The sequence below is a fragment of the Elephas maximus genome, chromosome 11, assembly GCF_024166365.1.
Source record: "Elephas maximus indicus isolate mEleMax1 chromosome 11, mEleMax1 primary haplotype, whole genome shotgun sequence".
NCBI classification, from domain to species: domain Eukaryota; kingdom Metazoa; phylum Chordata; class Mammalia; order Proboscidea; family Elephantidae; genus Elephas; species Elephas maximus.
Window position 1 is genome coordinate 71637789 of NC_064829.1, and position 55433 is coordinate 71693221.

Below are 55433 nucleotides of genomic sequence, written 5' to 3' on the forward strand. Positions count from 1 at the left end.
CTGTCGATCACAGTGTAATTTCAGACATCTTTTTTCTTGCTATATTATAAACTACTTGAGGGCAGGGATCATATTTTTTCCATTGTGCGTTCCCAGCCTAGAACAGTGCCTGGTATTCAAATATTTGTGGCATGTAATGTGGAGGCCCCAAGCCTAAGAAAGGCATGGGAGCAGTTCCTCTCTTTCCAGACTTGTGAGGATACAGCAGAGCCATCAGACAGAAGAGGAAGGATGCAAAAAATGTAATCCCCATGAGGGTGGGAGAGGCGGGTTGTTTTACATTGAGTTGTATTCCCAGTGCCTGGATCAGTACCAAACTCACTTAAAAAAAATCCATTCCTGTAGATTGTGACTCATAGTTACCCTATAGGACAGGGTAGTACTGCCCCATAGGGTTTCCTAGGCAGTAATCTTTATGGAAAAGGAGCCCCAGTGGCACAATGGTTAAGTGCTTGGCTGCTAACCAAAAGGTTGGTGGTTGGAACCACTAGCTGCTCCTCCGGAGAAAAACGTGGCAGTCTGCTTCTACGAAGAGTTACAGCCTTGGAAACCCTATGAAGCAGTTCTACTCTGTCCTATAGGGTACCTTTGAGTCAGAATTGACTAGATGGAAACGGGCTTTTTGGTTTTAATCTTCACAGAAGCAGACTGCCACATCTGTCTCCGGTGGAGCAGCTGTTGGGTTTAACGGCTGACTTTTCGATTAGCAGCAGCCCAGTGCTTAACCACTTGCACAACCGGTCCTCTTCTAAATTCACCAATGGCCCAACCCATTGCTGTCAAGTCGATTCCAACTCATAGCGACCCTACAGGACAGTGTAGAACTGCCCCGTAGGATTTCCAAGGAGCAACTGGTAGATTCGAACTGCCCACCTTTTGGTTAGCAGCTGAGCTCTTAACAACTGCACCACCAGGGCTCCATAGGTAAAAAAAAAAAAAAAAAGATTTTTTTTTTCCATAGGTACTTGATAAATATATGTTAAATGAGGAAGTACAGAGGGTATAAAGTCAGAGTGCAATGGAAACCAAGAAACAATTTTTTGTTCTTCCTGGACATCCAAACCTAAAAATTACAGAAATATCATAGTCCATTTATGCAAAAAAAAATTACTCAAGTTTAAAGAAAGGCTAAGCTTGCAAATCAAGATGTTCAAGAAGTCTCTTCCCAATGTGACCCAAATTTTTCTTTTAAAGACTGAGAAATCTTAAAGTGTGTTCTTTTACATACCAGTCTTCTATAGTCTGCTGCCCTTCAGGAGATATTTCATTGTTAGAGTACAAAGGCTTAAGTATGGGAAACTCATTCATTTATATATAAAAATAATTACTTAGGAAATGTTACTAAATTTCTTTTTCCTTTTCCTCATGTAACCAGAACAGCTTCACATAAACACAGAACATATTTGAAACAAGAGCTCAGAAAATGCGAGTATTTACTCTGAAAATATTATTTCCTAAGAAATGAAATCAGGTTAAGTGTTTAGGATGCAAACTCAGGATTACATTATAGAAGACGTTTGTGTTTTGCTTCAGTGCCTTTTAAAAAAATGTGCATTTCCAGAAAAATAAGTTTTCCAATCTGTAAAGCTTGTTCCCCATTTATTTTTTGTTGTGATACAAGATACGAAATACAAGATATGAAAATTAGTTTACAGTTCCACCACAAAAGCTTCTAAGTAGCAAACACAAGTTCTAACAGGTATCAAAATAGCCATGTGCACTTTCATTAATTTAAGAGAGTCCTTAGAGTTACCACATCAAAGCAAGTGTAAAATATACTAGCTATTATCTCCTCTTTAAAATATCAAATCTTCCCTCATTACACTGAACCATAAACTGATCATTAGTCCAGAGTATAGAGTATGATGGTTACCAGGTACTTTTTAAAGCTGAGTTACTAAAAACTAAAGGAAATGAGAAAGATATAAAAGCATCTTACGTCAAAAAGGCATGAATATTTAAAACTGGCTACAAGTGAGTAATGCATGTTTAAATTAGAACATGATGTAATAAAATTAAAGCTGTTGATGATATAATTCAGAAAAAAGAATTATTATGGTGTTGCCTTCTTCTAGAAAGCCAAAGACACGAAATTCCTTGAATTAAAGCAACTGTTGCCAAAAGAAATTTTGTCCTCTAAATATTAAAGTCTCTCCAAGTTTCATACGCAAGAATCAATATATGGTTTAACAGATCCCGGTAAAGATTTATAACTAAATATATGTATTAATGCAAACAGGGAACCATTAACAGCATTTTTAACTTCCTCTTTTCAGCTGTGTCAATTACTGACATAAAAAAAAAAAAGAACAATTCCCATGAGCTTGAATGAGGATTTTTTTAAATATATTTTTCAATTATAAGAGTCCTTAAACATTGTAATTTCTATGGCTGAATGACATTAAACATTTTTAACTAAATATAATCACAAATACATTATAATAAAACAGTACAACCAAGCCCAGCAGACAGGCACTTCAGAACTGAAATTAACATAAAAAACTGCTGCTAGTCACAGAGTCAACATCTCAATAGAATTATAAACTTCTTTTGCCTGAAGTAAGACCTACTCATCCTAGGTACAGTAGGTGTTGAAGCAATGTGATTCTTTAAAAACAAAAGCTGATAGTTTCCCTAACAATTTGACTCAGGGTTGGTTTGTTTTTTTTTCTCCCTGAGCAAAAGAGTAAGTCAGTGACAAAAAAAAAAACTATACACGAATTGAGCAAAAAAAGAAAAACATACAAAATAGAATTTGCCTTGTAACATTTTCACTTTTTGGATGAGGCCCGACCATTGTGCAATGTGGTTTAATATCTACAGTCCCTTGTCCAGAGCCCTTCAGGTCTTAGAATTCCTAAGTTTTTGGATTTTAAGAAGGTAAGATGGGGCATATCCTGGATATTACCAAACACCTCCACAGAGGCAGGGACCATACCCTATTATCAAACCCACTGATATTTCCTCAGGAGGTATTAATGAACAGTCACATGAATGGGTAGAAATACACACTCCAATAACTTTGTGTCAGTTCAAATCAGGTTTTTGCCACCAAATGAATGATAACACCAAACTTCTAACAATTAATTTTCAAGGCTTTTGGATAAGGGACTATGGTCCTGTAATAGCTCTGATGAGGAAGCTCATTTCCTGACACTTCAAATAACTATCATGTCCACGAAACTGTCCTCACACCTGAGCTTAAACTGGGTTAGGGATCATATCTTCCACACAAAACTCTTAAACTTGGCAGATTGCCTGCAGATGACAGTGTTCTCTGTGGGATACCTAGAAAAACGCATGTTAAAATAATTATTGATACTCCATTTTATTAAGCCAAACATTATCTTGGACTAGATTTTAATATAGACCAGCCAGTAGAAGGTGCCAAAATTCAAGAGAATTTTATGAGAAAAGCCTTAAAATCAAGCAAATCCCATACATTAATATAACTGTTTTCTATGAATTAGGAATACAGCCATTATCCCATTGCAGCATCTGTACAAGGTGACAACATAGTTTGTGAGCTATCACTAGGTAAGTCTGAAAGATTCATGAAATCATGTTCACATCAACCCACCCCCATAAACTGTAATTTCATGAAACTTATATACTAAGTCATCATTTCTTCTGTATTTACCAGTTGTTCAAAATATGCCACTCTCAGATCTCAATAAAAAGGTATTATGAATTAAAGCCATTCAACATCTTATTAAAAAATTAAGTCATTTTCAGGTCAAGAGGTTCAAAAACTCAAGAACAAAAAAAGCCTGGCACCAACAGTTAAGTGCTCGACTACTAACCAAAAGGCTGGCAGTCTGAACCCACCTAGAAGTGCCTCGGAAGTCAGGCCTGGCCTTCTGCTTCCAAAAGGTCACAGCCATGAAAACCCTATAGAGTGCAGTTCTGTTCTGCATACACGGGGTTGCCATGAGTCAGAAACAACTTGATGGCAATGGTTGTTTTGTTTTTTAAATAGTTTTTAAACCTTCAACTTTCTGTAGTTTTGTGTTTTTGGTTTATTTATTTTTTACAAAAAGTTTCTTCTTCAAAAGCAGAGGTCAGTTTTCACCAAAGAGAACTGGGATGTTCTACCGCAGATACATATATACAGTGTATGCAAAAAACAAAAGGCGTATGGCATGCAGACAAAGGTAACTAACCTCAAGCCAGCACAAGGATCAGCACTTACAGAGAACAGGATGGAACAGGTAGTGTTGGCTAAAACTCATCATAGGCACTTACTGTGGAAATCCATTGAATGTACAGTAGATCCTATAACCAGCAAACACCCTTCAGGGGCCATGAGGATTTCCAGGGCTACAGAGTTAGAGTGATGAGTGGGCTTCCTAACACGTGTACGAAGATAATGCTTGCAGAGCCAGTAGGAGCGTCATAGAAGGAACGGGGTGCTCATTTTATTTCCCAAATGAGATCATTTTATCTTCAAAATCAGCCTTGCCTTACTTTTTTTTCCCTTATAATGAGTAAAATTTAAATATCCTTTGGCCTTTCCTGAAAGCTACATATATGCTACGAGAAGAATTGCACACCTTTTAATTTTTTCAGTTGTTTTAATTAATTCATGAGTTAATTTAAAAAGTCGAGTCAAAAATTGTAGTTTTTTGTGGGGGTACGAAAATATTACAGCAGGATAAGCAGAACTGGACAGGAAAAGAAAGAAGATCTGATAATCGGATAGGTGAACTTCAGGTCCCCATGGCTATTTTAAGAAATTGTAAACTTTTTAAGTGTCTAAGGTTTTGTTTCTCTTCAGAAAACAATTGAGGAGGCTGCCTTTCCCCAGGAATGAAAAATGAAAAGTTCTCTAAGCATTCGCATCTAAAGAAGATAAGGAAGTACTATTTTTCCTCCTGGAAAATGTTTATCTTTTAAGCCTGATGGCCTTCCCATCCACTGCTTTGCTCTCTCTCATCCCCCATGTAGCTTTCTGGGATCAAAGAGAGAGAGAAAGTGCAAGCTTCCACCAGCAGCAGGGGGAGTCGTGTGTCTAACACTTGGTGTCAGGGACATTTGAATGTGTCTGGACTCACTGGCAATGGGTCAAGCTCATCTTGAATAAAATATACCAAGTTAAAAAAAAAAAAAGCCAGGACCCCAAGAACCCTTAAACTGCCTTTCATGGAAGGTTGAAAAAAAGCCCTCACGACTTTTCAAGTGCCATAAAGTACATTTCTGGCCTCAATCACTATAGGGGAAAGAAATAATAATAAATACAAAAACATTTAAATTCTCACTCTGAAACACTGTTCTCTGCCCTGATTACACGCTCAGTCCCCAAGCCATCGCCTCTCTGCCTCACGGCCCAGAAAGCCTCCTATTCCAAATTTGCATAGTATCAATAATATTGTCTGGAGCCGAACGTCTATGCCCGCACAAGCAGCCCCGTTTCTGAAGAGCACTGGTCCAGTCTCACATACTCAGAAACAATGTATTAGTGTCTGCAGCCAGAAACGAAGCCTCACTTAGCAGCAAGCTGTCCACATTACTGAGAAACAGTCCTTTTTCTGAGGGATAAGAATCAGGCTGTTTTGTCTGCAACTTCAGATTTTGTTCTTTGCATCATGCAGCGACGGACTATGCTCTCGAAGCTTCCAAGGTAAAACAAAGCGATCGTGCGGAAAAGGCCCATGGTCACCACCTGCAAGACAGAGAGCGGCCTTTTAGTTCAGCCACTGTGCAATGCAACAGTCCGTTTCCAAGTATTTAAGGGTATGTCTCTAGAAAAGAATCTCTAAGACACATCTTTTAATCTGTTCCAAGTCTTAAGGGAAACTTGGTAAATATGTCAGTGAAATACGTCAGCTCTGCACCATTGTACAGCCCGGTGCCTGCCAGGCAGAAAGCAACAAAGGGTTTGCTCATTTAATAAATTCAAATTAGAAAAAGCACAAAGTAGATATTTTGCCATTTTAGAGTTACAATAGCCAGGAAAGATCCACTCCCATATCCCAAATATCCAACTACAATCAAGGCTTTTTTGTTTTTTGGTTCAAGATTTACATTCTGAGAGCAGAAGTCAGACCGTATAGACTGCGGTTTATTTCAATATTCGCAGTGCCCAGCACGTAAGACTTCTCCCCAGTATAAATTCTTTAAGTTATATCTTTCACCTGTTTCCTATTTATTGATCTTTGGTAGAGAAAGACAAAAAGTTGATATTTCAATTAAAATTTTTTACATCCTCAAATAAAATTACTCTTTCTTCAGTCTTTTCTCATCAAGGCTTAATGACAGGCCGTCTTTGTCCACCCACCTGTCCAACTGTGTAATGGTTCAGGCAGAACTTACCTGCTGGAGCCCTTCAGTGATAGAAGTTACTGGAGCCATTCCACAGGTCAGGGATGAGAGCATGTACCCATCTGAGCCAATGGAACTGTTGAAATTGCCTTGCTAAAATAGAACAGAAGAGAAAAGAGGGAATAGTATAACATGGAAGGGAACGGATTCTACATACCAGAAACGCTGATGTGAGCTAGTTCACTGTGGGATAAGACGGTAGCCAAGTACCTCACAGAGCATGGCCTTGGCAGATCGGCGGGAACTGCTAGATCCAAAAACCTGCTGTCATCGAGTCAATTCTGACTCATAGTGACCCTGCAGGAGGACAGAGCAGAACTGCCCCGTACGGTTTCCAAAGAATGGCTGGTGGATTCGAACTGCCGACCTTTTGGTTAGCAGCTGAGCTCTTAACCCCTGCGCCACCAAGGCTCCACAGCTAGATCAGCAGTTTTCAAAACGTGGGTCCGTGGAACCCTGGGGTCTCTGAGACCCTTTCTTGGGGTTCATGAGGATAAAACCGTTGGCATAATTATACCAAGACGTTAATTGCCTTTTTTGCAGCAGTGACAACTGTACTGATGGACAAACTACCGGTGCATTTGCATGCATCCCTGTCATGGCACCAAACAGGACTAAGAATCACAAACCTCCACGGCCACATGTACATGCAGTCATACAAATACACAAACAAAACAAGAACGAAAAACCCTAAAAAATATTTAAACATCAGTTTTGCTTAAAATGCCCTTGATAAAGCAGTAAAACTGTTGTAAAGCTCAACCCTTGAGGACACGTCTTCTCAATGTTCTGTGGGACCAAATGAGCAGCACGCATAAAGCACTTGGGCCACGAGCCCTACGGAAGAGGGAAGGCTGCCCTGAAGCCAGCATTTGGGCAACTGTTTAAGTCACAGGCTGAACTAGCTGCTTCCTTCCCGGAACACCATTTTTACATGAAAGAACTACAGACAGATGATCCATGGTTATTCAGACTTGGGAAGCCAACGTTTTGTGGAAAGTGAATGAAGGGAACCTGTCACTTCAAGAAAGCAATTGACAGCGTTTGTGATCAATGATAAAATTCAAGCTTTCAGGCAAAAATTAAAATTTGTCCGAACTTGTATCCACCATCTTGAGTTTGTCAGCTTCCAAACACATACTTTTATGATAAGATCAGCAGTGATATTGAGTGCAATTTTTTTTCATAACTTAGTGAACCCATATTTTCCAAATGACTAATGCATAATGCTACACAATCATGAATGGGTAAAATATCCATTCAAAGTGCATGATAGACCAATGGATTTTAATATAACAGAGAACAAAAAGTTCATTGATATGGCTTCCAATACCATGTTGCGACTAACCTTTACAAAACTACCATGTGTTGAGTTTTGGTTTACATCAAAACCAGATATCGACAATTATCTGAAGAGCCTAGTAAAGTACCCCTCCCTTTTCCAACTATGTATCTGTGTTAGGTCAGATTTTCTTCATCCTTAAATCAAAACAACATATTACAAGAAGCTGACTGGAGCAACAGCTGTGAGAATTCAGCTCTCTTCTATTAACGCAAACATTAAAGAGATAGGCAAAAATGTAAAACAATGCCACCTTCTCTTTAAATTTTTGTTTTGAGAAATTATTATTTTTCATAAAAATGTTATATTAAAATGATATGGGTTTATTACTATTTTAAATGAATTAACACATATTTTTAATTTCTAATGTGGCAAATATTGATAGATGTAACTCATACAACCAAAAGTTCTCTGGAGTCAATAATCTGTAAGAGTGTAAAGTAGTTCTGAGATGAAAAATTTGAAAACAGCTTAACTAAATGAATCCTCCCAAAATACGAAGGGGTACTGAAAAAACCCAGTTGCCGTTGAGTCAATTCTGACCCACGGTGACACACATGTGTCACAGTAGAACTATGCTCCATAGGGTTTTAATGGCTGATTTTCCCAAAGAAGATCACCCACCAAGCCTTTCTTCCAAGGCACTGCTGGGTGGACTCAAACCTCCACCCTTAGGATCATTAAAAACAGAGTGCGCACACTCTGACTTGAAATAAGCAGGAAACACAAAGTCTTGCCCAATCCAGCTCGGCCATCTCCCTAGGCCTTTTAATGCCGTCAGGGCAAAGCTGTCACGTCTGTACATATCTCAGTGGAGTCCCTGGATGGTGCAAATGGTTAACGTGCTTGGCTGCTAACCAAAAGGTTGGAGCTTTGAGTTCACCCAGAGGCACTTGAGAAGAAAAGCCTGGTGACCTAATTCCAAAAAATCAGCCATTAAAATCCATATGGAGCACAGGTCTACTCTGATGCACACGGGGTTGCTGTGAGTTGGAATCAGCTTAACAAGAATTGGGGGTGGCTGATACATGCCACTAGAGTTTGATATTTCTTTTGTTCTCCTTAGTTCAGCCTGATACAACAGGTCCTTTGAGGCTGTTACATAGTGTGCTGCTTCTTTTCATTCAAGTCATCCTAAAGTCTTCCTAAATTCAATGTGGGTCTAAGATTTACACACCTCCCTCATGAATGTATATATTTCTGCATCTCAGAAAACTTTGCATTATGTTATTGTTCTAAAAACGAACAAACAAACAAAAAATACATGGCTTCTAAATACACCATGTTGATTCAAAGTAAACTCAGGAGCCAGGAAAGCTGATCAGTGGGGCTGACATGCCAATGGGCCCAGTGGGCTGGCTGTGCTTTCTTATTAGTTAGCTTTTGAGAAAATGACACTGGGGAGCTCAAAGGGAACAGAAAAATTCTCAGTCAATGAGCCTGGTAACGAGGAACTAAAATAAGCTAAAAATGAAAGCACTATGGAAAAAAAGAAAGAAGGCAACACACTATTATGTTGTATATAATATTTACACATCACAGATACATCTCATTTTCTTTGTAAAAAACCTAAGCGCCCAAACAGACTACACTGCAAAAACTGTTTCTAAGGTTAACACTTAGTCTTCGGATACCTACTAATTAAAACTTTAATAGAGTATCGAAGGGAAGAAAGGAAAAGCTCAATATTAGATGAACCTAATTGGCCAAAAAAATACAATAATTTATGTTTTGAAATAAGACCTGGACGAATATCTATTTAGAAATATAGTACTACAGCCATTAATAAAGAAAACAAAATGAGGATTTTACTTACTATGGCATCTTTAACGATTTGTTTGGCTACCTGCTCTGGTTTGCAGACAGATGTGGTCTCTGAAATAAGTCGAGTCTCCAAAGGCTTAAAGTGGAAAAAATGTACATATCAATACCATTATTGCCTATTAAATAAAAAAAGCCCAACACATCATTCTTACAGCCCCCCAATTTACTGATAACTGTAATGTTCTACCAATGAGCAATTTCCTAGTTTTAGAATAAGGTCCATTTGGATTCAAATCGGTATCTACCTGGTTACTGTGTGTAAAATTCCACCCAGTAAGCTCAGGCGAGACAAGAAGACCCCTGCCGCTGTCTGTGGGACGTGTGGGTCTCTGCTCCAACGAGGATCATCCCCACGAGAACACATCACTGGATGCAAGTCAACACTCCCCCTCTCTGACTCCTCACTGTGGCCAGATGACAGGCCAGTGGTGTTTGTAACACAGCCTAGACTGTGTGTCCTGGCAAGCAGGTGTCTATGACCACATGGCAGCTCTGATCACCTCACAAGGCAGCAGAGGCTCAATGCCTGAGGATAGAGCTGAGGCCCCTGAGCAGGGAAAGCCCACCCAGCCCCTGTTCAACAACTTCAGCTGTTTCTTAAGGGACCTAGAGAGAGGCAGAGAGACAGACAACTGAAAGAGGAGGAGCCACTTACGATAAACCATTAAGTTGTCCCTTCCTCGGCTGTGTGGGAATCTCAGGGTGATGCAAATGATTAATGCAAAGCAAAAAAAAAAGCCCAAACCCCTGCTGTCATTCTGACTCATAGCAACCCTACAGGACAGAACAGAGGTTCCCCATAGGGTTTCCAAGGCTGTAAATCTTTATGCAAGCAGGCTGCCACATCTTTCTCCCACAGAGTAGCTGGTGGGTTCAAACTGCAGACCTTTTGGTTAGCAGCCAAGTGCTTTAACCACTGTGCCATCAGAGTTTCTTTTGGTTAACCCATTTGACTACTAACTGAAAGGTTGGAGGTTCAAGTCCACCCAGAGGCACCTCAAAAGCCCTGGAGGTCTACTTCTAAAAAATCAGCCACTGAAAACCCTATGGAGAACAGTTCTACTATGACACACACGGGGTCGCCCCAAGTCAGAACTGACTCAATGGCAACTGTTTTCTGCTTGTTTTTTTAGCTTGCCTATGTTTCAGTTACTGGGCTGATGCTTCAAAACCCTAAATCTTGGCTTTTATTCTTCAAAACATGGGTAAAGATCCATTTCAATTGCCACCTATCTCAGAAAGCCTTTCCTGAATTCTTAATGGAAGTAATCTCAATCTTGACCCCTCAGCACTCAGTCTGTTTCTGCCTCATCACATAGCTACTTGCATATCTGCATTGCACCCTCTAACCTCCTTGGGGGCAGCATCTTTTTTTCACTTATATCTAACTCTTCTAGTGGTACCTTGCACACGAGTGGCTCAAAATTCTTTATAAGGGAGTCTGGGTAACAAATTTCAAAACTAAAGCCTTAAATTGCACAAAACTGTAAGTTTTATTTAACATGTTATGGGGAGCTTGAAAACATTAAACAAAATAAAAACCAAAATACATGTTTTCTTAAAATAGAAAAGCAAAGCACTTCATAAAAGGCAATTAGTTCTTGATGAACCTGAATTCTGAAAGTGCCACCATTCAGTCTTACAGGCCACCAGGCTGGCACTAGAGACATTAGATTTCAAAGTATTACAGCGCCCCCTAAAGGATCCACAGGCTAACACAGAATTTTATTTACCCAAAGAAGCCTGTCCTTAACTGGAGGAAAAAAACTCCCAACTTAATCAACATCTGGAAACCCTGGTGGAGTAGTGGTTAAAAGTTCAGCTGCTAACCAAAAGGTCGGCAGTTTGAATCCACCAGGCGCTCCCTGGAAACCCTATGGGGCAGTTCTACTCTGCCCTATACATCTCTATGAGTGGGAATCAACTCAAAGGCAATGGGTTTGGTCTTTTGGCTTTAATCAACATCTCAATCAAATGTTAACAGGGAAATCACCACCCTTTGTCCAGTCCTGCTTACCAAATGTTACAAATCTGCTTAGCAGAGCTCTGCCTACTCTAACACAGGTCATTTGGCTTAAATTTACTTCTCTGAAATTGTAGTAATTTTAAAAGAGGCAGCGCCAAAGAATATGGGGGAAAAAAGCTTCTAAATCATAAACATCCTTCTACAAATACACAATCTATGGCATCTAAGTGCCAATTTTTATGTGGAAGAGATTCACTCTCACTAAGCACTATTATAAAATTAAAATCAACCTCAGCCCAGGGTGATAAGTTCTGACTGATTCCTTTTTTCTTCACTTTATTAACCCGTTTGTTCAAAGAGAACATTCCTGTGAACAACTTAAGAAGCGTGCACTGCACTCAGAAGGAGTAACTGTTTTATGTGTATGTATCTTCTCATGCCATGGAAGAAAGGCCTGGCAATCTGCCTCTCTAAAGACTACAGCCAAGAAAACCCCATGGACCAATTCTACTCTGCAACACATGGAGTTATCATGAGTCAGAATCGACTTGACGGCAACGGGTTTGGTTTATTTTGGTTTGGCAGCGATATGTGCTATGGAGAAAAATAAAGCCAGTAAGAGGGTGGTGAGTGACCCGGGGGAACAATATTTTAGATACAGAGGGTCAGAGAGGTCCTCTCCAAGGTGACAGTTGAACAGAGACGAATGAAGTAAAGGAACAAACCATTTGAACATCCAAAGAAAGGGAACAACAAGAGCCACACCCTAGGGTGAGAAGGGGCCTGGCAGCTTAGTGAACAGAGAGGGATCCAGTGTGGCTGCCAACAGGAAGGGGGCAGAAATATTGTGGGCGAGGTGGCCAAGGGCCGGATGGGGTGGGGACCTGTAAACCTCAAGTCCTTTGGTTTTTATTCCAGGCATAATGGAGCCACCAAAGCCACACTCTCCAACACGTAGCCACTAGCGACATGTGCTATTTAATTTCAATTTTGAAATCAGTTAAAATTAAAAAATCAGTTTCTCAGTCCCACTAGCCACATTTCAAGTGCTTAACCTCCACAACGTGACTACCTCATTGGAGGGTGCAGGCAGAACACGTCCATTATCGTAGAAAGTTCGACTGGACAGCTCAGCACAAGAGGGTCCTGAACAGCAGTGTGACGAGACCTGATTTACGTTTTACAAGGATCAATGGCTACCACATGAAGAAGAGGCCCTATGGGGGGGGGGGGCGGAGGGGCAAGAACGGAAGCAGTCAGACTGGTCAGAGGCTATTAAAGTAGCTCAGGCAAAAACAGGCTGTCATTACTAGGATGGAAGTGGTAGATGTGGTTAAGAAAAAGGTCTGATTCAGGATATGTCCTGAGAATAGTGCTGAGGATTTGCAGATCAGCTGGATACGGGATATGAGAGAAGGAATGGAGGCTGCCTTCAAGGTTTCCTGTCTGGGAAGCTCAGTAGAATGGAGGGTGGCTGGACAATGAGATAGAAAATAATAAGGCAGGGTCGGAAGAGAAGGGAACCCAAAGTTCAGTTTTTGAAAAGTTAAGTCTACGGTGTCTGTTATGGATTGAATTGTGTCCACCAAAAATATGTGTCATAAATCCTAGCCTCTATGCCTGTGATGATGCAATGCTTAAGAGCTTGGCTGCTAATCCAAAGGGCTGACAGTTCTAATCCACCAGCCACTCCTTGAAAATCCTATGCAGCAGAGCAGTTCCATTCTGTCCTATAGGGTCACTATGAGTTGGAATCGACTCGACAGCAATGGGTTTATGCCTGTGGTTAATAATTCCATTTGGGAATGGGTTATCTTTGTTACATTAATGAGACAAGATTAGTGGAAGGCATGTTTTGAGTCCATCTCTTCTGAGATATAAAAGAGATTAAACAAGCAAGTGAGAAAGCAGAGATGGGGAAGAGAGTTGTCAAGCCACACGAAGATCACCCAGAAGCAGAAGCTCAGAAGAGACAAGGACCTTCCTCCAGAGCTGATAGAGACAGAAAGCCTTCTCCAAGAGCTAGCACCCTAAATTTGGACTTCTGGACTCCTATACTGTGAGGAACTAAATTTCTGTTTGTTAAACCACTCACTTGTAGTATTTTTGTTATAGCAGCACTAGATGACTAAGACAGTGCCTATTAGCCATCTGAGTGAGCCACTGAATAGGCAGATATTTAAATTCAGGGGAGAGAATATTATTTTTAAAGAATATCATCTCATTAATTAAATATACACGCTATACTCTACATCATGAAAAAATACTTTATTAATGAAATAAAACTTTGAAAGTTGAAGGTTATGAGCAAAAATCATAGCCTTTAGAAATGATGGCTAAATTCTCCAGGATTCCAAATTAAAGTTTCAGAAAGTTCAGAGGCCTCTAGCGAGTACATAAATTGAAAGTAGCTCAATTGTCTGAATGAATGATAATCTTCTTTTCAATGTCATGTTGAAGACATACCAGTCCTTGGGTCACAGCAATGCTAGCCTGTGAATGATAGCCAAGCCATGATGTCTTGTTCCACTGCTAGTTTCTGCTCTGGAGGTGCTAGCACTTCTCCAGGTGGGGCAGACAGGGAGATGAAGAGAAAACAAAGCAGATTCTGCCTCACAGTGACCCTACAGGACAGAATAGAACTGCCTCACAAGGTTTCCTAAATATAATTCTTTACAGGAGCAGATCGCCAGGTCTTTTCTTCATGGAGTGGCTGGTAGGTTCAAACCACCAACCTTCTGATTAACAGCCAAGTGCTTAACCATTACGCCACCAGGGTTCTTAAACCAGGGCTAGGAGTGATCAGTTAGAACCAGAGAAGGATGTTCTAAGAAAACACTCTGCTCTAGGAAGAACATGGTGAACAGATAAAGAAAGAAAAGAGATCAATTACTTCTCCGACCTCCAGCCCCTCTGCCCTAATCCACCAGCTTTCTAAAACACATACCTGAGTGCTTAACTCCCATGCTGAAAACAACCTTCCATGCTTCCACGATCAGGAGGTTCAAGTGCAAACCCTTCAACTTGGCACATAAGGCCCATCACAGTCCAAGCCCAGAACACCTTCCCAACCTCACTCCAACTCCCAAGGCCCCCATATTCCAGGCACCTTGTTCTCCAAACATGCCAGCCTTTTGTGCCTCCAGAAAATGGCTACTGAAATGTCAGCATCATTTCCAATGCCACCTTCTTGGCAATGCTGTCCTCAATCCTCTATCAATCTATCATCTACCTACCTACCTACTTATCTATCCTCTATCTCAGCACACCTCCATTTGAGCACTACAACTCTGTGTTGTACGCATTTACCTAAATAACTGGCTGTCTCTGTTGACTGCTCTTTCCTAAAGGGTGCTGCCAATCTTAGTCATCTCTGCCCCGCCATCTGAGTCCATGGCGTCTGGGACATAGAAGGCACAGAACATACGGAAGGGAGCCACCGAAAATCCACATCGGACTTCCAGTGAGGCGTGATCATGCCAACGCCTGCATCTACCTCTGCCTTCCCCACCATCTTGGCCTCCAATAACCACACTTTTAAAATCAGAGTAAAGGAACAGAAAGGGCCTATATCCAAAAGGACGATGAGGAGAGGAGAGGCAATGGCAGTAGTCAAGGTATGTCATCAAAATCCTCATGCTGAAGTGAAAAGCAAACTGGAGAAAGAGTCCCTGCAAAGAAAAAGCCCAGAGGAAAAGCCAGATCACACGGCAGAATCAAGAAAGACTCAAGAGTTAGAGGCCCCAGTCAACCTCCTTAAAATCAGGGTGATCGGTTCAAAGCCTAGAAAAGATGCAATCACACCCCCAGACTATCTCCTCTAAAATGGCAGGCTAGGAGTCTGTTCTCTGGGGAAGTTAAATCAGAGACTCTCAATTCTAGGATACCAGCCACTACCAAGGGCAGTTATGAGGCACCTGCTGAAAACTGGAAAATGAAGTGGAAGTTGGCAGGAAGAATGCTCAGCTCTCCAGCCCTCCTGCCCTGCTTGGCTCCACAGTGCTGACAGCCGTCTTACTCTCTGAGGCAGCAGGCTCCATGGTTCCTCCCTGGGGAACGGATTAGCCAGGAGGAAAGATGCGCCAGTGCCAACATATGGGAGTCTTCTAATGAAGTGGCCGTGTCCCCTCCTGATGGCCAATGGAAGCTAAGAGCTGAGAAGCCAGAACTTGACAGTAGCATGGTGGTGCCTCACTCCTAGATATGGACAACCAAAGACCACCAGACATTTGAGGAACGCCTCAAACAATACCAGCAGAGAAAAAGGCACTCAGAGGAAACAGACAACCCAGCGAACAGAGAAAAATTTCAAACAAAAACAAGAGTCCAGAATTAATATCCTTAGAAATAAGAGAAAAAATAAGATCCATGAAACAAAGCAAAAACTATATAAATTATATTTAAAAAATATTCAGAGAAAAGAGATCTAAAAATTTTTTTAAAAAATATGTCAACAGGAATAAAAATTTCAATAGAAAAGTTGGATAAAAGTTCATAAAACTAGATACTGGAACAAAAGGACAAAGAGATAGAAAATAAGAGAAAAAGGAAGTAAATTAGAAGATCAGTCCAAAGAGTACAATATTAGAATAATAGAAGCTCCAGAAAGAATGAACAGTTAAAATACTTTAGAGGGCAGGAAATGATCAAGGAATACAGGGAAACCTCTAAGAGCCAGAGCTCAATAAGACTGCCTTGTTTTTCCAGGTCTTGCAAGTTTTCCACCTTAGACAAGGTACAGTCTCACCACTTCTCTACTGCTTTTAATGGAAAATATTTTAGCTTTGCTTTCTGACAGGTTTCTATCTTACATAGGTTCTGGATTTCCCAGTTTTACACATAATTAAACTTCCCAGAAGTTCATGAGTTGACAGAATACCCAGCATATTAAGTGAAAATATTCACACCAAAATACATTAGATAATATGGGATAAAATGCTTTAAAAAAAAAATAGTTCCTATACAAAGGACTGTATCAAATCAGAATGGCATCAATTGCCAAAAGAAACTCTGGAAGCTAGAGGTCAATGGGGAAATGCCTGCAAAAATCTGAGGAAATATTACTTCCACCTAGAATTCTGTATCCAACGAAGCAAGAATAATGGGAAAATAGAGGAATTTTCAAACACGCAAGCTTAAATTTTTTTTTTTTTTTTTTACTTCTGAGGTACCCTTTCTCAGGAAGTACAGAAGGATAAACTAGGTGTCACTGAGCCAATTCTGACTGATGGGTGATCCCATGTGTGTCAGAGTAGAACTGTCCTCCACAGGGTTTTCAATGCCTGATTTTTTGGAAATAGATCACCAGGCCTTTCTTCCGAGGTGCCTCTTAGTGGATTCGAATCTCCAACCTTTTGGTTAACAGCCAAGCACCACCCGTTTGCACCACCCAGGGAGGATAGTTACCACCAAAAAGAGCAGGTAAACCAAAAACGAGGAAGACAAGGGATTCAACAAAGGAAAAAGCGAATTTGTAGCATGATGGTGAAGAGACATAGGAAGACCACGCTGAGCCACAGGACCAGGAAGATGGAGGACTCCAGGACAAAAGCCTTTACGGAAAACGACTGAAACTAACAGAACATTCAATCTGTTAGAACAGATCAAAAGGAGGCTTTCCATTCTGTCCGAATCTGGGAGTGAATTAGTTATAGATACCTAAAAGATGTCACTTTAAGGACTAAGGTGCACCTGACCCAAGCCATGGTATTTTCGATCGCCTCATACGCATGTGAAAGCTGGATGATGCCAAAGCTGGACTGGACAGAGAGGAATCAATGTTGGTGAAGGATATTCAATATACTGTGGACTGCCAGAAGAACAAAAACACTGTCCTTGAAGAAATACAGCCAGAAGAAATAAAGGTGAGGACGGCGAAACTTCACCTCACATACTTTGGACATTTTATCAGGAGGGCCCAGTCCCTGGAGGACGACGTCGTGCTTGGTAAAGCAGAAGGTCAGCAAAAAAGGAGATCCTCAACGAGATGGACTGACACAGTGGCTTCAGCAACGGTCTCAAGCGTAACAACAATCATGAGGATGGCACAGGACTGGGCAATGTTTCATTCTGTTGTACATACGAGTACAACCGCTGTGAGTCGGAACCAACTCGACAGCACCTAACAACAACAACCTCCAAGACTAAACAAATGAAAAGGCAAGAAAGGAAATACCGTTATAGAATAATACTACACGGCGTAGCCATGAATAAAAAAAAAAAAGAATCTATTGCTATTGAGTTGATTACAACTTGTAACAACCCTTTAGCTGTGAGTAACCTGTACCTACTGCCGTTGAGTTGATTCTGACTCATAGGGACCCTATGGGACAGAGTTTCCAAGAGTTTCCAAGGAGCACCTGGTGGATTCGAACTGCCAACCTTTTGGTTAGCAGCTGTAGCACTTAACCACTACACCACCAGGGCTTCCTAGCTATGAATAGTATTTATAAAATTCTATAAATAAACACTGATCCTGATTTAACCAAAAAAGATGGAGGAGTACATGGAGAGTGGGGCGTATGTTTGAGCCTTACATTTTATCTTTCATAGGAGGAAGTCAAGAAATAACTTCTAAATCTTTAAAAAAAAAAAAAAAGTACTAAGAGCATAAACATGTCAGTTGGGAACTGGGTGTGAGTACCAGAAGAAACAGCTAAGAAAATTCCTCTGGGGAGCAAGAATCAGGATTAATGTTGGACTTCTACAACTGTGTAATGTATCACTGTTGTTAGTTTTCATCTAGTCCAGTCCACTCTGGCTCATACAGACTCCATGTGTGATCTGTTACTTTGATAAAAACTCAAAAAAAAAATGTAAATGACATTTGAAGGAAAGGGGGTGAGGGAAGAGAAGAAGGAAAGAATATTTGCCTAGAGTATCTCAGGAAGGTGGTCAACACTCTGTACCGAATGGATATTTAATAAACATGGCTGACAGGCTAAAATAACTGTGGGGTGGACGGGTAAAAAGGCAGAAAATCGGGAAAGGGGTTTACAACATTAAAGACTTGACATAGGACACAGAGGAATGCTTACCTTTGTTTTGTTTTCTTTTGCGAGCCCGGGGGTGTCTGTGTCTGGTGGGTAGGCCACTGTAACATAGATGTTATACGGCTTCACCTGCATTTAGAAACAACACGTGCACTTTCAGTAAACAAGACACCAGGTGGCACTGATGGCCAGGCATACTTTGTGAATACTGCCCAGGTTCTAAAAGGTCACAAGGCCAACAGGGTGATCCTGTGAGTATAAGTTACCACCACTGAGGCAGGAACCTCCTCTCCACGAAGCTCCTTTAGAAATAAAGGCAAAGGGCTCACCCTAACCTCTACTCCAGAAAATGGTTGGCCTCAGTTACGGCAAAGAGGGCAGGGTTGGTTCAGTGGTAGACTTCTCACCTCCCATGAGGGGACCCAGGTTCGATTCCTAGCCAATGTACCTCATGCACAGCCACCACCAGTCTGTCAGTTGAGGCTTACGTGTTGTTCTCACGCTGAACAGGTTTCAGTGGGGCTTCCAGACTAGTATAGATTACTTCTGAAAATCAGCCAAAAAAAAAACCCTACAGATCACTATATTTCAAACTTCAACTGATCATGTGCATGACTTGGAACTGGGTGGCATTTTATTCCATTGTAACTGGGGCATGACCATGAGTTGGGGGCCAGCCCTACAGCAGCTAACAACAACAAAGACGTGGCAAACCACGTCCTCCTAAGTTTCTTTCCCTCACGCTGACCAGGCTGAGACGTTGGGAGCTGTCCAATTAGAAAACACAGTGCTTAAAAGAAAAAAAAAAAAAAATAACACTCTGCTGATTCCCCATACACCAGCCCAACACTCAAGCACTGTTTTCCAGGCAATGGGGACAGGCCTGCGCCTCAGATTGCAAATGTGTCTTCCCTTTCAGGCTGCTTCTGATACTCTCATTATATATGAGAACATAAGTCAGCAGGAATTAAAATTTCAACAGAAAAGTTGCAGGATAAAGCTGGTGTTGTCGGGATCATTGCAGTCACTTCTCCTATAGAATTCTTGTGCCATCTAGACTCATGTTTGAAATGATATCCATCCCCTGAGAAGTCTGCTTATTCAAGAACACTGTCTCCAATCAGCCCCTGCCCAGGAGGGGTCAGAGCTCACTCTGTCCTCCAGAGAATCCACAAGAAGCCAAGTGAGACCAGCCCAGCACTCCCCAGTAGACACCCTCAACCCTAATACCCAGCTTCTCTTCACCATTCCCTTGCCCTAGTTGGAACTCCATCTCATTCCTCTAATCCCGGGAAGAGGTTCTTTGCTTGGTCACCTCACCACCAGGCTCCCACACTTAGCTCACCCACACATCAACATGCCCAAGCAGCCCTGCAGTGTCTTCTCTGGTCAGGCGGGACGTGCCCTTCACCAGGACATTGTTCAGCCCCTGCATTCTTCCCCACCCAGGTTCTCAGTGACTCTAAAATCTCTCTGCAACGCTTCTTATTTGCTGTTGGCTCGCTTTTCAGTCCTCATAAAAACACACAGCTGGAAGTAGAGAGGCAGCTGATAGAAAGGCAAGCCCTTGCTTATCCTAAGGAGGGTTCACAAGGCAGAAGATGGTAATCCTGCGGCCTAAATGCAACAGCCTCTTATCTTGTAAAGAAGCCCTTCTGGTGCAGTGGTTAAGTGCTCGGCTACTAACAAAAAGGTTGGAGGTTCGAACCCACCAGCTGCTCCACAGGAGAACAATGTAGCAGCCTGCTCTCCTAAAGATCACAGCCTTGGAAACCCTATGGGGCAGTTCTACTCTATTCTACAGGGTCGCTATGAGTTGAAATTGACTCCATGGCAATGTGTTTGTTTTGTTTTGTTTTTTGTCTTGTGGTCTTTTTTTTTTCCTAGTACCCTCTGTAAAGCACAGCTCCAAAGCCTGTAGAAGGAGCTGCAAGGGTCTAGAGAAGCATGCAAGCAGCAGACCCTGCCCAGCCATCACCTCGATCACTCAGCAAAAGGGAGATGTCTTTGTTGGCTCAGCTCCAGCACAACTTGGGCGTGCCAGAGCTCAACCACTCAACATGGACAGGACACGCAGCTTCAAGGCCCAACTATGCCCATAAACAGCTGGGATCTGGTCCAGGCAGTGAGGCTGATGAGCAAGCAATTTCTCTCCCACTTGTTTTTGAGACAGGGACTTAGAAAACTTTTCTCCCATGGCCTTGCCCTCTGTGATGCATCGACCAGAGAAAACCATCACAAAAAATGCCAACAAGTGGTCGTTAGGTACTTACATGAAAATCAAAGCTGACTGCTCAGACACTGTTGGTTCTCTACCGCTTTTCTGCTCCTGCTCCCCCATAATAAGTAAGGGCTGGGATACTTAAGCTAATGTAAGACAGCATTTCAAAGCAGTATTTCTTGAATACAAGGTTATGGCTGAGTTTCCAAATGGTTAAAACAGAGCTTTTCCGAAGAGCTTTTTAATGGGGAGGAATCCCAGATTGTCAGGGTTAGAAGAAACCCAGAGGGCAGCCAGTCAAACCCTCCCCAAGTGCTGGCATCCTCTCTACAAACATCAGGCTAAGTGACTCTCCCACTCCACGGGTGGGTACCTCCAATGGCTAGTAGACTCCATTGATTCAGTCTTATTTATCCAGCCAGTGCATACCAATTGAATTGCAACTCTGTGCCCGTACTGTTCTAAGAACGAAGAATTAGGACGGGAACAAAGCAGACATAATCCCCACTCTTGTGAGAGCCAGTACGCACATATACATAGATCATTTGCACACAGTGTTTTGTATGAACAGATGTAATGTCACAACCAACAGCCTAGTGTAGGATTAGCATTAAGGACAAATAAATGTTGAGTATTTAATATAAAACAAAATCTAGAAGACTTTTCTCCCGGAATGAATAACATACTTTTTCAATTCAGTGATAAAGGATGAAATCAAAACGCTTAATAAGTATTTCCTTTTTTCATTTCTATTAACTATTTATGAACCTATAGGACATTTGGGACACACACACTATATAATAAAGGGAATGGGAGAACCTTAGCTGCTCATGATGCGTTAGATGCTCAAAGTGCCTCTAAAATAATTATTTTATTAATTCATTCATTCAATATACAACTGCTGTGTGCACCTGCTATTCACTAAGCAAGGTGCTAGGTTTCATTTAATACCATCAACACAAAGACAGGCTGGAGAGAAGGGTATATAGCTGTGCATATGAAGCTCTGGAATTTAAGCTTTCCCTCACTTTTAGACTAGAAACCCTGGTGGTATAGTGGTTAAGTGCTACGGCTGCTAACCAAAAGGTTGGCAGTTTGAATCCACCAGGCACTCTTTGGAAACCCTATGGGGCAGTTCTACTCTGTCCTATAGGGTCACTATGAGTTGCAACTGACTTGATGGCAATGGGTTTGGTTGTTTTTTTTTTTACTTTTAGACTAGGTGGGAACAGAGTTAGAGGGAGGCAGGAGATGGTTGGGATAAGAAAAGCAAAAAGGAAACAGCTAATATTCTTTTGCTCCATCTTGGCCACCTATAACCCACCTTGGACACCTGCTTTCCAAAGAGATTAGCTTTTTAAAAATCTTTAAAAGATCTATTTATATCTAAAAGAATCAGATAGAAAAAAAAAAAAAAAAAAACTGCCAATAAACCATTCCTTCAAAATTACTCACAAAGGACTCTAAGTAGGGAGGTAGAGGGTAGGGAGGGGACCAGGAAGACTTACAAGCTTATTAAACCAAAAAGGATTACCAAAAGTAGAGTTTGAGCAATTCTAGAAGGTTTCATTCACAGCAAACAAAAGCACCTAGCAAAGAGACTCTCAATTATCCGTTTTTAAACACGATACTGCAAGCTTGTAGAGAAACAATTGTTTTGACGCAATTTCTATTATGACCAAACAACTGTTGTCCTAATAAGATTTTGATTATTGAATTTACTTCCCTCAAAACCTATTTTTCATAGGACATGCTTTGTTTTGTTAATTTCTGTTTGTTAAACGGGGGTATATTTGTTGTTGTTAGGTTCCACCAAGTCAGTTCCGACTCACAGCCACCCCATGTGACAGGGCAGAGCTGCTCACAGGGTTTTCTAGGCTATCACCTTTCCGGGAGCAGATCACCAGATCTTTTCTCCCATGGAGCCACTGGGTGGGTTCCAGTTGCCAACCTTTCAGTTAGCAGCCAAGTGCTTAACCAACCAACTACTACTACCTCACCAGGGCTCCTTGAGGATTTTTTTTTTTTTTTTTTGTACTTTAGATGAAGGCTTACAGAACAAACTTAGTTTCTCATTAAACAGTTAGTACACATACTATTTTGACATTGGTTAACAGCCCCATGACATGTCAACACTCTCCCTTCTCAACCTTTTATCAGCTTTCCTGCTCCCTCCTGCCTTCTAGTCCTTGCCCCTGGGCTGGTGTGTCCCTTTAGTCTTGTTTTGTTTTATGGGCCTGTCCACTCTTCGGCTGAAGGGTAAAACTCAGTGACTTCAACACTGAGCTAAAAGGGTATCTGGGGGCCATACTCTTGAGGTTTCTCCAGACTAATCTTTCCCTTGTATCTTTAGTTTTCTTCATTCTCCCTTGCTCCTGAAGGGGTGAGACCAGTGTTGTGTCTTAGATGGCTACTCACAGGCTTTTAAGACCCCAGAAGTGGCTCACCAAAGTAGAATATAGAACACTTTCTTTATAAACTATGCTATGCCAATCAAGCTAGATGTTCCCCAAGACCATGGTCCTCACAGCCTCCTTGAGGATATTTTTAAGAGAATCTAAATATGGATAAGGAACCCTGGTGGCACTGTGGTTAAGTGTTTGGCTGCTGACTGAATGGTCGGCGGTTCGAACCCACCAGCTGCTCCCCAGGACAAAGATGTGGCAGTCTGTTTCTGTAAAGATTACAGCCTTGGAAACCCTACGGGACAGTTCTACTCTGTCCTATGGGGTCTCTATGAGTCGGAACCAACTCGACAGCAACAGATTGAAATATGGATAGAATTCAAGAAAACTGCCAAGTCTAGGCCAGCTACTTACAGTTCTGACTCAGACTGTCACAGAGGGGCTGTGGGGGACTCCGTCTGTATTAGCCACTCATTTTCCTTTTTCTTTTCTTTATTAATATCTCTGTCTAACATGCAGTGAAACCAGGCCACCAGATTATTCACTCTGCCCTAAATGAGTGACCCTGACATCGCTCCCCACGACACTGACTCAGGGCCAAAAAGCCCATGAGCGGATTGTTCATTTCCAAGTTTCACCTACTTGGTCTCTAGGACCAAAGTAAAGTGGCAAGGAAATGAGCCAAGTGGGTTGGCGGACTCCTGACCTAAATCACAGAGATGTCACCTGCTGCAGGGAGCCAGGCCAGGAGCCAGATGACAGAGGCTTTCTTACTACTTCTGTCACAAAATAACTGTGTGATGCTGAGTGGCTCAATTTATTGAAAACTCAGTTTTCTTTTCTGTAAGGGACCGTAACAACATCTGCTCCACATAGTTCACATAACTGTTATAAAAACCAAGTGGTTATTCACAAAGGGAATTTTCAAAGTGAAAATTGTGAAGAAACACTGGCATTCTTGTTTGAAATTCCACAGCTGTTCATTAATTATAATTGTCTGCTATTATCTACTACTGATGAAGAGTATTAAGCAAGTTGATGACAATCAAATCTGAGGCTAGTTCCTTTAGTGTGAGAACAGCACAGATCCTATCAGTTCCTAAGTGGCTGCAATGTCACATCAGACCCCATCACTGACAGACAACTTGTTGGTACTGCAATGCTCTTCCAACATCCAGGCAGTGTGGAACTCTGTCACATTCCATTGAGGTCTCTTCTGGGATCTTCGAAATCAGGGATTGGCACACTATGGCCCAATGATCAAATCTGGCCCTCTGCCTGTTCTTAGAAATAAAGTTTTATTAGAACACAGCACGTCTGTTGGTTTACATATTGTCTATGGCTGCATTCATGCTACCACTGCAGAGTTGGGAAGCTGCAACAGATACCATCTAGCCCTCAAAGCCTAAAGTATTTACTATCTGGCCCTTTATAGAAACCTACCAACAAGACAGAGATTCCCAAAGCCTGTTTACTACAAGAGGGTTGACGTCAACGAGTTTTTTGCTCGAATTTTAACACCATGAGGTAATGCTATACTTCAATGTATCCTGCAATGGTAAGAATTTCTACCTTGCCTTTTTCAGTACCTGATTTTGGACAGGTATGTGTGATGCCCTCTAAGCATCCCCATATGAAAACAATGTGGAAGTCTACTTCTCGGAGCTCAGGTATGAGGTTGGACACATTATGACAAATATGTATTTTGATGCTAATCCTAACTACACCTTCCTCCACAAAATGTACTATTAACTATGAAAATAAAAAGCATTCCTCTTCAACAGTATTTCTTTAAAATATAAATGTTATTACAGCCAAATATTTTTTCAGTCCAACCATCTCATTTCACAGATGGGGAAACTGAGACCAAGTCAAATGACTTATTTAAAGCTGAGAGCTACACAGCAGCTGATTTAAGCTCTTCCCTCAAACACATGTTAATTTTATTATTCAGTCAAGGACAGATCTGTTTATTAAAGGAAAATGTCTGCAAAATGAAATACCTGGTTAACCTTCTGCAGATACACAGAGAATTAGACCAATGGTACTGTGAAGGTTTTAGTAGTGCTTTGTGTACTAAATTAAGCCACCAAAAAACCCACAGCCATTTTGTTTCTATCATAACTGTAAACTTCAAGCAATGAAAAATGTTAACTATAAAACTTAGGGGTTGAGCCAATTCTCTTTCACTAACATCGTCTACAAACCTCTAATTTAACACGACAGCATGTGTAAAAAAAGCTACGAAGCTAAAGAAGATACTCCAATGTTCACTGCAACATTATTCACAATAGCCAAAAGGCGGAAACAACCTAAATGTCCACCAGCAGATGAATGGTTAAACAGAATGTGGTACATACATACAATGGACTATTACTCAGTCACAAACAGAAATGAAGTTCTGATACACGCTACCACATGGATGAACCTTGAAAACATCATGCTGAGTGAAATACGTCACAATGGGGCAAATACTGTATGATCCCACGTATATAAAATAGGCACCTAACATAGAGACCAAAGTCCTTCAGTGGTTACCAGGGGTGGAAAGAGCGGGAGAGGAGGAGTCATTGCTTAGGGGGCACTGAAGTCCTGTTAACGGTGGAGAAATAATTCGGAAAAAGATAGCGATGAGGATTGCACAACATGATGAACGTAATCAGTGTCACCGAATTGTACATGTAAAAATTATTACATTGGCAAATGTTTTGTTATATATATATTTACCACAATTAAAAAAAAAAAAAAACTAAAGGGGAACAGATACTCCTGAGCTGAGAGGAAAAGATACAGAAACCCAAGATTACCTCCATCTGCAAAGCTTCAGCCAATCCCCTTAAGGCAAACTTGGACGAAGAGTAGGCGGTGTAGCCGAATAAGCCCAGCTGTCCTGCCTGTGAGGACACAAAGACGATCCTGCCAACACGGCGCTCCTTCATGGTGGTGATCACCGCGCGGCTGGGGTACACACTGCCCAGATAGTTGATGCTCATTAGTCTCTGCAGGGAACAAAGAGGCACAGGAAGTGAGAAGGCTCAGAACTTCCAGGTAATCAGCGAGAGTTCTGTCTGCTTTCCAGACCTGAGTTCTTCAACAGAAGCCCAACAGATGTGAGAGTGCAACAGATATGTTGAATGAATGAGTGAATGATTAAACGACCCTCTAAACAAGACATGCCTTGAGGCCTGTTTCAATCTGGCCCTGTCCTGGGCTTCATTCTCACAAGGACATCATATCCTTTGGGGCAAAACTGGTCAAAATTAGTTTTCAACTCATGCAGTGGGCTGATTAATGTCCTCCCAAAATTCATGCCCACCTGAACCTCAGAATGTAACTTTTTGGAAATAAGGTCTTTGTAGAGGTAATTAGTTGAGGACTGAGATGAGATCATACCGTAGTAGAAAAATCAAGTCAAACCTGTTGCCGTCACATCGATGCCAACTCACAGTGACCCTACAGGACAGAGAACTGCCCCATAGGGTTTCCAAGGAGTGGCCAGTGGATTTGAACTGCTGGCCTTTTGGTTAGCAGCCGTAGCTCTTACCTACCGTGCCACCAGGGCTCCTACTGGAGTAGGGTAGGCCCTAAATCTAATGACTGGTGTCCTTATAAAAAGAAAAGACATAGACAGACAGACACAGGAGAGACACACATACAGGGAAGAGGGCCACATGAAGATGGACGTAGGCAGCTTCCTGCTTCTATCCTTCACAGCACCAGGCACAATCTGCACTCACACTGTTTGTGTCCCTGCCTGTCATGGTCTGCCCAACCTGACTAGGGCCAAGACTTTATTCTCTTGCTCACCACTGCATCCCCAGACCCCAGGCCAATGCTTAATGTACTGGAGGCACACGTGAATATTTGTTGGCTGAAGGAATAAAAGGGGAAGGAAACGAACACATTAAAAATCTACCCCAAGCTAAACACCATGCATACATTATGTTCCTAATCCTTACAACTTGTGAACTATATACCCATTTCACAGAGATGGAAACTGAGTCCAGAATAAAAAGAATGGTCTGCCTGAGCTCATACAGCTAGTAAATGGTTAGATTTGAAACAGCCAGAGCTAAGATTTGAAATAGGTTCAGTCTGATGTCACAGCCCACCTTTTGTCAGCTGAACTGTGCTGCTGGGGAAGAAAAGACGGAGGGACTATGTGGGAGGATACGGGCGTGGAAAAGATGCTGGGGTGGGGAGGAAATAAATTGTTTTTTAAAAGGAAAGAAGGAGAGAGTGAAGGAAGGAAACGGTAGTGTGAATGGAGACTGAAGGCTGAGAGTAAAATGAGTTCATTTTAAAAAGACTGGAAGGGAGTGTTTTTAATATTCAACATGCTTCATATATATGTGTGTGTGCATACACATATACACCAAACTGAAAAACCTGCTGCCATCAAGTTGATTCTGACTCACAGTGACCCTATAAAACAGATATATATGTACGCGTGTGTATATATGCATACGTATTTATTTGCTTAACTTCTTCCCTCACCTCACCTGCTTCACTCTCTCCTTGTCACACACAGCCACACACATTCCCCTGTCATTATACATTTGATTTCTTCTATTCTTGCATACGATCACACACCTACACAAAACATTCACTCAGATATCTTGGTGCTTCCATCAGACACGCAAAGGTAAAAAAAAATCTCCTCCCACTGTGCCCCAGAACAGACACACCCCATCTTCCCAAGCTCCTGGCTTCACAACTATGCACTTATTTATTACAACTACACAAGGAGCCCTGGTGGCACAACAGTTAAAGGTCAGCAGTTTCAACACAGCCAGCAGCTCCACAGGAGAAAAGACCTGGCAACCTGCTCCCTTAAAGACTACAGCCTAGGAAACCCTGTGGGGCAGTTCTACTTCTACTGGGACCCTACAAGTTGGAATCGACTTGATGGCATACAACAACGTGCAATTATGTGTTCCTCAGTCCCTTCTGCCCTCCACATTCAGTCAAGGTGAGCTGGCTGATTCTCCCTCCGCATCATCTTTCACACACATACCGGCACTCACCTGCGCATACACACACCCACCCCTGTTCCTATTTTCTTGGTTACCCCCCTTAGCTCCCTCGTCTTTACCTTGATCATTTCATGGCTAGACTATGATAATGAATATTTTTCCTGATCAATTCTTATAAACTTGTTGACACAGTCTTCAGAGTCTCCCTTTCATTCCTTACAGATAAAGGTACACAGGCCCCGACAACTATCTTTGATGCCTGTTTTGATAAAGGAGCCTTAAGACACTCAAGTCCTAGGTAAGTCCCCCCTCTGCTTATGTCTCCAGCTTGGCTCTCCTGGCTTACCTTAAGGAAATCACAGTGTATGGGGCTTTCACACTGTCAACCAGAAGCAAGACATGTAAACTACTGGTCTCCTTTGCTATAAAAGGGAAATCTCATTTAACTTCATAGATTAAAGCATCTGTTATGGGCTGAATTGTGTCCTCCAGAAAGATATGCCGAAGTCCTAACCCTTGTACCTGTGAATGTGACCTTGCTTGGAAATAACATCTTTGAAGGTGTTATCAGGTAGGTTAACATGGGGCCATACTAGAGTAGGGTAGCTCCTAATCCTGTACGACTGGTGTTCTTCTAAAAAGAAGAGACAGAGAGACGGAGGACAGATGGCCATGTCAAGAGGCACCCACAAGTCAAGGAACACCAAGGATTGCCAGAAGCCACTAGAAGCTAGAAGACAGGCATGGAACACTTTCAGAACCCTCAGAAAGAACCCTCAGAAAGAACCAACATGTCAATGCCCTGATTTGGACTTGGAGCCTCCAGAACTGTGAAACAATAAATTTCTGTTCTTATAAGCCACCCAGTTTGTGGTATTTTGTTACAGGATCCTTAGGAGACCAAAACAGCATCCAAACCCCATCACTACAATGAAGGCTCAATAGAACATAAGAATACAATTGAAGTATTGTCTACTAAAAAATGTTTTGTGCTCAAAAAAGATTTCAAGTCTAATGTTCATTTCTTTAGGGCTAATTGAATTACTAAGAGAGGTTCCAGGGCAAACCTGTTTAAAAATATAAACATAAGTAAGATGCATTATCTTTTTTTCATCTATTGAGAACCCTAGAGAGTCTGTCTTCAACTTTCTTGGGTTATTCATAATACTGATACTTCACATGAAAACCCAGCATCTCTTGGTTTATAAAATACTTCCCTTTAGATACAATCTCTGTGAGATTGGAGCCTTCTTTTCCATTTTATAGCTAAGGAAACTGAGGCTCAGAGAAAGACTTGTCTAGACTCTAATAGTTAGCTGGTCATGGTACTGACAAGAAAACCTTGCTCAGCCTTCTTCTAGTCTTCTAAAGCTCCCATTAACATCTAAATGTGTTTTATCTATTTTAATCTTAAAGCTTCTTTCTACTTTTAACATACAGATTACCCAAGTAAATTACCCATTTTTACTTACTTCAAAAGAACTAACTTCCAGCTCTTCAAATTTTCCTGAAAGTGACGTTCCTGCACAGTTTACAAGCATGTCCACTGGACCCAGTTTCTCCTGAGCCTAGAAAGATTTATCATAGCCAACATAACAAAAAAAAAGAATTAAGAAAGAGAAGAGAAAAATCAATTAGCAGAAAACCAATGTAACAGGTAAAGTCCATAAAACAATGAAATCTAAATGACAGATTTACCAACTCTAAGCCACACAGGAAAATGGTGAGAACCACTCAAAATGCAAGTCAGTTAATTCCAGCTAGCCCAGCCTCTTACTTGTTTTATGACGTTCTCTACTTGGTTGTAGTCTTGAGATACATCAACTGATATGCAAAGCACCACCTGTTAAAAAGGGGGGAAAAATGATCACAGGCATACAGGTGTCTCAAACTATTTTTGCAAGATTTTTAAAAAAATTTTTTATTTTAGTTAAAGGCAATTCTTTTCCAACAGATAAGAAGCCCAATTTTGAATGTAGAGATTGTGATGTTTGAAATCTGCTGACAGTGCAGCTGGTCACGTTTCATTTACTTGGCAGTCTTAGCAGTAAACAAACATTAAAAAAAAAGTTGTAAGAAATATACAAATACTCCTCTTGAAATGCCACTAATCTACAGTGACAGAAAGCAGGCCAAAGGTTGCCACAGCCAGGAGTGGAGGGAGGGATAGACTGCAAAGGGGCGTGGGGAAACTTTGGGGGATGATGCAAGAGTCTGTCTCTTGATCATGGGGTTGGTTTCGCAAGTGTACACATTGGTCAAAAGCCATCTAAGTATACACTTTAAGCGAGAATGGTTTACTGCACGTAAATTATCTCAGTAAAGTTGTTAAAAAGAGTAATAATAAGTCTAATAAGTTTTTTTTTTTAAAGTAAAATGTGTTCATTTAAAATTGCTTTCATTCACTTATTTTTAGATAGGAAGTAAAGTTTTTTATTCACAGAATAAATAGCAAAAGGATTCCCCAAGAAATCCAAGGAAAGAACTCAAATTCAGTCAGGAATAAAGCAGGAACAAAAGAGAGAATAGCGTTGACCATTTTTTAAAAAATATAATTTATTTTATTTTTCTGGTTAAGAATACACAGAGCAGAACATAACCAACTGAAATTCTACATGTACAATTCAGTGATACTGATCACATTCTTTGAATTGTGCACACATTCTCACCCTCCTTTTCTGAGTTGTTCCCCATTAACATAAACTTATTGTCCCCTAAGTTTCCCATCTAACCTTTCAAGCTGCTGTAGTCAATTTCATCCCATACAGATAGTTCTTACAAGAGCACAATGCTCAAGGCAGACACTCTTTACTAGTTAAGCTGAACTACTGTTTGGTTTTAAGATTTTAGGGGATATTTTTGGTTTAAGGTTTAAAGATTATCTCAACAGTTTTGGAGGTTCATCCAGTCTCAATGGCTCCAGAAAGTCTGGATTCCATGAGAATCTGAAATTCTGTTCTAGGCACCTAATAAGTAAGTCTACTAAAAAAAAACAAAAAACTCACCTTGGGCAGTATTGCAGTTGGGACTACCCTACTGAGATCCAATATCAATAGGTGGAACAAAGACATAAGCAAACAATGTCTACTCCCAGAAGTTCAGGTCCATGTTCAGAGGCTGAGCCAGGTAACAGCACAAGTAGGTCATGGGATATTAACTTCAGGGCCAAGGGTCAATCTTGGCCTGGAGAAGCTAAGTCATATTTGGTTCGCTTGGAGGCTTCAGATTCCTGACTCTGGAACCTGGCTAGCTACTCACAGATTCTCTAGACATATGGCCACCAAGTAGATCTCCAGAGCCCATCCACCACAAACCTGGCCAACTCTGAGGGGTACACAGCACAGAGTAATGATGGGAATTGCTCAGCCTGTGCTTACCCCTGGAAAAAACTGCATTTAGCCTTAGGGGGAGGGAAGGGGAGAATATTATACAACAGTAAAAAATGAACTATTTATTTGTACATAGCAACACAGATGAATTTCAAACGCAATATTGAGTAAAGAAATCAAGTTGCACAAGAATATATAAAGAATGATGCCATACAAGTCTGTAGGAACAGAAAGTAGATCAGTGGGCTAATTAGTAATCAGTGGGAAGGAGGTTGGAAAGAAATGGGAATGACCATTAATGGATATGGGGTTTCTTTATGGGGTGATGAAAATGTTCTAAAATTGACTATGGTGATAGTTGCACAATCCTGTGAATACATTAAAAGCCACTGAACTGTATACTTTAAATGGGTCAACTGCATATGAATTATATCTCAATAAAGCTGTTAGAAAAATAAGAATGATACCATAAAGTTCAAAAAGAAGAACTAAACAGCATACTACTTAGGGTTACATGCACAAATCAGAACGAAAAGCAAAGGAAAGTCTGCAGAAAAACTAGGCTGGAGGTTGCATCTAGAGAGGACATGAGAGAGGCATGAGACTAATGTGAGGCACACAGGGGCTTCGGAGATCTGGAATATTCTATTTCTCAAGCTGGATGATGAGTGCATGGTTATTAACTTATTATGCTTTATACTGATACATATATTTTACACATGTATATGTATATACACATGTACACACACACATACTATTTTATTCATTAAAAAATTCCATAACCAAAATATTTAAAAAATATAAGCTGTCCACTAGCCCTTTCCCCTGAAGTGTTTGTATGTAGTCTATTTAATGAAATAATTGAAATAAAAATAATTTTCTAGTCAAACATTCTGTCATTTGATCATTTGTGTATGTGTGTGGCCCGAGAGTTGGCCAGGTTTGTGGTGGATGGGCTCTGGAGCCCTACTTGGTGGCTGTCTGTCTAGAGAATCTGTGAGTAGCTAGTCAGGTTCCAGAGTCAGGAATCTGAAGCCTCCAAGCAAACCAAATATGACTTGGCTTCTCCGGGCCAAGATTGTCACCTGGCTCAGCCTATGAACATGGATCTGAACTTATGGGAGTAGGTATTGTTTGCTTATGTCTTTGCTCTACCTATTGATATTGACTCTCAGTAGGGTAGTCCCAACCGCAATACTGCCCAAGGTGAGTTTTTTTTTTTTTTTAAATAGACTTATTTATTAGGCGCCTAGAACATTTTGTTGGTGTGTGTGTGTTAATAATCTGAGTTTGCAAACAAGTCAAATAATTTCACCTTTTTAAAAACATCTCTCTAGTATGTATTTTAATTAGGAAAAACCTATATGCTTTCAATGAACTATTCCCCATTGAAACAGCCCCTTTTTCCTGTATACAACTGAGGGTTGATTAATATAGAAAATGTGTCCTGGAGATAGTGGTTTACCTGCTTATCATTAATAGACTGCTTTTCAATTTCTTTCTTGGCCTGCAGCAGCTTGTCCTGAAAGCAGCAGAGAACAATTAGTTCCGGTGACTGTCCATCTGTCTGTCCGCTTGTTTAAAAGAAGAGAAAAAGCCATTATTTGTTTAAATATTTATTAAATTCTAGAAAACACCATCTGGACTGCACAGCTATGGATCATAGTCTACGAAAGAAAGGAATCATAAAGTACATTAAACTATAATAAATGACAGTGAGAGGGGCTGAATGGTGTCTCCACCCCTAAAAAAAAAATTCACGTCCACCAGAACCTTAGAATGTGATATTATTTGGAAATAGGGGCTTTGCAGGTGTAATTAGTTAAGAATCGAGATGAGATCATACCCATTAGGGTGGGCCCTAATCCAATGAGAATGTCCCCATTAGAGACAGAGACGGACACACAGAGCCACAGAGAAGGCAGTTGTGTGAAGACAGAGGCAGGGACTGGAGTGAGGCTGCCACAAGCCAAGGAACGCCAGGGGCCACCAGAAGCTGGGAGACAGGATGAAGAGTTCTCCCTTAGAGCCTTCAAAGGGAGCGCAGCCCTACTGACACCTTGATTTTGGACTCCTGGCCTCCAAAACTGTGACAGAATAAACTGTTGTTTTAAGCCACCAAATCTGTGGTAACTTGTTAAGGCAGCTCTAAGAAACTAATACAGATAGCAAATATTTTTAAATTAATTGTGAAGTTTTCTATTATTGATGAAAGATAATAATAAAAAAATCCTCAAAATCCCTATTATAGTATTAGTTGATGATGATCACCCTGTCAATTCTAACTAATGTTTTGATCTCACATTATTCAGCTGTGACATAAAACAAGAGCAAGCATATTGAGATGCAACACTTCACAAAACTACGGGTGTGCGGCTCCATGTCAACAGTGTATTCAGAGAAACTGCCCTCAGCTTTGCTGCAACCAGGGCAGGTACTGTATAAAACTGTCCAACATTTTCCTCTTCTACCGTAACAGTAAATAGAGTCCTCTGGGTGGACTCAAACTGCCAACTTCTTGGTTGACAGCTAAGCACACTGTCTGTACCACCCAGGGACTTCTAAAAGAGGACCCCGGCCAAACCCACTGCCATCAAGTCGATTCCGACTCATAGCGACCCTATAGGACAGAGTAGAACTGTCTCATAGAGTTTCCAAGGAGCGCCTGGTGAATTTGAACTGCCGACCTCTTGGTTAGCAGCCATAGCGCTTAACCACTACACCACCAGGGTTTCCCTAAAAGAGGACAGGAGGTAATAAATAACGAAGTAATTGTTTCTATGAAAATGCTGTCTTGATAAAATCTGTTCCTCAGATTTCTTAACTCTTCTCAGGCCTAATCTCACTACTCATGGTATAAATGAACTATGAGAAAAAATACTGCAGTAAAAGGCATTCAAACACACTATTCAAAAACACTGTAATTCTGAACTCTTTATCCCGTTACCGGTGGGTCAACGCGTGGCTGTTGCTTATAAGAAACGTCTGTTTTTTCAGTTCATACGGTTATCGATCAGCATCAAAAGGAAAGAACATACAATGGAATATTACTCAGATAAAAAGAGAAGGGAAGTCCTGACACAAGATGAATGAACCTTGAAAACATGCTGAGTGAAGTCAGTCAGTCACAAAAGGTCAAATATTGTACGATCACACTTACATGAAATACCTAGAATAGGCAAAAGATAGAGATAAAATTTTATAGTGATTGCCGGGGCCAGGAGGGAAGGGGAAAGAGGAGTCACTGTGTAAGGAAGCATTGACTTTCTGTTTATGGGGATGGAAAATCTGGCAACAGATATCGGTGATGGCTGCACAACACAACTGATGTAATTGGCATCATTGAACCGTACATGTGAAAAAATGGTGAATTGGCAAATGCTGTGTTATCTATATTTTTACAACGATAAAAAATGCCAAGAAATAAAAATACACTGAAGATCACTTTTTAGATGGGCTGGACAAACTTATGCCTAGCTACTTTCAAAAACGCTCCAAGACAAGCGAGACTACCCATGCAATCAAGTAACTCTTCAGAGGCCTCAATTTTCTTTGCTTTACTCATTTTTCAAGAAGGTTGTATCCTAATTTGCTACAAAAGTTGTAATTGAAACACCTCGTGAGAAGAACCAAAGGGGAGGGATTCCCTCTGAAAGACGTGTAGGTTTTTTAACCATGAATATCTCTATAATAAAGCTGTTGTGTGCCCCTGCCTTGATTTCGACTCCCAGAGACCTTATAGGACAGAGCAGAACTGTCCCATATAGCTTCCTAAGCTGTAATCTTTACGGAAGCAGACCGCCACCTCTTTCTCCCATGGAGTGGCTGGTGGGTTAGAATCACTAACCAGCAGCCCGGCACTTAACCACTGCGCCACCAAGGCTCCCTTCTATAATAAAGTAATACTGTTCTGTTAACAAAGACATATACAACTTGACTTTGCAAAAATTGGAGTGAAAAATTAGAAAATAAAGCATTCCTCCACGGCACGAGGTTCTCCTGCTTATTCACCTCTAGTGATGGAAAGACTGCAGTTACGAGCATCTGAGTATCTGAACATGGGCCATCCCTGCCTCCTTTTTCATCTGTCTCGTGTCTAATACTGGCATTGTTTAAATTCCACAAAATGCCATTTTGTTAATTTTGTGTTTTCATTCATGCAAGGTGGCTTCAATACTACAGCAAATTCATTGTTAGAAAAGTTAATGTATAAATAAAAGACAAGGAGCGAATTCTGACTTTCTTGATTTTTAAAAGAAGTTATGAACCTCCAAGTTTAATTCTGTGCTATTATTTAAACACCCCCCGCCCAGGCTCTCCATGGTCTGCTATGCCCACTGGGCCCTGTCCAGCTATCCACCCCTATCTGAGTAGTTACCATACCACTGCCTTCCTTTTAAGCAAACAAATCCCAAATCTCCAAGCAACTATGCCAAGCTGGCATCACCATCCTCTCCCTGGTGGCTACCTTCATTTATTCATTCAACAAATATTTTTTAAGTGCCTGCTATATGCCAAGCCACCACCTGTCTGTCAGTTTGTCATTCTGTGGTGGCTTACCTGTTGCTATGATGTTGAGGGCTATGCATTTCAAATATCGGCAGGATTACCCACGGTCGACAGGTTTCAATCAAGCTTCCAGACTAAGACAGACCAGGAAAAAAGGCCTGGTGATCTACTTCTGAAAATTAACCAACAAAGACCCTATTGCTCACGGCAAAATATTATTCAATATAGTACTGGAGGATGACCCTCCTAGGTTGGAAGGCACTCAGAATACACAGTGGCCACAACAATGGACTCCAACTTACCAACAATCACGAAAATGACGCAGGACTGGGCAACATTTTGTTCTGCTATACATAAGGTTGCCATGAATTGGCGCCAACTTGATGCTGGGCACAGAACAACAGACTGGACAATACAGACATGATAACGCCCCCTCCTTAAACAGCATGTGAGACTGTACGACTGTTCGTGTGAAAACAACGGCACTGCTTTGGGGTTCTGGTAACAACGTGAGAAGAAATAACTGGAAAACCTGCTTCGACGTGACACAGAAAAACATGTTTGCTGAAACTGCTGGGAAGAAATAAGATTCCCCTGTGGTATCTGGGTTTCACTCAAGATACATATGTCACAGCAAATTATAAACAAACACCTACACATTCTCAAGGCACTGCTACCTGCTCCACAAATGCCCTGCCAGCACCCATCCTGGTGGAGGGCCCCGGGCTTCTGATGGCCAGTCTGCCTGCTGTCCTCTAGCACCACTCTGACCACATCACGAGGAAATAACTTGTAAAGTATGTCTTAGTCTCTCCCATCTCAAGATCTCCATTGTCAATGATGTTAAATAATATATACTGTTGGTACCTAAATAAATATTTGTTGGACTAACCTGACTTCAACTAAGAAGTCCTTGCCCTAAATATGAGCAGGAACTAGCAGTTCAGGGATCACAGATCAGGGACACAACCAGTGTCCAGCACAGGAATGAATACTAGGACTTTCAGAACAGCCTCTTTAACTAATTTTAAGCTAAGGAAGTTAGTAATAATTCCCCTGGCCGACTTACCTCATCTCGTGCAACCAGAGTGATAAATGCTCCTTGTTTATAGCACTCGATAGCAATACACTTTCCGATGCCACTGGAGCCTCCTGTAACCTAAAAATGAAACAATAACATCTTCTTAGCGCTTGAAATATCCCTTAAGCAGAGAGTTTACTTAAAACAACAATTATGTGTCTGAAACGCTCTCCACTCAACTACTAACCTAAAGGCTGGCTGTTCAAACCCACCCAGTGGCACTGGGGAAGAAAGGCCTGGCAATCTGCTTCCGTAAAGATTACAACCAAGCAAACCCTATGAAGCAATTCCATTCTGTAACACGAGTTCCATTCTGTAACATGAGTCAGAATCAACTGAGTAGCGACGGACTTGGTTTTTGTTTTTTATTATGAGCTCTAAAACACTGTTGTTATGTGACACTGAGTAGATTCCGACAGAGTAGAATTGCCCCATAGGTTTTCCTAGGCTGCCATCTTTACAGGAGCAGATCGCCAGGGCTTTTCTCCTTCAGAGCCACTGGGTGGTTCGAACCTCCAACCTTTTAATTAGCAGCTGAGCGTTTAACTGTGGTGCCACCAGGGCTCCCTTAAAACACACTCTAGAAGAACTAAATACTTAGCTACTTATAGCTTCCTAATACCAAATTTAATGACTGGGATGAGTACAAACATGAAAGATTATACTGTCAGCAGGGCCTAATGCTTTTATTGTTTTTAGTATAGAACTATAAATTGCACACCTATAATAGCTTTCTGAGTTCTGTGGAGGGAAAGTGCCCTGCAAATCTAGCTAAGAAATAATACATTAATCAGATGGAGTCCAAATCCAAATGAATCTTATTTCCTTACTGCCTACCTTCTACGCAAAACTAGTTCTACAAGAGATTAAAAGAATGGCCACCTGCATGTACCTAATGATATTTTAAATGCCCGCTTATCATAGAAGTAGGAGGTGATCACAACAAAACATGGAAAAGGAAAGCTTTTTACCTTGCACTTTTTCACCCTGACCATCTATAGCTCAACAATACCCATCTTTTAGTCCATGCTCCTCCAAACACAAGGGCTTTGCATGGTTTATTTCTCCCGCCGGGAACACCCTCTCTCCTCTTTCATCTAGCTGGCACCCATCATATCTCAGCTCAAACATCACTTCCTCAGGAAAGCCTTCACTGATTCCCTCTGGCCCCAACCAGGTCACCCTTTTATTCACTTTTCAGTACTGCATCCTTTCTCTTTATTTAATGGCGCTGACATATTCAAACAGTCGTACATTTATTTGTATGATTCTTTCATTCACAACCATCTCTCCCATCACCATCCCAGAAGCTCCATAAAAATACCAACTCTGCCTTTGCTCACCACTATATTCCGAGCACTTAGCCCAGTGCCTGGCATATGGAAAGAACATAATAAATATTTAACTTAAAACAAATGGAACATTATCTTTCTTGCTTTCCCTATGCAAATTATATAATATTACATGGCACCACATCTTGCTTTTTAAAAAATTATGTCATAATGTCTTATATCGCAAAACTAAAAGGCTTCATAATATTGCATTAAATGGATGTATCAAAACCTAATCAACAATTCCTATAGTTGGACATTAAGATTATTTCTGATATTTTACTGTTATATATAAATAATACATAATATCTAGTAAAATTGCAAGTCATCAAAAATGAAATGGAACACATAAAGATCGATATCCTAGGCATTAGTAAGCTGAAACGGACTGGTATTGGTCATTTTCAATCAGACAATTATATGATCTACTGTGCCAGGAATAACAACTTGAAGAGGTATGGCATTTCATTCATCATCAAAAAGAACATTTCAAGATCCATCCTTAAGTACAACGCTGTCAGTGATAGGGTAATATCCATACGCCTACAAGGAAGACCAGTTAATTTTAATATCATTCAAATTTACACACCAACCACTAGGGCCAAAGATGAAGAAACTGAAGAATTTTTTATCAACTTCTGCAGTCTGAAATTGATCAAACATGCAATCAGGATGCACTGACAACTACTGGTGACTGAAATGTGAAAGTTGGAAACAAAGAAGAAGGATCGGTAGTTGGAAAACATGGCCTTGGTGATAGAAACTATGCCAGAAACCGCAATATTGAATTTTGCAATACCAACAACTTCTTCATTGCAAATACCTTTTCGCCAACATGAACAGTGACTATACACATGGACCTCGCCAGATGGAATATATAGGAATCAAATCAACTACATCTGTGGAAAGAGACGATGGAAAAGCTCGATATCATCAGTTAGAACAAAGCCAGGGGCTGACTGCGGAACAGACCATCAATTACTCATATGCAAGTTCAAACTGAAACTGAAGAAAATTAGAACAAGTCAACAAGAGCCAAAGTACAACCTTGAGTATATCCCACCTGAATTTAGAAACTATCTCAAGAGCAGAGCTAATGCTCTGAACACTAATGACTGAAGACAAGTTGTTGAATGACATCAAGGACATCATACATGAAGAAATCAAGAGGTCACGAAAAACACAGGTGAGAAAAAAAGACATAAATTGATGTCAGAAGACTCTGAATCTTGCTTTTGAACATAGAGTAGCTAAAGCAAAATGAAAACATGATGAAGTAAAAGAGCTGAACAGAAGATTTCAAAGGGCAGCTCGAGAAGACAAAGTAAAGTATTTTAATGACATGCGCAGAGACCTGGAGATAGGAAACCAAAAGGGAAGAACATACTCAGCATCTCTCAAGCTGAAAGAATTGAAGAAAAAATTCAAGCCTTGAGTTGCAATACTGAAGGATTCTACAGAGAAAATATTAAACAATGCAGGAAGCATCAAAAGAGGATGGAAGGTATACACAGAGTCACTACACCAAAAAGAACTGGTCAACACTCAACATATCAGGAGGTAACATATCAGCAGGAACCAAAGGTAATGAAAAAGTCCAAGCCACACTGAAGCCATTGCCAAAAAACAAGGGTCTGGGAATCGAGGGAATACCAATAGAGATATTTCAACAAACGGATGCAGTGCTGGAAGTGTTCACTCATCTATGACAAGGAATTTGGAAGAAAGCTACCTGGCCAAATGACTGGAAGAGATCCATATTTATGCCTATTCCCAAGAATGGTGATCCAACCAAATGCAGAAATCATTGAAAAATATCATTAATATTACATGCAAGCAAAATTTTGCTGAAGATCATCCAAAAGCCCTGCAGGAGTGTACTGACAGGGAACTGCCAGAAATTCATGCCGGATTTAGAAGAGGATGTGGAACCAGGGATATCATTGCTGATGTCAGATAGATTCTGGCTGACAGCAGAGAATACCAAAGAGGTATTTACCTGTGTTTTATTGACTATGCTAAGGCATTCAACTGTGTAGATCATAAGAAATTATGGGTAACATTGAGGAGAATGGGAATTCCAGAACACTTAATTGTGCTCATGAGGAATCTGTACATGGATCAAGAGGCAGTCATTCAAACAGAATAAGGGGATACTGCATAATTTAAAGTCAGAAAAGGTATGTGTCAGGGTTGTATCCTTTCACCATACCTATTCAATCTGTATGCTGAGCAAGTAATCCGAGAAGCTGGACCATACGAAGAAGAACAGGGCAACAGGATTCCAGGAAGATGCATTAACAACCTATGTTATGCAGATGACAAAACCTTGCTTGCTGAAAGTAGAGAGGACTTGAAGCACTTATTGATGATCAAAGACCACACCTTCAGTATGGATTACACCTCAACATAAAGAAAACAAAAATCCTCGAAACTGGACCAATAAGCATCATCATGATAAACGGAGATGAGATTGAGGTTGTCAAGGATTTTATTTTACTTGGATTCACAATCAACACCCATGGAACCAGCAGTGAAGAAATCAAAAGAAGCATTGCATTGGAGAAATCAGCTGCAAAAAACCTCTTTAAAGTGTTGAAAAGCAAGGATGTCACCTTGAGTACTAAGGTGCGCCTGACCCAATCCATGGTGTTTTCAATCGCCTCATATGCATGGAAAAGCTGGATAACAAAAAAGGAAGACTGAAGAAAAATTGACGCCTTTAAATTGTGGCACTGGCGAAGAATATTGACTATATCGTGGACTGCCAAAAGAATGAACAAATCTATCTTTGAAGAAGTTACAACCAGAATGCTCCTTAGAAGCAAGGATGATGAGACTACATCTCACACACTCTGGACAGGTAATCAGGAGGGATCAGTCCCTGGAGAAGGACGTCATGCTTGGTAAAGCAGAGGGTCAGTGAAAAAGAGGAAGACCCTTAATGAGATCGACTGACATAGTGGATGCAACAATGGGCTCAAGCATAGGAACGACTGTGAGGACGGCACAGGACCGGGCAGTCTTTCGTTCTGTTGTACATAGGGTCACCATGAGTCAGAACAGACTCGACGGCACCTAACTACAACTACAACAACAATGTAAATAACGCTGCAATGAACATCTCTGATCCCATCCCATGACTTTAAAGTCATCATGAAGCCCCTCCAAAACAAATGTATCTTTCTCCATGAGTCTTAGGCATCCCCTACTTCTCTTTTGCCTCTACATCCCACTACTGAAAGTAACCTACAGAAGGTTACTGTAAAAATACGTCTATTGGGGGGGCGGAGCCAAGATGGCGGACTAGGCAGACGCTACCTCAGATCCCTCTTACAACAAAGACACGGAAAAACAAGTGAATCGATCACATACATAACAATCTACGAAACCTGAACAACAAACACAGATTTAGAGACAGAGAACGAACTAATACAGGGAAGCAGCGATTGTGTCCAGAGCCTGGAGCCAGCGTACCAGTCAGGTACGGCACAAGCAAAGAGAGCTGCTCCACCCCCCTGAACTAACCGCGGGAGGGGGACCAGCCGGTTCCACGGGCGGCGTGGGACGCAGCCGGTAGGAGAAGTCCCCGGGAGGCAGTGACTGGTCTTGGAGCAGAAAGAGCAGCGTCCGAGCCGGGGAACCATCCCGCAGGGATTTGGACTGGACGCAGGTACGGCATAAACACGGAGAGTTGCTCCACCCCCCTGAACTAACCCCGGGAAGGGGACCAGCCAGGTCGCGCGGGCGGCGTGGGACGCAGCCGGTAGGAGAAGTCCCCGGGAGGCAGCGACTGGTATTGGAGCGGGGAGAACAGCGTCCCAGCCGGGACACTCGGTCACGGCACAAGCACGGGGACCTGCTCCACCCATCTGAACTAACCCCGGGAGGAGGCCCAACTGGCTCTCGGATGCGGCACAGCCACGCGGCTGGAGGGACGAGAAGTCCCTGGGAGGCAGCCACTGATTTTGGAGTCGAGAGTGCACCGTCCCAGTAGGGGAGCCTTGACGCTGGGCGTGGGGCTGGAAGCAGAGGATCTGACCATGACTCCAGTGGGCCAGACCCCCCGGGGGCAATCTCCACACAGCCTGCACACATAGGCGACGTGCCCCGCGGGAATCTCAGATATAATAGTCATTCCAAGCAAGACAAGCAACTCTGGCTATATTCTGAGGTGCTACTCTCCTATCTCTCTGTTCCCTCCCCCACCCTCCCCAGGCGGCTTCATTAACATCTGAATAGCCTGAGCCAGAGGGAGAACTCTGATAGGGATCTGACTGCATTTTTTTTAGCGGATTTTCTGGAAAAACTAGTTTCCCAGTGATGGCGCGGAGACAACAATCCATATCAAACCACTTAAAGAAGCAGACCATGACAGCTTCTACAACCCCCCAAACAAAAGAATCAAAATCTTTCCCAAATGAAGATACAATCTTGGAATTATCAGATACAGAATATAAAAAACTAATTTACAGAATGCTTAATGATATCACAAATGAAATTAGGATAACTGCAGAAAAAGCCAAGGAACACAATGAAACAACTGTTGAAGAACTCAAAAAGATTATTCAAGAACATACTGGAAAAATTAATAAGTTGCAAGAATCCATAGAGAGACAACATGTAGAAATCCAGAAGATTAACAATAAAATAACAGAATTAGACAACGCACTAGGAAGTCAGAGGAGCAGACTCGAGCAATTAGAATGCAGACTGGGACATCTGGAGGACCCGAGGATCAACACCAACATAGCTGAAAAAAAATCAGATAAAAGAATTAAAAAAAATGAAGAAACCCTAAGAATCATGTGGGACTCTATCAAGAAGGATAACCTGCGGGTGATTGGAGTCCCAGAACAGGGAGGGGGGACAGAAAACACAGAGAAAATAGTTGAAGAACTCCTGACAGAAAACTTCCCTGACATCATGAAAGACGAAAGGATATCTATCCAAGATGCTCATCGAACCCCATTTAAGATTGATCCAAAAAGAAAAACACCAAGACATATTATCATCAAACTCACCAAAACCAAAGATAAACAGAAAATTTTAAAAGCAGCCAGGGAGAAAAGAAAGGTTTCCTTCAAGGGAGAATCAATAAGAATATGTTCTGACTACTCAGCAGAAACCATGCAGGCAAGAAGGGAATGGGACGACATATACAGAACACTGAAGGAGAAAAACTGCCAGCCAAGGATCATATATCCAGCAAAACTCTCTCTGAAATATGAAGGAGAAATTAAGATATTTACAGACAAACACAAGTTTAGAGAATTTGCAAAAACCAAACCAAAGCTCCAAGAAATACTAAAGGATATTGTTTGGTCAGAGAACCCATAATATCAGGTATCAGCACAACACAAGGTCACAAAACAGAACGTCCTGATATTAACTCAAATAGGGAAATCACAAAAACAAACAAATTAAGATCAATTAAAAAAAAAAATACACATAACAGGGAATCATGGAAGTCAATAGGTAAAAGATCACAATAATAAAAAAAGAGGGACTAAATACAGGAGGCATTGAACTGCCATATGGAGAGTGATACAAGGCGATATAGAACAATACAAGTTAGGTTTTTACTTAGAAAAATAGGGGTAAATAATAAGGTAACCACAAAAAGGTATAACAACTCTATAACTCAAGATAAAAACCAAGAAAAACGTAACGACTCCACTAACATAAGGTCAAGCACTATGAAAATGAGGATCTCAAAATTTACTAAGAAAAACACCTCAGCACAAAAAAGTATGTGGAAAAATGAAATTGTCAACAACACACATAAAAAGGCATCAAAATGACAGCACTAAAAACTTATTTATCTATAATTACGCTGAATGTAAACGGACTAAATGCACCAATAAAGAGACAGAGAGTCACAGACTGGATAAAGAAACACGATCCATCTATATGCTGCCTACAAGAGACACACCTTAGACTTAGAGACACAAACAAACTAAAACTCAAAGGATGGAAAAAAGTATATCAAGCAAACAATAAGCAAAAAAGAAGAGGAGTAGCAATATTAATTTCTGACAAAATAGACTTTACACTTAAATCCACCACAAAGGATAAAGAAGGACACTATATAATGATAAAAGGGACAATTGATCAGGAAGACATAACCATATTAAATATTTATGCACCCAATGACAGGGCTGCAAGATACATAAATCAAATTTTAACAGAATTGAAAAGCGAGATAGATACCTCCACAATTATAGTAGGAGACTTCAACACACCACTTTCGGAGAAGGACAGGACATCCAGTAAGAAGCTCAACAGAGACACGGGAGATCTAATTACAACAATCAACCAACTTGACCTCATTGACTTATACAGAACTCTCCACTCAACTGCTGCAAAGTATACGTTTTTTTCTAGCGCACATGGAACATTCTCTAGAATAGACCACATATTAGGTCATAAAACAAACCTTTGCAGAGTCCAAAACATCGAAATATTACAAAGCATCTTCTCAGACCACAAGGCAATAAAACTAGAGATCAATAACAGAAAAACTAGGGAAAAGAAATCAAATACTTGGAAAATGAACAATACCCTCCTGAAAAAAGACTGGGTTATAGAAGACATCAAGGAGGGAATAAGGAAATTCATAGAAAGCAACGAGAATGAAAATACTTCCTATCAAAACCTTTGGGACACAGCAAAAGCAGTGCTCAGAGGCCAATTTATATCAATTAATGCACACATACAAAAAAAAGAAAGAGCCAAAATCAGAGAACTGTCCCTACAACTTGAACAAATAGAAACTGAACAACAAAAGAATCCATCAGGCACCAGAAGAAAACAAATAATAAAAATTAGAGCTGAACTAAATGAATTAGAGAACAGAAAAACAATTGAAAGAATTAACAAAGCCAAAAGCTGGTTCTTTGAAAAAATTAACAAAATTGATAAACCATTGGCTAGACTGACTAAAGAAATACAGGAAAGGAAACAAATAACCCGAATAAGAAATGAGAAGGACCACATCACAACAGAACCAAATGAAATTAAAAGAATCATTTCAGATTATTATGAAAAACTGTACTCTAACAAATTTGAAAACCTAGAAGAAATGGATGAATTCCTGGAAAAACACTACCTACCTAAACTAACACATTCAGAAGTAGAACAACTAAATAGACCCATAACAAAAAAAGAGATTGAAACCGTAATCAAAAAACTCCCAACAAAAAAAAGCCCTGGCCCGGACGGCTTCACTGCAGAGTTCTACCAAACTTTCAGAGAAGAGTGAACACCACTACTACTAAAGGTATTCCAAAGCATAGAAAATGACGGAATACTACCCAACTCATTCTATGAAGCCACCATCTCCCTGATACCAAAACCAGGTAAAGACATTACAAAAAAAGAAAATTATAGACCTATATCCCTCATGAACATTGATGCAAAAATCCTCAACAAAATTCTAGCCAATAGAATCCAACAACACATCAAAAAAATAATTCACCCTGATCAAGTGGGATTTATACCAGGTATGCAAGGCTGGTTTAATATCAGAAAAACCATTAATGTAATCCATCACATAAATAAAACAAAAGACAAAAACCACATGATCTTATCAATTGATGCAGAAAAGGCATTTGACAAAGTCCAACATCCATTCATGATAAAAACTCTTACCAAAATAGGAATTGAAGGAAAATTCCTCAACATAATAAAGGGCATCTATGCAAAGCCAACAGCCAATATCACTCTAAATGGAGAGAACCTGAAAGCATTTCCCTTGAGAACGGGAACCAGACAAGGATGCCCTTTATCACCGCTCTTATTCAACATCGTGTTGGAAGTCTTAGCCAGGGAAATTAGGCTAGACAAAGAAATAAAAGGTATCCGGATTGGCAAGGAAGAAGTAAAGTTATCACTATTTGCAGATGACATGATTATATACACAGAAAACCCTAAGGAATCCTCCCTCCAGAAAACTACTGAAACTAATAGAAGAGTTTGGCAGAGTCTCAGATTATAAAACAAACATACAAAAATCACGTGGATTCCTCTACATCAACAAAAAGAACACCGAAGAGGAAATAACCAAATCAATACCATTCACAGTAGCCCCCAAGAAGATAAGATACTTAGGAATAAATCTTACCAAGGATGTAAAAGACCTATACAAAGAAAACTACAAAGCTCTACTACAAGAAATTCAAAAGGACATACTTAAGTGGAAAAACATACCCTGCTCATGGATAGGAAGACTTAACATAGTAAAAATGTCTATTCTACCAAAAGCCATCTATACATTTAACGCACTTCCGATCCAAATTCCAATGTCATATTTTAAGGGGATAGAGAAACAAATCACCAATTTCATATGGAAAGGAAAGAAGCCCCGGATAAGCAAAGCATTACTGAAAAAGAAGAAGAAAGTGGGAGGCCTCACCTTACCTGACTTCAGAACCTATTATACAGCCACAGTAGTCAAAACAGCCTGGTATTGGTACAACAACAGACACATAGACCAATGGAACAGAATTGAGAACCCAGACATAGATCCATCCACGTATGAGCAGCTGATATTTGACAAAGGACCAGTGTCAATTAACTGGGGAAAAGATAGCCTTTTTAACAAATGGTGCTGGCATAACTGGATATCCATTTGCAAAAAAATGAAACAGGACCCATACCTCACACCATGCACAAAAACTAACTCCAAGTGGATCAAAGACCTAAACATAAAGACTAAAACGATAAAGATCATGGAAGAAAAAACTGGGACAACCTTAGGAGCCCTAATACAAGGTATAAACAGAATACAAAACATTACCAAAAATGATGAAGAGAAACCCGATAACTGGGAGCTCCTAAAAATCAAATACCTATGCTCATCTAGAGACCTCTCCAAAAGAGTAAAAAGACCACCTACAGACTGGGAAAGAATTTTCAGCTATGACATCTCCGACCAGCGCCTGATCTCTAAAATCTACATGATTCTGTCAAAACTCAACCACAAAAAGACAAACAACCCAATCAAGAAGTGGGCAAAGGATATGAACACACATTTCACTAAAGAAGATATTCAGGCAGCCAACAGATACATGAGAAAATGCTCTGGATCATTAGCCATTAGAGAAATGCAAATTAAAACTACGATGAGATTTCATCTCACACCAGCAAGGCTGGCATTAATCCAAAAAACACAAAATAATAAATGTTGGAGAGGCTGCGGAGAGATTGGAACTCTCATACACTGCTGGTGGGAATGTAAAATGGTACAACCACTTTGGAAATCTATCTGGCGTTATCTTAAACAGTTAGAAATAGAACTACCATACAACCCAGAAATCCCACTCCTAGGAATATACCCTAGAGATACAAGAGCCTTCATACAAACAGATATATGCACACCCATGTTTATTGCAGCTCTGTTTACAATAGCAAAAAGCTGGAAGCAACCAAGGTGTCCATCAACGGATGAATGGGTAAATAAATTGTGGTATATTCACACAATGGAATACTACGCATCGATAAAGAACAGTGACGAATCTCTGAAACATTTCATAACATGGAGGAACCTGGAAGGCATTATGCTGAGCGAAATTAGTCAGAGGCAAAAGGACAAATATTGTATAAGACCACTATTATAAGATCTTGAGAAATAGTAAACCTGAGAAGAACACATACTTTTGTGGTTACGAGGCGGGGAGGGATGGAGGGTGGGAGAGGGTTTTTTATTGATTAATCAGTAGATAAGAACTGCTTTAGGTGAAGGGAAAGACAACACTCAATACATGGAAGGTCAGCTCAATTGGACTGGACCAAAAGCAAAGAAGTTTCCGGGATAAAATGAATGCTTCAAAGGTCAGGGGAGCAAGTGCGGGGGTCTGGGGAACATGGTTTGCGGGGACTTCTAAGTCAATTGGCAAAATAATTCTATTATGAAATCATTCTGCATCCCACTTTGAAACGTCTGGGGTCTTAAATGCTAACAAGCTGCCATCTAAGATGCAGCAATTGGTCTCAACCCACCTGGAGCAAAGGAAAATGAAGAACACCAAGGCCACACGACAACTAAGAGCCCAAGAGACAGAAAGGGCCACATGAATCAGAGACCTACATCATCCTGAGACCAGAAGAACTAGTTGGTGCCTGGCCACAATCGATGACTGCCCTGACAGGGAGCACAGCAGAGGACCCCTGTGGGAGCAGGAGATCAGTGGGATACAGACCCCAAATTCTCATAAAAAGACCAAACTTAATGGTCTGACTGAGACTGGAGGAATCCCGGCGGCCATGCATCCCAGACCTTCAGTTGACACAGGACAGGAACCATCCCCGAAGACAACTCATCAGAAATGAAAGGGACTGGTCAGCGGGTGGGAGAGAGACGCTGATGAAGAGTGAGCTAATTATATCAAGTGGGCACTTGAGATTGTGTTGGCAACTCTTGTCTGGAGGGGGAATGGGAGGATAGAGAGAGAGGGAAGCTGGCAAAATTGTCAAGAAAGGAGAGACTGAAAGGGCTGACTCAAGAGGGGGAGAGCAAGTGGGAGTAGGGAGTGAGATGTATGTAAACATATGTGAGAGACTGATTGGATTTGTAAACGTTCACTTGAAGCTTAATAAAAGTTATTAAAAAAAAAAAATACGTCTATTGCCTAAGCTAAAAGTTGCCCCTGAGGGGGTCTTTGCTATTTGGGATATTTCATGAGTTGTTCTGGTTTATTTTTCACTGGATATTATAATTTCATAGCAACTAGCAGAATCTCCCCAAATGTCCATTTTATGATGCTATTCCTCTACCCAACCTCACACACACCTACATTTCCACATCCTAACTGTCCTTCAGAGCCCAGTTCAAATGTCCCCTCCTCCATTAGCCTTTCTGGATTCTGGCACCTGGTCCTGTCCTTTACCTGTCACCTTCTCCCGTGTGTGGTTACTTATATACATCTTATACAGACTAGAGCTTCCTTAAGGATAAGGAACAAGTCCAATTTATATCACACATACCTAGCACAGTACTTTGCATAAGTAGCTGTTACATAAATATTTGTCTACATGAATTCATAAACTGTTGCGTATGCTATGTCTCTGAAACATACAATGCCCCAAAACCTTGTAAAGGAGAATCTCTCTATTACTCAACGAATTAATGGAAGCTAAAGTTACGCAGCTACGCGAGACAATGTATATGCTCTAAAGTCCTAGGTAGATATTAAAACCAAAAAAACCAAACCTGTTGCTGTCCAGTCGATTCTGACTCACAGCAACCCTATAGGACAGAGGGGAACTGCCCCATAGGGTTTCCAAGGAGCAGCTGGTAGATTTGAACTGCCGACCTTTTGGTTAGCAACCTGAGCTGCCAACCACTGTGCCACCAGGGTTCCAATATTACTGTTGTTATTGCAGTCCTATTTCCAGACAGTATATAGGTTAGCCTGCTGTGTAAACTTACATAGCAAAGAAGAGGGTTCAAATCTGATCACCTATAAGGTCTCTCTTTAACAAATTCTTAGAAGGAATCTAAAGATATAATTAAGTCAGTTCTGGAGTATGTTATTCTGAATGCTGTAAGAAAACTAAAGGTATTTTCTTAATGGCTGAGAAAAAAATGGTAAATACATATTGAGTTGTCTGAGAGTTGCTAAATGGACCCAGATGGGGGACACTAGACAACAGTTTAATATCTTTCCTTAATCATTCCCTCTTACCACTCATTGTAAATACCGTTTAAATAATTTCTCTCTAATCACACCATATACCTCTTATTTACGGCAACAGAGGAAGTGGTTTGCTGCAAGGAGAGCTGCTCCCAGCCATCTCCAAAAGAGGGTGACTTGATTTTCCAATTCTCCCTACAGTCAACTGCAGCTTGTTAAATACCAGCTGATTTAAATAAGTATATGCCACGTAAGACTTGCTGAACAGTTTTACTACTGTAATTAGTGAGATAACACTGGTAAGAACTATTCTAAAAACAAAACAGTAAGTAGTTATGCCGTATATTTGTTCATGCTTCCACAGGCAGCCATTCTAAATATTAGCTCTCTCTCCTACCACCACTCTGCCTAGTCCTAATAAACCTCCAGAAAAAAAAAAATTGCATTTTCATTCTTCTGATGCCATTTAAAAAAGAAAGCAGATGATGACATCATGTGACTTATACGCATCGTCCTCTCATATTTATTGTTGCTGTTTGTTGTTAGCTGCTGCCAAGCAGGTCCCTGACTCATGGAGATTCCATGTGTGACAGGGTATAGCTGCTCCAGGGGGGTTGCTTGGCTATAATCTTTATAGAAGATCACCAGGCCTTTCTTCCGTGGAGACACTGGATGGGTTTAAACTACCAACTCTCTGGTTAGCAGCCTTGTGCCACACAGGATCCTCACATTATTTACAGGGATGTATTAAAGCAAGAAGAAGATCTGGTGGCTCAGTGATTAAAGTGCTCAGTTGCTAACCAACGGGTGAGCGATTCAAACCCACCAGCTGCTCCACAGTAGAAAGATGTGGCAGTCTGCTTCTGTATAGCCTTGGAAATCCCATGGGGGCAGCTGTCCTCTCTCCTACAGGGCTGCTATGAGTCAAAACCAACTAGAGGGCAACTGGCTTTATTAAAGCGGGAGGGCAGAAATAAGAAATTCTTCATCTTATACTCCAACAGTGTTTTTCATCTTACTTAAGATCTACAACCTGACAGGGTGGAAGGTCAAGATGAAGTAAACTAACTTAAAAATACTGAATCAATTTTCATTACTGCTTTGGGCTTTACCTTTTTCCAAGTTGTCATAATTCCTGCAAGCACGAGTAAAAAGAACCCAACTTTTAAAGCCATGTTTTTAAGGCAGAAGTTCTCACGGATGTGAAATTTTCAGAATTTAGCACTGTTGTAGAATTTTGCTTCTTTTTTTTTTTTTAATGAATCTCTACTCACCTTCTCACCTCCCTTTCAAATTAGGAATAGCAACAGAAGGAAATATACTAAGTTTTACAAAGAAAGAAAATGCATTTTGTCATTCACGACTCTTATCTGTTTAAAACATACTAAAAGAAATGATCATCCCAGCTCAGCGGGGAAACTCGGGCCTCAGCACAGACTCCAAGTCTCACCGCCAGTCTCACCAGGAGGATTTGCTCTTCCAGCTTAGTAGCCAACACTTCTTATTCATTAAGCCCCACCTCAGTGTGCCTGAGAGATCCAAGGTAAGGAAACGAAAAGAGAAAGCCGCAGATAAGGCACATTCTGTTTATGAAAGGTGCCCTACTCGCAGAATAGGGGTCTTTGAATACATTTTGCAGAACAGGGGTCTTTGAATACAGGTGCTTCCAGGAAGAAACAAACCAAACCCACCCACAGGCCCTTCACTCCTAAGGCGCTAGCCATCTCATCTAGCTCATTCATGACTCGGAAATAATATCCGAGGATTGCATTAGAGCAGCCAGCAATCAGTAGACTCCGGACTGAGCCGAGGGGGGAGACTCAGACACAGGCAGTGTACACGGGACATGAGCGTCCCCACACTAATGGCACCACTGCCAGCCCACTGGATCCGAGCCATTTCCCAGGTGAGTCACTTCCTTGATCCCCTCGGCGCCACTCTTGCTGGGACGCCCCCTGACTGCGCCCTACCCGCGCCCACCGACCGCTGTGTCCTTGGCGAAGTTTCTCGGCCTCTCTGGTCCTCAGTTGACTCTCCCGGAAAACGGAGGCCAAACATACCCCCTTCCGGGGCTACTCCGGGACTGCCCAGCAGCTCCAGCCCCGGGCTCGGGCTCGCCGTGGCCATGCCGGCGCACGTCCCGTGCAACCGAAAGCGGCCCAAGGCCGGGGGCTGCAGGTGGCCTCGCGGGCGCCCTCCCTGGGCCGGGCCTGGAGCGCGACGGCGGCAGGGCCACCCCCACAGACTGGCCTCACCGCAAAGGCGTGCGGGGTCGGGGCGCGTTGAGTCTGGGCGCTCACAGGACCACTCACCACCACATGCGCCCCGGGCAGCGCTAGGGGCTTGGGACTGATGAGCGGGGACACCATGTAGAGCAGTAGCACGAAGGCCACAAGGAAGGCGGCCACCAGCAGCAGCATCGCGGGGACGGGCTGAGGCGGCGGGCCGGGACCGCCCAGGGTTCGGGATCGGCTCCGCGCAGCCCGGTCACGCGCCGCCCGCGCGCAGCAGGAACCAGAGTGTTTGGGTTCGCAGCACAGGGCGGGGCGAGCGGCCGGGGCGAAAAGGAGGAGCCGCGGCGAGGGCCGGGATCGGTCGCCCAGGGGGCGGGGCCAGCGGCTGTGGGAAGAGGAGGAGCTGCAGGGCGCCCGAGAGAGGCTGGGGGAAGAGGAGGAGCCGTGGGTGGGGCTGGGCGGGGCGCCCAGGGGGCGGGGCGAGCGGCCGTGGGAAAAGGAGGAGTCGCGGGGCGGGCCGGGAGCAGGGCATGCAGGGGCGGGGCGAGCCGGCGGGGGAAGAGGAGGAGCCACGGGGCGTCCAGGGGGCGGGGCGTCCGGGGCGGGCAGAGTGGGCGGGGTGGGCCGACTTACCCCTCCATTAGGGTCCCCGAGTGTCCCCACCCCCCAGCGTCCGGGCCCGGCCTGCAGCATCCCGTCAGGAACGGGGTTTCCGTCCGAGTCAGCTCGGTTAGCCCTCCGGGGGAGGCTTGGGATGACGAATTGCTTGTTTGTATGTGATTGCTGCTTGGGGCAGCAGAGAGTGGGTTTCCAGCCCCGCAAACCCGTCCCCCAGAGGTAATCACATCTGCCCTGGAGGTGGGTCACCTCTTTGAGGAAGGAGGAATTATGTAAGAGCCTTAGAAGCAATGACTTTAGGGATCTCTGGGCCTGGTTGCAATATGGAAACACTGAGGTTAAGCTCCGAAATTCCGAATTCTATTTCGTATTTTATTAGTATACCTAGAAAATGGTCACAGCCCACTTTCACTTTTCAGAGGACTAGGAGCTAGAGCTTGGAGTTTGGAAGAACTCGGATAATCCGTTTCATTGTTTTTTTGTTTTGTTTTTAACAAAGCAATTGAGATGTAATTTACATTCCATACAATTCACACATTTGAAGTGTACAAGTCAATAACTTTTAGTATAGTCACAGATTTGTGCAACCATCACCTCAATTTCAAAACATTTTTATCATCCCCAAAAGAAACAAGGCACCCATTAGCAGTCACCATTGCCTCCTAACCAACCCTCTCCTCCAGACTTTTGTGGTTAGTTGCCCTCCAGTTGGCTCCTACTCAAGGTGACATTATGTTTAACGGAAAACGTTAAGTGGCCCTGTGCTATCTTCATGACTGTTGCTATGTTTAAATCCATTGTGGCTATTGCATCAATCCCTCTCACTGACGGTTTCCCTCATTTTCCCTGACCCTCTACCAAGCCCAGGGCAACGACTAATCTACTTTGTCTCTATATATTTGCCTATGTAGACATTTCATATAAATGGAATCATACAATATGTGGCCTTTTGTGGACTTCTTTCACTTAGCATAATGTTTTCAAGATTCATCCAAGTTGTAGCATGTATCAGTACTTTCTTTTTATTGTCAAATAGTGGTGGACTCTTCTACCTAAATTCAACAGGATACTATTTTTGGGCAGGGCTCAAGGATTCAAAAAGGTGTGGGACGTGGACCTCGCTACTCAAAGCGGGGTCTGCAATGAGCAGTATGGTTATTACCTGGGCTTGTTGGAAATGCAGAATCTCAGGCCCTGCCCCATATCTAGTATGGCGAGGCTGTGGGGCTGCAACTTCCCCATAACACCAAATCATTTTTTGCTCAAACGAATTTCTTTATTCCAAATCTGGATTAAAATCTCCCCTAAAAAGATATTTCCAAGCCCAGGTGGTTTGATGGGAGAATCCTATCAAATTCTTAAAGAAGAATTAACATCAATTCTACACAATCTTTTCCAGAAAACATGAGAGTATTTCCCTGTTCATTTTATAAACCAGACAAAAGCAGTACAAAGACTTCAGACCAATATCCCTCTTATAGATGCAAAAATCCTTAACAAAGTATAACTAAATAGAGTCCAGCAATATATGAAAAGAATTATATACCATGACCAAGTGGGCTTATTCCAGGAATGCAAGGCAGTTTGATACTTGAAACTCTGACAACACATGGTTATGTAAATGCAGAAAACACATTTGGCAAAAGTCTGCTCAGCAGGGCTGCAAAGGCACAAAGTGAAGGAAAGCTAAAGAAGCAGCTTTATTAGTTGGCCAAGTAAAGGTGCCCACCGGGACTCTTGTCACCAAGATGGCTCCTCGAGCAATAGCTCTAGGTGTTATGTGAGTAAAATAAAATGGGTTTGGGGTTTTCAGGAATGTCTCAAGGTAGAGCCAGCTTGCCGATTCGTTTGGCCCAAAAAGAGGGGCGGTCAGGTCTTCTGCGCCCGTTTAGTCCGAAAGGGGGCTACAGTGATGGTGTTTGGCCCAGTCGGCGTAGACAGGGGTGTGTTTTTTTGGCCTTTGACGTCAGTAGGTCGCCCAAATGACACAGTTGTTGGTACTACGCAGGTCCGGATGGCCAGACCTGGTTCAAGACCGGTTTGGACTGGTTTCGAGGACCCGTCTCTTGTTTTTCTCAACTGAGCCTGACTCAGAAGTATACCTAAATAAGGAGATACCTTTAAGACAGGGAGTTAGTTCCTGTATTACCTAATAAAGAGCTTAGGTGCAGGGTTAGTTTCTGTATCACAGATGATGATGAACATCACCCCTTACCTATTCAAGATGGCGGGGGGCCGCCGATCTCATCACCCATCCATGATGAAAACTCTCGAAAAAATAGTAATAGAAACTTCGATTTGCTAAAGATCATCTAAAAAAAAGTCTATAGCTAACAGTATACTTAATGGTGAAAGACTGAATGCTGAACATCAACAAATTATTTACTAAGTACCTATTTTTATTTGAGAGTGTATTTGGCATACAATATAGGGCAGTGCAGCTTGATGAGTTTTTTACAAATGTATACACTGAGATCCAAATTTGGGGCTCCATTAAATCTATAAATCCAGTTTGCTTAGAACTGACATTTTTATAATACCAAATCTTTCAACTCATGTAAAGGGACTATCCTTGCACTTATTTTGGTCTTTTTTTTTTGGGTAATGTTTTATAGTTTTCTATGTGGAGTTCTTGTAAATCTTTTAGT

General features: G+C 41.6%; 1 protein-coding gene across 1 annotated transcript; it reads right to left on the reverse strand.

The window, feature by feature from the left end:
- Window positions 1-1579: 1579 nt before the first annotated feature.
- Window positions 1580-52509, reverse strand: KDSR (3-ketodihydrosphingosine reductase). The gene is made up of 10 exons (XM_049900282.1): window positions 52246-52509; window positions 36955-37044; window positions 32842-32898; window positions 29825-29890; window positions 29520-29615; window positions 25879-26070; window positions 18491-18574; window positions 9480-9563; window positions 6313-6414; window positions 1580-5662 (listed from the first exon to the last, which is right to left on the reverse strand). The coding sequence occupies exons 1-10, from the start codon at window positions 52351-52353 to the stop codon at window positions 5543-5545; spliced, it is 999 nt and encodes a 332-aa protein (XP_049756239.1). The 5' UTR covers window positions 52354-52509; the 3' UTR covers window positions 1580-5542.
- Window positions 52510-55433: the final 2924 nt, after the last annotated feature.

Bases quoted from the DNA above. Each gene is read 5' to 3' on its own strand.
- KDSR (XM_049900282.1), bottom strand. From the start codon at position 52,353: ATGCTGCTGCTGGTGGCCGCCTTCCTTGTGGCCTTCGTGCTACTGCTC. The intron at 9,564-18,490 runs GTAAGCATTCCT...TTCCACTTTAAG, and splicing joins CAAAAGAAAACAAAACAAAG to CCTTTGGAGACTCGACTTAT. The intron at 5,663-6,312 runs GTAAGTTCTGCC...TCTGTCTTGCAG, and splicing joins TCACTGAAGGGCTCCAGCAG to GTGGTGACCATGGGCCTTTT.